Source organism: Lontra canadensis, unplaced genomic scaffold (assembly GCF_010015895.1).
Source record: "Lontra canadensis isolate GAN:19392208 unplaced genomic scaffold, GSC_riverotter_1.0 scaffold195, whole genome shotgun sequence".
In the NCBI taxonomy this organism is placed as follows: domain Eukaryota; kingdom Metazoa; phylum Chordata; class Mammalia; order Carnivora; family Mustelidae; genus Lontra; species Lontra canadensis.
The window spans coordinates 392,845-464,683 of record NW_022631189.1 but is presented as its reverse complement, the minus strand read 5'-3'; the positions used below and the strand labels follow the sequence as shown (position 1 = coordinate 464,683).

The window sequence follows — 71,839 nt, the reverse complement described above, 5'->3', positions numbered from 1 at the left end:
GCAACAATATCAGGATTGATGGAGACATACCTAGACCTTCCTCTGGGAATCCGGCTGAACTTGAGACGGTGTGCCCTGGGTGGCATTAAGAGGCTTTACCTAACAGAAATGAACTGAACAGTGCTTTGAACAGGGCACTACCACTCTCCTTTTGTTATTTTCCTTTCCCTTTGTTCTTTCATTTTCCATGACTTTGACAACAGCCCTCAAATTTAAGCACCCAAGACTGAACGTCCATGAAAAAAAAAAAGCCACAAAATGCAGAAGTGATGGTGACAATAGGTAACTCACTGCTGTGGGAAATCAAAAGGGTGAGGAGTGGAGAAACTGTTGAAACTTCTCAAACACAATAATCTCCCGCCATTAGAGCTTGGACTGCGAGTGATGTGGGTACCTGAAAACCCGCAGTGGGTGTTGCCTTATCTTCTCCCTCTGAAACGTGTTGCTTGCCTCTTTGGTGATGAGGGCTTACTTGCCTTGTCGCATGCTTGAACTGTTGTGTGAGCATAGCTTTTTTCTTTTTCTTTAAGAGAGAATTTGGCAAAAAATGCTCATGCTCAACAATGGAAACTCCCATTTTCCACATATCTTCAAATTAAAAAAAAAACCCACCTTTTCATTATGAATAATTTTAAACATACAAAAGGGAAGGAGGTTGTATAAAGAAGCCTCAAGTTCCCATCACCAAGCTTTAACAAGGATCAACTCATGGCTGATCTTCTTTCATCCTTGTCTCTGCCCACTCCCCCCACCCATTGTATTTTGAAACCAATTCCAGATAGTATAGATCTGAGATAAAATCTACACATATTTAAATATGCATCTGAAAGAGGTGTTTGTTTGTTTGTTTGTTTGTTTTTAAACTTAGAAAAATGGCTTCCCTTGCTACCTCTGTTTTTTTTTTTAGTGAGATCAGAATTGCAATTCAGGTCTCTATGTTCCACGTTATGGTGCGTTCGTAGGTATTTAAGCTGCTGGTGAGTTAATGACATGAGCAACCAGAGTTGCTATTAGCTCCTGATTTATGAAGCCACATGTTCAGCTTGTATGATGGATATCATTAACATCGGGCGTGGCGGGCGCGTTCATCTGTCTCTGCCCAGCACTCTTCAGTCATGAACGCACTCAACAGATGGGGAATTTCATGGCCACAAATGGAATTGTTTATCCTCTTATTGTTCCCGTGTCAGCAATCAAACTAAATCCATTACCCACCAATAAAAAGATCAGCCTACTGCCAATTCAGCCATGGAAGGAACCGAAGCTATGTTGAAGGGATTTAGAGTTTTAGAGGGGATAAAAAAGTAATAAGCCACATAAAAAGTTAAGACCCCAGAGAAGAGTTTGAGTCTCTCATTCTAAAGCTGAAGGTTTTAAGGGATTTAAAAGGGAAGGCCTAGAAATTCAACCTTCTCTGTAACATAAAATATACTCTGGAGACCTCTAATTATAAATATTGCATAGCTTTTATTGTCTGTTGATGGCTTTATTTCACTTTACAAAGAAAAGCACTCAAATTGGGCTTTGAAGAAAAAGGAAATGTCGGGTTCATAATGGAAAAGCTGCTAAGATGTCAATGGTGTTACTAATGGTAGGAAGATTTTCTTTTGTGGAGATAAATCATTGTCTATTCTTTACAAAGTTGTCCCTCATTGGCCTAGATGGGGGGGTTCTCTGTGCACTGATCTGTAAGAGGGAAGGTTTCTAAATCCTGTGGACCCCTCAAGGCTGCCCTCCCAACATTTTTAGTTGACCTGGACTTCAGAAGGCATATCTTAGAACACTTTTTGCTTTTTGGCAGGTTATTTTTATATCAGGATATAACCGGCAAGACATGTTTGTTCTCCTGCTCAGTAGTTGTAGCTGAGGATCTGGAGCAATGTAGGCTTTGCATTTATTTGGTTGCAAAGTTCAAGACTTTAGCCAATGAAAAATCAGATTGAGTAGTAAAAAATCAGACCAGTTGTTTCATTCTTTCTTTCCCATTCTTTGCTGCCAAGTTATTGATAATTTAATGGTGTGTATGCCAGCTGTCAGGCGAGGTGATAAGTTTCTAGAGATGATTAAGACAAAGTCTTTTACCCTCAGTTAACAGACTAGAGGGGGAGCTAGACAAGGCAATAAATGATTGGACAAAGAATAAGATATATTTATGCCACAGAGTGATAGCTAGAGGCACAAAGAGAATGTCATGGGCAGAGGAGACCTCAACAAGTGTTCCTTTATGCCCCTAGGGAGAAGGGTGAGGCTGCAGTGAAGGGTCCACGTGGGGACAGGAGGCTGGTCAGGGAGGCAGGGGCACGATCCTCGTAGCCTTACTGGTCTACTATGGGATGTGTGCCTTCTCTTGAAGGATTTTAATTAAACGAAAAACATGGTCAGACAATTTGGGTTTTATAAAAACCATCCTGGGCCCAGTGTGGAGAATGGATTGCTGGAGGTTAAGAAATGGAGGCAGGGAAGCCATCAAGAAGGTGACTGTGGTGATCCAGGTGGGGGGTGGTGGACCCAAACCAAGGGGGCTTTGTATATGGGGTGAAGAGGAAGGTGTAATAATGACTCATTAGTTTGTTAAAATGACAACATTGAAAAATATGTAAAGTGTTTGAACAGAACTTGTATAATCTACACTCAGTTACTGTTAACTCATATTTCTTGTTCTTTTTTGGGATTTGGTACTTCCCAGTGGTCGTAACATAGCACAGAGGAAGAGGAGGAGAAGGAGAATTAGGGAATGGGAAGAGAGAAAGGACACTGTATCGAGAAGAGAGTGTTTGCCCGTGTGTCTCCTGAAGTCTCCGCCCTGCAGGAAACATTACCTGTGGTATGAAGAAGGAGAGGCGAGCTTGGTGTTGGAGGTGTTGGAGGTCTTGTGAGGTGGTGGGAGTTTGGGGAACCTGAGGTCAAAGTTTCTCAGACAGGAAAGCCTACCTTCCTTGGGTAGCTGCTATGGCTGAACCTGTCTATTCCATAAAGCTGTGTGTGAGGGATTTGCTTTTCTTTCTGGATGACCAGCTCCTGCCATTTTTTTCTGTTCTGTTATTCCATGATATTTATATTTGATAGTTTTTAGTCACTGTTACCAGCACAATTGTGCAAAGGTCAGGCTGTCTGAAGCAGGTAGATGATCTGATTTAAGGAAATCTACTTGTGGAAAGTAGAAAGTACTTTCTACTAGAAGCTTCTGTATAAGATACAAACAATGTTAGATTTGTTGAAGAAACCAGAATGATGACTCTATTCCTCCTTCCGTCCCTCCTACTTTCTTCCTTTTCTTTCCTTCCTTTCTTTCTCATTTTTTTCCTTTCATTTAGCTATTTAATCAACAAATGTTACTGAGCTTTTCTAACACCGTTGAGATAATTTACTGACTGGGGGCTGTGGCTTCTTCAGGAACAAAGCTGCAAATATGCTGATCTGTTTCCCCTGCTGGATTATGTGCTCCTTTGGAAGCAGGGGTCTCTCTTCTATCCATCTTTGTATCCCCAGAACCTGACATAGGATTTTGCACTGAGTGGTTAAGGGAGATATCTGTGTCTATGTCCAAATTACTTGCTACCACTTGCTAGCAGTGTGAGCTTGGTCACTTACACAGCTCTCTGAGGCTTGATGTTATCATCTATAACATGGAGTTAATAGCAATATCCACCTCAGTAGGCTGTTTTGAGCAATTAAATGACATAACACACCTGAAGCACTTATAATGCCTGGCTCATAAAAGCTCAGCCATGCCCTCAGTATTAGGTTTACAGTAAATGTTACTGAACTGATTCCCTAGGACTTAGTGTAAGTTTATTAATTTGCATGTAAGTTTAGGCAAGACAATCTACTCTATTGGAGTCTCTATTTTTAAAAGGTTTATCTGAAAACTGGAAATTATAATACCTGCACAGCACCTTAACAGGATTATAATGGAAATGGAAAAGCTTGCTTTGTCTATTAATTATAAAAATAACTGAACTCCAATAAACTACCTAAGCATAAACTTAGATATGGGGGCACCTGGGTGGCTTCATGGGTTAAGCCTCTGCCTTCGGCTTAGGTCATGATCTCAGGGTCCTGGGATTGAGCCCCGCATTGGGCTCTCTGCTCGGCAGGGAGCTTGCTTTCCCCTCTCTCTCTCTCTGCCTACTTGTGATAGCTTTCTGTCAAATAAATAAATAAAATCTTTAAAAAAAACCTTAGATATGTTTTTTATCTTATTTTCAAAAGATGACACCGATTCTTTTAGTTCATAAAGAGCACCTGTAAAACTGTACAGCTAACCTTATAGTTATAGTCTGGATGCTTTCTCCCTAGGATCAGGAGCAAGGCAAGGATATCTGCTCTCCCTGCTCTTACCGAACATAGTACTGGAAGTTCTAGCCAATGCAATAAATCAAGAAAAGCAAATAAGGGGCACCTGGGTGGCTCAGTGGGTTAAAGTCTCTGCCTTCGGCTCAAGTCATGATCCCAGAGTCCTGGGATTGAGCCCCGCATCGGGCTCTCTGCGCAGCAGGGAGCCTGCTTCCTCCTCTCTCTCTGCCTGCCTCTCTGCCTACTTGTGATTTCTGTCTGTCAAATAAATAAATAAATAATCTTAAAAAAAAAAAAAGCAAATAAAAGGTGTACATATTAGAAATGAGGAAATCAAACTGTCCCTGTTTGCAGATGGCATAATTGCCTATGATTCTCAAGGAATCAACGATGTTGCAGGATATAATATAGATGTGCAAAAATCACAGTTCTGTATACTAACAACGAACATGTGGAAACAGAAATTTTAAAAAAATACCACTTATAATTGCTGTAAAGAAAACAAAATACTTAGGTATAAAACTGACAAAACAAAAAAAAGTAACAAAACATGCCTATGAACTGTGTCCTAAAAATTACAAATGCCGATGAAATGAAATGTTGATCTAAATAAGTGGAGGGGAACCTGGGTGGCTCAGTCAGTTGAGTGTCCGACTCTTGATTTCAGCTCAGGTCATGATCTTAGGGTCATGAGATCATGTGCATTAGACTCTGCACTGGGCTTGGAGCCTGCTTAAGATTCTCTCTCTCCCTCTGTCCCCCTCCCTGGCCCCCACTCATGAGTGCACTCTCAATCTCTCTCTCTCAAAAAAAATTAACACAAAATGGATCATGGACTTATATGTAAAATTAAAACTTTTAGGAAAAAATTTAGGATAGAATCATAGAGCTCTATGGCTAATCAGAGTTCTTAACTTGACACCAAAGCAAGATAGGGGAAAAAATGATACATCGGACCTCATCAAATCAAAACTTTTTGCTCTGTGAAAAGGCACTCTGTAATTAGATGAAAAGACTGGGGCGCCTGGGTGGCTCAGTCATTAAGCGTTGCCTTCGGCTCAGGTCATGATTCCAGGGTCCTGGGATGGAGCCCAGCATCAGGCTCCCTGCTCAGTGGGAAGCCTGCTTTTCCCTCTCCCACTCCCTCTGCTTGTATTCCCTCTCTTGCTGTCTCTCTATCTGTGTCAAATAAATAAATATAATCTTAAAAAATAGTTTATTTAAAAAAAATGAAAAGACAAGCAGTGGACTGTGCGAAAACATTTGCAAACCACGTATTTGTCAAAGGATTTATAGCTGGCATATACAAGAATTTTCAAAACTTGACAGTAAAAAAATAATCTAATTAGAAAATAGGCAAAAGACATGAACAGACATTTTAGCAAAGAGGATATACAGATGGCAAATCAGCACTTGAAAAGATGTTCAACATCATTAGCCATTAGAGAAATGCAAATGAAAAACGGCAATGGGAGCTCACTACATGCCTCCCAGAACAGCTAAAATAAAAAACAGTGGTAACAGCAAATGCTGGTGGGATGTGGAGAAACTCACACGTTTCTGGTGGGAATGTAAAATGGTGCAGCCCCCTGAAACAGTTTGGCAGTTTCTTACATAACTAAACAAAACCATATGGCATTCTTGGACATTTAACACAGAGAAATGAAAACTTATGCTCATCCAGAAACCTGTACACAATCTTTCATAGCAGCCTTATTTGTAATAGCCCCAAGCTGTGAACAGTCAAAGTGTCCTTCGGCAGCTGAATGGTTAATTGTGGCACATCCACATCATGGAATAAAGAAGGAACTATTAGTACACTCAATAGCCTAATCAATCTCAGGAGAATTATGATGAGTGGGGGAAAAAAGCCAATCTCAGAAGGTTTTGTGCTTAAAATGTACAAAGTTATAGAAATAGAAAAGAGATTAGTAGTTGCCAAGGATTGGGGAGGGAGAGAAGTGGCTCTGGCTCTAAATGGGTAGCACAGGGCATCCTCGTGATGGAATTGTTCCGTATTTGGGCTGTAGTGGTGGCCATATGAATCTGCGCATGTGACAAAATGTGACAGAACTGAGTACACACACAAATGAGTTCATGTAAAATTGTGAAACTGAATAAGGCAGAAGCAGTGTATCAGTGTCAATTTCTGTGATATTACACTACAGTTGTGCAAGGTGTTACCATGGGGGGAAACTGTGTGAAGGTGTATAGGATCTCTCTCTGTGTTTTTTCTTTCAATTGCATCTGAATCTACAATTATTTCCAAATAAAAATTTAAAAATACAGAGAGGGCACCTGGGTGGCTCAGTTGTTAACCGTCTGTCTTTGGCTCAGGTCATGATCCCAGGGTCCTGGGATCCAGCCCTACATTGGGCTCCCTGCTCAGCAGGAAGCCTTGTTCTCCTACTCCCTCTCGCTGTTGCTTGTGTTCCCCCTCTCACTGTCTCTCTCTTTCTCTGTCAAATAAAAGATCTTTAAAAAAATAAAAAAAAAATACAGAGAAAGATGAAAGAAATATAAGCTAATTTGTAATGATCTTTTTCTGTTATTCTATAATTGTTATCATAGAATCAATTGTTATCACATATCCAAGTGACCAATCTATAATACAGTTCTGTCTCTGACACCCAGCTCATCCTTGATGGTTTCTACCACCTTTTTCGGTATGTTCCAAGTTCCAGCAAGGCATCAGGATTGGGCCACGTTTACTTCTCCAGCCTCAACTTGCCAACTCTTGATTTGCATCTGACACCCCAGCAATGCTGAACTGTTGAAAACTCTCTGTGTTATTGTTCCTGCTGTTCATTGTCCCTGGAATGGCCTACCTCCTATCTAACTCCATCTTTCCTTCATGGTTCAACAAGGAATCACTTCTTTCATGAAGCCTTTCCAATTTTTTTTTTTTTTTGATCACTGCTCTTGCTGTACTTATTTAAAATTATAACCTAAACTCTCCATAGTTTGAATCAGGCTTGGTTTGGTGTTGCATTTTGCAAAAGCATCACAGCACAAGTCTGACTTGCAGAAAGAATTTTAAAACAATCTATGTCATTATTGCCGTCTCCTGAGACACTCCAAAGGGGATTCCATTCATAATACAGAGACAAAGTTTAAGAACAAAACCAAACCACTCTCTCCTTATTTATCTTCCAGTGCCTGCTTCTTGGCTGCCCCTCATCTCTTCCTCTCTGCTCACCTCACCTAAGAATCTCGTTACACTCATATTGCTGTCTCAAGTCTTTTCTTCTCTTTCTTTCCTCTGGATTTACTACTTTATTTTCTGCTAGTGGCTCTTAGCCCTTTCTGATGTAAATCCTTCGAGACTCTGTCATTTGCCAGCAAATCCTAGGTTACTAGGGTTACCATAACAAAATCCACAGACTGGGCAGCTTGAAACACAGAATTTTATTTCCTCACAGTTCTGGAGGCCAGAAGTCCAAGATCAGGTGTCAGCAGGTTTGGTTTCTCCCAAGGCCTCTCTCCTTGGCCCACCTTCTCACTGTGTCCTCACATCGTCTTTCTTTTGTGTGCATGCATCTCTGTATTTCTTTTGTGTTCAAATTTCCTTTTCTTAGAAGGACACCAGTCAGATTGGTTTAAGGTCCACACATATGACCCCCTTTAACCTTATACCTTTTTGTAGACCCTACCTTCAAATGCAGTCGCATGTGGAGGGAGTTAGGGCTTTAACATATGAATTTGGGGGAAACAATTCAGTACATCATACTGGGTAACTGAGGCTACCCAAGAAAGGTGGGGGAATCCAGGCTAACAAAGATAATACCCTGCTATTGGCCAGACAGGGACATAGGGTGGAATCAATGAAAGTTTGGGAGGTGCTCCATCTCTCTCTCGTCACAAAGTTAGGGAATATCTTTTTCTACTCAATTTTAAATCAAACGTTTAAAATCTATACATTTTGGTGTTTCAGTAACATGACAGGGGACCAGTCCTCCCTGTCTGCGCTCATTTTTGGTGAGATCATCTAAAACCCTTTATCAAGGCCGTGAAAATTAATGAAAGGATATCTCATTTAGAAAGGAGTTGGAGGCCAGCAGGGGGCGCTCTTGGGCCCTACTACGTGCTGTCAATTGCAGACCCAATAGGAAGAGCCGCACCTTGGGGTGAACATTTCTATCCCAGCTGGAGGAGGAGAGGCTTTCCTCCTGCCTCGGCAACAGCCCAGCCAATGAGAAAGAGTCACAACACAGCCAATGAGAAGCCGCTATCCTTTAAACTCCCAGGTTAGGCCAATGGGCTTTTTGTTTATATCAGCCCTTCCAACTGCCCTCCTCTCCTTTGATCCGGGTGTTGTCCTATGGTTTTGCGGTAGCGTGCTTACTCTGGATCGCAGTTCGCTGTTGTTTCAAAATAAGACCACGTTTTGCTGGTAAAATAACAGACAGTTTTATTTTCTAAAGTTAACAAGGGTATATGGTAGATAACTAATGCCGGATGTCAAGGACAAGAGCCAGAACAGGGAGCCCTGTGGTGCCAATGAGTGAGCAGCACGACCACTGCGTTGCCTTTTTCTAATTAGATGTAAGTAGCTGTCCTTTTTTTTTCACCTTGGCACTTTTGCTCTTGAAGCACAGTTAGTTTGACTTCTATCCAAGGACCTACTTTACCAATAATTACAAGCACTTCTCTGTATTCAATCTTTCTACATCCCTTTTCACGTTAAATTGGAAACTTTTTACAACATACCTTTAAAAATAGGAATTTAACAAGGAGGATTTTCATTTTTTTTTAAATTTTAGGTGGGCTCCTGGTATGGGGCTTGAACTCAAGGCCCAGAGATCAGGACTTGAGCTGAGATCCAGAGTTGGACACTTAACTGACTGAGCTATTCAGGCACCCCTAGTCTGTCTTGTCTTTCTCTCCCTTCCTCTCTCTCTCTCTCTCTTTTTTTTTTCCCTTTCTAAGATTTTATTTGTCAGAGCAAGAGCGCACAAGCAGGGGCAGAGGGAGAGGGAGAAGCAGGTTCCCCACTGAGCAAGGGGCGCATTGTGGGGCTCCTTGCCGGGCCCGGGATCATGACCTGAGCAGAAGGCAAATGCTTAATGACTGAGCTACCCAGGCGCCCAGCTACTTTGTTTTTTAAACAAATTAGAGCGGTTTTATCAGTCTGGAAACCTCATTGCTGGGAGTCTTATATTCTTTCTACCAATTATACTGAAATGAGACTTGGTGTACTGTTACTTCATGTACTTTTTAATAGTCTCCTCGTGGTTGAAGCAAATACCATCAAGGCTAGAGTCATAAGCAAGTGGCATCTTCTTTCTGTTCAGGCTTTGATGGGCACATCCTGAAAGGTCTTAGCCTGAAAATAAGGTGGATATTTGAGGCAGGAGCTTGCAGGGCAAGCCAGTCATGGTGGGGAAGAGGCAGGACAGCGCTCAGGCAGGGTCTCCCAGTCTGGTGGAGGAGTCCTGAGGTAAGTTTCTGGTGTTGTCCTGACATTCCTCAGGGGCTCATCACCTTACCACATGCTATGTAGAACCAATTCCAGCTGAAATCTGAGCCAGGTAAGTTTGAAATGTGAGAAAATTGCCATCCTCTCAAAGTGTGGTTCCTCGATCAGCAGCATCACCTGTGAACCAGTTAGAAATGCAGATTCTCACTTCCCACCTGGATTTAGTGAATCAGAAACCCTGGGGACCAGGCCCAGCAACCTATATTTTACTAAGCTCTCCAGAGCTTCTGATGCACGTTGAAGGATGAGACTACCGCTCTGTTTCCATCACCATCTATGCCAAGAAGCCACCAGACAGGCCCAGGTGCTGTTTAACTTTCCTAAACCAAATTGACTTACCAGCTGCCTCCTGGGTTCCAACCCAGGTTGACAGGATTTGAATTTCTCCAGGGTAGGAGGAAAGGATTGACCTATATCTTTAACTAGCATCCCAGGTACTTCTTGTTCTGAGGGAAGTTTGGAAGCCCTTAGTGTACAGCTGATATCACTGTAGTGATCTGCTAGTCAGCTGCTGGGGTGAAAGTCTTCCTGTGAACCTAGCATTCAGGAAAGGGAAGAGAAATAACATTTACTGAGCAAGGACTGTGGGCCAGCCACTGTTGTAGACATTTCGCATACGTTACTTCCTGCTGATGTTTATAACAACCTTATGAGGTTGTTTGTGCTCAGAAAATCTAAGTCTTTACCCTAGGTTACTCAGTAAGAAGCAGGGCTGGGATTCACCCCCAGTACCCTTCTGTGTGACCTCCAGCATGGCCAGCTCCACTTTTCTCTGACGTGTCAAAGGTTTGCAGGACCTTCTTTTGTTTTTCTTCTCCTTTTTTCCCTTTTAATGAAATAAGATCCTCTATTCTGCAAATACTTATGGGTCCCCTACTGTGTTCAAGGTATTGTACACAGGGGTGTACAGTGTTTAAATGCAATTCAAGAAGCTCTCAGACAACAGAAGGCACTTGAAAGGTAGTGAATTTGGTGGCTGGGAATGCAGGGTCAGGATGACCTTGGGATTGAGTGCTAGTCCTACCCCTTATTAGCTGTGTGAAGTTGGTTTTTGTTTGTTTTGGTTATTTTTTTGTTCTGTTTTAAACTTAGTTTCCTCATATGTGCAAAAAGGACACAGTAATGCCTCTCTCATAGTGGGCAACTCCTTGATCAAGGGACTGCACAGGTTGAGGACCCAGTAAATGACTCTTACTTGAAACTGTTATAATGAAACTGTTACTGTTTTTAGTTTATTATTGTTGCCAGCTGTAGTACATGCCCTAGTAAATTGGCCTCCACTTTTCCTAAGAGTTGATATTTATATTTATAAAGTGACACTAGTTTGGTTAAATATTACTAAAAAACCCCTAAATGTCATGTTCCTGTAATCATTCCCTTGTTGCCCCCCCATCACCGCTACCTGCAGAACCCCAATTTTCCTCTTCCTAAATACATGTTCTCCTTCCTCCTTTGGGAAAATATTTTGTTAAGGTGCTGAGCTGTGTACTGAGTATATAGGAGTTAAAGGAGATGTAGAAAATGAACGAAAATTAGCCTGTCCTTACTCAGGTGGCCACTCCAGCCTGGTGGTTCTCTTTGGACCTCTTTCCATTTGTATGTTGCCTCACAAACATTCTTTTCTCCGATGCAATGCTTGGTATATGGTTCACGTTGGTCTCCGGTAAATGTTGCCAAAGCCACATGGGACCAATGTGTATAATTGCAAAGATTTGAGAGGTTTTTGATTAAAGGGGCAACTTAGACCCATGGGAGGGATCTTGGTGGAGATGGTTGTTGGTTATGTTCTCTCAGTGTAGCAATTCTTGCACATAGGCCTGGATAGTTTTAGAACAGCCTTATAGAAAAGGATATTTATAATGTCCCTGTGGGTTTTTGTTTGTTTGTTTGTTTTTGGCCAGGAAAACGGGGGGCAATGAATAACACAAGCCCACAGGTTTAGGGTCGCATGGAAGGTTCTAGAAGGAAAAAAAAAAGTGACAGAAGTGGTCTTGGTGATCTACAGTTTGAATTAAGTAACACTAAAGTCTCATAATTTTATTTGAAAATTTTAATCTGTGTTCATGTGAACTGTTAAGGTACACTGATATTAAAAAAAAAAAACAAAACCACAGGTGACTCTTGCAGGTCTGCACAAATAGCCTAGCCCTGGTCATCCATGTGAGTTCCGTTTCATTTCTTGCTGGCTTATACTATGTATTTTGAAGAGAGGATTAAAGGAGAAGGGACACAAAGTTAAGACAATAGTGGAGTATAAGCAAGTTGGTAGTATGAATCAAAAGTCATAAAGATGTCCATACTCATAATATAAAAATTCAATTTGGGGTTAACTTAAGAAGTTAATTTAGAATATGATTAAAAAAAAAAGCCATATACACATTATTCATTGCTATGTCACTAGTAGGGGTCAAAATTTGGAAGCAATCTTGATGCCCCTAATAAGGATGTGTTTAAATTTCTATTCAAGAAAACGTTGTGTACTTTTAAAAAGAATAATTATGAAGATTATGTAGCAACATAGAAAATACTTAAAATGTCATGCCTTAAGGGAAATGAACTGGAAATCACACCACCCAAATGAAAAAGATGGAAAGGAAGTATATCAAATGATAGCAGCTGTGTTTGGGTAATGGCATGATGGTAGTTATTTTCTCTTTTTCACTCATGATTATTTTAATCAGTTTTCCAATTTTATAAATTGGAAAACCAATTAAAAATCCCCAAATTAAAAAGCCAGTACTTAAAGCCAGAAATAATGAAGTAGGGTTACTTTAAAGTTGGCTGTTCTGCACGGAGCTTCATGAGGGATTTCACATGGGACAAAATCACGAACAGTTACTGCAATTTGCAGGGGGTGTGCATTTATTCTAAGAGTTGTGGGGTGGTTGGAAAGACAGTGGAATAATAGCAACAGAAACTAGACCCTCCCACCCCCAGCTGCTGGTAATTGAACGTAGGGCTTCAAGAAGCAATTTCTGCCCATTCAAACTGCAGCTCATCCCTGGAGACTACCCTGGGCAGACCATTGTGATGGTGATGGCGGGGATGTGGGCCAGCCTCCACTACAGCTCCCTGAGGGTCAGGCGTTTGATGGAGGGCCTGGACAGCTGTCTCAGCTTGGGGTTGCTGGTCATCAGAGACAGGGCAGTATGTGCAATGTTGACCCAGAGGTGAACAGTCCCCTTTCTCAGACCCACTCCCTGGAGGCAACAGTCCCTCCAGTTTCTAATCCAAACAACCATTAATCTTTCTCTGGGTTAAAAGGCCAGGAAAGCAAGTTTTGCTCTCTATTTTGATACTGTACTTGTCTGTATTTTACAAAAGTGGACTGACTTCACTGACCACTGGAAAACACCCCACAGCTGTGTCCACAGCTATGCAGAAATGCCAAGCCCAGCACAGCCGTTCTGGTGCATGGAGAAGTGAGAGGAGTACAAAACGAATAGGCTGTTTATTGTGGCACTTGACAAAAATCATAAACTTGATGTGCTTGAAACAAGTCAGTATTGTATATCATAAAACAAGTTAGGGATACACATGTATTTTAAGTGAAAATTCCACCAAATGTGGTATTTTTGTGAAAGTGATATTATACAAACTTTTGAATATTATTCTAATTTTTCTTGCCGTAGCCAATAAATTAATCCATATAAATGGAGCTATAACCCCCAAGAACTTTTTCATCTTTTAAAGGTAATAAGAACTAGGATTTGACTTAGAAAAATATACTTGTTGTCTTAGAAATAGCAAAGTGTTTGGTTTAAAGAAATGGGCTGAATTTCTTCCCTCACACTCTTTTAATAGCTGGTTAGTCAAGAAACACCTCTTTTCCATATTCTGAAATTGTAAGGACCAACATGATGGGTATTAAGATAAAAAAACATGAAGTCTTCCTAAATCTGTTTCTTCATGCCTGACCTTTAAATCCTTCCTCTACAGAGTCATCATCAGTATGAATACCAAACACTCCTCCTGGTGAGTCACATTTAGACATCTGGCTACTGGTAGTAAAGGTTCGAACATTTGAGATCGAGAATGCATTTTTGTGTCTCAAATTATTTTACATTTCCCAAACTCAAAATCACACAGTAAGGACTATGGGATACATAAAATCTAGGCATAGTATCTTCAAGCTGGAAGAGGCCTTGGTCTCTTGAGTAAAACTCAAGACCAAGGGACTGGAGTGGAGCCCACAGCCCTTGACCCCTAACCTAATGTCATTCTAGTGATGCTACATCACCTTGTAGAATATAAGGGTTCTAGATCTTGACTTTTTTGGGAGGGTGGGTTGATGGAGAAACGCATACATGTTTTTTGCTGTGCCAAAGCTGTTTTGAGACCTTAACAACTTTTACTCAAGTTTCCTGAAGGATCTCAGATAGCCAGAGAGTTTAGCTGTACTCTCAGTCACACAGCTTCTGCCTTCACAACCCATGATACTCATGAAATGCTGGAGTGAATTTTAGCTAGTTATGGTCTGCAAAGTATAACTGAAATTCTGTTGGTACTGTCCTATGCTTGCCTTTTGGCCACTTGGTATAAATGATTTGAGTGTTCTGTAGGAATTAAAACTATACCCTAATGATATCATTTCTAAGCCAAAAATACATTCATGCATATAATAAACATAAACCAAATTTTTAACAGTGGCTGTCTTCTGGATGGTACAGTAGGAACAAATACTTTCTTTTGTGTTTATCTCTGTATTACCAGTTTTTGGTACTGACCATATTTTATGTTTATAGTTAGAGAAACCTATCAACATTATCTCAGTGTTATTTAAAAGATCTTAATAAAGAACTTTATACAGACAAAGTGGGCCTGGCCAGGCTGAAGGCAAGTAATGCACTTCTCTTGCATTTTCAAAAGTCCTGATGTTATTATATATACATAACTTAGTCGATTAAAACTTTAATTCTATTTAAAACATGACTAAATCCCAAGTACACCGAGATCCACATTGCCAAAGCTGGTGCAGGCAAAAAACATCAGTGTGGGAACCTTTATGAGGAGAAATGAGCTGTAGAAGTTTCTGGAGGCTGGGGATAGCAGGCAGATGACCATCCTTAGATTCTACTTGCAAGGCTGAAGTCTATAAACTGCAACACTGCTTCCTTTTGAATTAATTTATTCTGAGCACCAAACATATCTTTCCAAAGAGGGAATTACCGTGTAGGATGTTAGTGTTTTTCTCAAAGGAACAATTTATTTATCTGAGGATCAGTCTCTAATATTTTACCTCTTTGGGTCTGTTTTAATCCTTAAATATTAGTTACTAGTACTTTTATAAATTAAGATGAATCTGACCTAAAACAATGAGGTGGAATTTTTCTGTTCTGCCCCTTTATTTCTTTGGCCCTTTTAAAATCAGAAAATGTGCTTGTTGTAACAAAGCCAAACAATATAGATGTTGATGAAATAAAAACAGGAAGTATAAGACATAAAGTGACTATTTTCTCAATTCTCTGTACCCCAAATTCCATTTCTCCAGTGATAACTTTTAATATTTTGACATGTCTCCTTTTCTGTCTCTCTAGACATATATTTATATATAATTTAGTAAGTAAAAGTCAGACCATGTAAAGATATAATTGTTCTGCTTTTTTCCAGTTTAGTGGTATATCACAGGCATATTTCCAATAGATTTATCTCATTCTTACTGATAGCACTATAGCATTCCATTACTTAATATACTGTGATTTATCTCTATACTATTAGTGACTATTTAGGTTCTTTCGTATTTTTTATTAGGAAATGTGCTGCCAGAAACACCCTTGACATACTTCTTAACATGCTTATGCTAGTATTTCTATAGGATAAATTTCTAGACTGGGGTTACTGGGCATAGGATATGTACATTTATGTTTTTGATAGATACTGAGTTTTTGCCCATTTGGTAAATAGAGCAGTGGCAATCTGTGGGGTTTGGGGCAGGAACATGGATCCTTAAAGTCTAGCCCAAGGTCTGACATAGTGGTCATTTTCCCACCGTTTTATGGAAGTAGCTTGACTTTGAGCACAGGGAATCTTTTGCAGGATAAGTTTGTATCACATTCAAAACTGGTAACAGGTATGTTTTATGTGGAGTTGAAAAGACAGTTCTGGCTAGCTTGGCTTCTGTTGTTAGGACTGTGATGGCCAGTGGTAATTCTATCAGCGAGAATGAAAATTAATATAGTTTCATTGAAGCTTCAAACAGAGCAGACAGATCCTCTTCTGACTGAGGGCGTGGTGCAAGCTTGGTGACCCTTTCCTGAAACAGGAAGCAAAAAGGATTTACCCAGGATTTTGAAAAGATAGTTTGTTAAAGCTACTAGGTTATGTAAGTTAACTTGGCAGTAAGAAACTTGAGAATGGTCCTATCTTTAAAAATCTTATTTCTTGTTTGCTTCATGCTAGCTGGTCCCCCAGCTCAGAAGTTTATCAAGTGACTCCGCTTTCCCACAAAGCTTTCAAAAGCCATTGCTTTTGCCTTATGTTCAGAAGCCAGTAGCCTTCTGCCCAAAGTACAAAACCTAATGAACCTCGGGTACAATGCAATACTGATCAAACTCCATTGGACAGCAGTCTCGGCCAGGGGAGGGTCTCTGTGCAGAAACCACTGTCCCAGGCATAGCAGGTGCTGCCAAGGAAATAGAACTGGGTTGTCCTTCACTTAAAAGACAAAGTATTTTGCAACTTGGACTCAAGGTATATTCAAAAAGACTTCACTAGGACATCATCTTTCAGGCTGTGGACAATAAGTGACTCCTTTTTAATATGAACTAAGGTTTTATTTCTACCTTCCTAAATGAATTCAGTGACTTGCTCAATTTCTCCTGTTAGTGAGTGAAATCAGCAAAGATGGCACACCCTCTTTTAATGTATACCCCCAGCTGGGTCTCCTTAATCCTAATGGGACAGGAGATTAAAAGATACCATAATGACTACCCTGTGTCCAAATTTCTGGGCCTAAATGAAATTAAGGTATATGCCAGAGTTTGGGTTCCATTCTCTTGGGCCTCTTAGTTTGTTTTCTTAGGATAAGTACTTGTGTGGGAGCATAGCTGGTAGGTGAGGCAACTCCATGAGGGCAGGGCTGTGCCCATTCTTCGTGCCCAGTGCCTGCTAGGGTGCTCGACAGTTCTTTCTTGAATTAATGAAAATGGTGTGAGGGGGGATATCGGCATCTCAAAATTCACATCATCAGGACAGAACGGACTCCACCTGCCTCCCATTCTTCTCATCACAGCAGTGACACCCAGTCACTCAGGGAGAAGCCTAGGAGTCCTCTTGATTCCTCTTTCCCTTCTCTAATCCACCAGCAAATTTGTCAGATCTACCTCCAAAGTCAATCCCCAATATGACCACTTATCACCTCCTGTTCCACCACATCCAAGTCTAAGTCATCCTGACTCCCGCCTCCAAAAGTCTGTTTCCACTTTTGCTCTACTCTCTCCCCTTGGAGGCCATTTCCATACAGCCCAGAGTGATAACTTCCCTCCTGTATAAATTTGTTCATATCATTACTTGCTTAAATGCTCTTTTGGGGCTTCCCATTGCAATGACAAGACCATGGCCTCCAATGCCACTCTGTTCCTGCCTTGCAGCTCACCTCAGCGCTGATTATTCTTCCATCAGTTCATCTCAGTTAACCCCACCATCCCCTCTGAGTCCCACAAAAATGCTCATCTTCACCCTGTCTCAGGTCCTTTTCCCTTTGCCTGGAGCACTTCTCCCACATCTCTTCTCCTAGATCTTAACATGGCTGCCTTCACCTCTAGTCAGAAAGCTCTGTGACCACTCTTGCCGGAGTTCCTGCCACACTGTCCCAGGTAAAATCACTATCCCATTACCCAGGTTTCCCTTCATACCACTAATCATTATCTGAAATGATTTCATTTGTATCTTATTTGTATATTTGATTAGATGCCCATTGTCTGTCTTCTCTCACTAGAATGTAAGCTCCTTGAGGGAATGAAGAGATTTCATTTTCCTCCTTCCTGTATCCCATTCAATGCATGGTATATAGTAGGACCTCAGTAAGTATTTGTAAGGTAAAAGGGAGAATGAAAATAGGAAGGATGTATTAAAAAATTAACTCAAAATAGGCCTAAATGTAAAGACTTAAATCTAAGAGCTAAAATTAAAACTCTAACTAAAAACTAAAACTAAAAACTAAAACTAAAACAGGAAAATTTCATGTTAGATTTGGCAATAATTTCTTGGATATGACACCAAAAGCACAGGCAATTAAAAAAAATAGGTAAATTGGACTATATCAAAATTTAAAACTTTTATGCATCAAAGGACACTCTCAAGGGTTGAAAAGACAACTCAATGAGCAAAGTATTAGCAAATTATAGATCTGATAAGGGGTTAATAGCTAGAATATATAAATAATTACTACAACTCAACAGCAGAAATCCCCAAACAAACCAACTAAAAATTAGGCAAAAGACTTGACTAGATATTTCTTGAATGAAGATATATAGCCAGTAAGCACATAAAAGATGCTCAACATCTTTAGTCATTAGCAAAATGCAATTCAAAACCACAATGAGTTCTCACTTCCCATCATCAGGACAGTTATGCAAAAAATGGAAAATAAGAAATCTTGGTGAAGATGTGGAGAAATGGGAACCCTCATGCATTGTTGATGGGAATGTAAAATGATGCAGCCTCTATGGAAAACAGTTTCGCCGTTCCTCAAAAAGATAAACAGAGAATTACCCTATGATCCTATAATTTTATTTAGGTATATAATCGACTGAACTGAAAGCAGGGACTAAAACATATTTGTACACCAGTGTTCATTGTATCCCTATTTACAATAGCCAGAGGGTGGAAACAACTTAAGTGTCCTTCTGCAGATGAAGGGATAAGCAACAGGTGGCATATCCATGCAATGGAATATTACTCAGCCATAATAAGGAATGAAATTCAGACACATCAAAGATTGATGCTAAGTGAAGACATTATGCAGACACAAAAGGGCAAATGTTTGACTGCTCTTATAATGAGGTAACTGCAATAGATAAATTCATAGAGACAAAGGATAGAATAGAGTTTATCAGGGGCTGGGAAAGGAGAGTTATTATTTCACCATTAAGCAATAAAGCAGAGCTTCTATTCGAAATGATTAAAAAGTTATAAAGATGCATAGTAGTGATAGTTGCTCAACACTAAGTGTACTCAGTGGCACTGAACTGTACACTTAAAAATGGTTGGAATAGTAAATTTTATGTTAAGTATATTTTACCATGATTAAAAAAATAATTAGGGGGGCACCTGGGTGGCTCAGTGGGTTAAAGCCTCTACCTTCGGCTCAGGTCATGGTCCCAGGGTCCTGGGATCGAGCCCCGCATCGGGCTCCCTGCTCAGCGGGGAGCCTACTTCCTCCTCTCTCTCTCTCTGCCTGCCTCTCTGTCTACTTGTAATCTATCTGTCAAACAAATAAATAAAATAAAAAAAAATAATTAGGATGGATGAATGGACAGATGGGAGAAGGATGGCGGGACATGCTGAGGAGTATGGGTAAAGCCAAAGTAAATATTTACACTGCAGCAGATCTTCAGAGACTCTAAAGAATTTTTAAAATCCATAGCAAGGCAGAGACTTGTTCATGGTGGCGTACATCTGTGTTGGCGGCAGGGTTGAGGACTGAAGTTCAGCATTGACTATGGCTGACAATTCCTGCCACACTGTTCTGTTTATAACAAGAATCTTCTCTGATGAGCTCAGAGGCCCTTAAAACGATCCTGTTCATCTTTGGTGAAGTAGTTGAGGAGTCTCAGAAGTACTGGAGGCCAAGCTGATCTGAGTTTCTCCCTCACATATCTAATACCCTGTGATAGGTTAGATGAGGACATAAAGTTTGTGATCTCTCCCTACTCATATCCTCTATGCCATATAAAAGCTAAACTCCCTGAAATTAAGATGTGTTCAGCAATGCGCTTTTATAGACATGTAAGACCGAAGGACAACTGATTAACATGGGCACTGAAATAAATCCTCACTACTGCTTTTAGCACATTCATAAAATAACATTTCGGCTGGCCTGTCAGCCAGGGAGTGGAAGTGCTCATTTTGGTAGACAGCTCTCCTCAGAAATGAAATGTTTTGATTTGAAATGTAAATGTTTTTTTCCAGAGGTTTCAGAAACCCCACTTGGAAGATTAATTTATTCTTGCCTGCTCCCCTTGCAGCCTGGCTATGGCGGTTGGAAGCCTCCGTACACAGGGCTGCTGTTTGCTGCCACCAGTATGGGATGTGGTGTTTGGTCAAGAATACTGGCCTGCTTGTTCCTTCCAGAGAAAACTGATCCCTCCTTGCTGAACATAAAAGAAGCTTTATCAAATGTTGACTATGTAAATAATCTTTCTGGCAATATTCTTCGCAGCAACCAGGCTATTCCTCTCATGACCTTAAATCCTGTAGATACTAGTAAGTGAAGATTAGCCTGCTGTGTGTGTAAAACTCTGAAGTTGCCATAGCATTCCTGTAAAATGTTCACCGCTGCCAAAAACACCAAACAAAAAACCCATAATCATTCTTCATCTGCAAAACAGGCTTATGGCGGAGATCCCTCCGGAAGTCCTGTGAATCCCCTGCCCTCTCTGTATATGGAAACACGGACTCAACTCCATGGACTCCAAAATGGAACTAGTGCTAGTCTATTAAAATTACGTCTCCCTGCCCATCGCAGACACGTGATGGAAAAAGCAGCATTCGTGTTGGGGCTGCCTCTTGAATACCGCGTGAGGAGATCCTGGCCTCCTCTACAGACAGGACTTGTATTCAAAAGATCCAGTTTACCTTGCATCTTTTGTGAAACTAAGAAATTAGTTTTGTCTAATTGAGGGTTTGCTCTCTGTGATTTCCCCCGTATGATACATGCCCTGAGGCATTTAATATGATACCTAATTAGCTCGCTGTGTTAGCGGATGGTCTCAAATGTTAATCTGGATCTGTTGCTTTCTGGAACAGTTTCTGAAAGTAAAAGACTGAGTGCAGTAGAATTTAAACAGCAAACACTTGCCAGCATGTGCCGATGGCTGGAAGATGCGTTGCCGCTAGCAATGAAATAGCCAAGAATATCACACAGTTTTAGCCGAAAATCATGGCTACCATCCCTGCAGGCTGACAAACACACATTCCTGAGGCAGCAGAGCTTTCCCGAACCCTTCCTGCAGAACGGACACTATCACTGGAACCGTGCTGTCAGAGCCAAAGGCCGTGTCAAAACTGTGGTGATCACTTGGTCTCAGCCTTTCATGGATTTTTGTCATTAGGTGGGCCCTATTAAGTATAAGGAAACTTCTGAAAAAGTTGCCACCATTCAGCTATTATGTTCACCTGCACAGAAGACTTTGGAAGAGAGAGGGCTGCAGGTATGTGTCCATTAGACACATTTCCTAGCCTGTGCTTGGTGCAGTTGAGGATGGGTGAGCAAAACACGTCCCTGTACTCATGGCATTTACAGCCTAGTAGGTTTGGATAAAATAACTGTGTTGGTCCTATCTTTTGGCTATTTAGTCCCTTGGACTGTTGCTTAGAACTAAGCATTTGTGAGTTAGCCCAAGTGCTCAGCTACGCTTAGAGACATTTCTTTTTCTCATTTATTTATATTTTATTTTACTTTATTTATTTTTAAAGCTTTTATTTATTTATTTGACAGAGAGGGACACCATGTGAGAGGGAATACCAGCAGGGGGAGAGGGAGAGAGAAAAGCAGGCTTCCTGCCAAGCAGGGAGCCCAAATCTGGGCTCAATCCCAGGAGCCTGGGATCATGACCTGAGCTGAAGGCAGACTCTTAACGACTGAGCTGCCCAGGTGCCCCTCATTTATATATTTTTAGATGCAGCTGAGGCCATTGGGTTGTGGTCTAAATCAGGGAACCTGCTGGCCCATGGGCCATGTTTGGTTTGTACAGTGGGTAATCAGGGAATACAATACAAACATCCATACTGTTAATTTTTGTTGGAAATTAGAAATTCTACCAATTGGATTTTTTTTTTTTTTTTTTTGAAATTGGAAACTCAGCGAGGGGACCTGAATTTCTGTGGGGGGGATAATGCATTGTAGCTGAAAAGGCACTCACGCAATAAGATGGATTGGGAACTTCCCAGTTCACCAAAGTCCCATCACTCCCTGCGGCTTTAAATTACTTTGTTCATTGTTATTACCTACCTACCTCCTAGGACATGTGAGTCCGTTGACCCAGTCTGTACTAGTATCAACTTATGTGAGTGGTGAGGTCTTCAGCATTCTAAGCAGTTGCCAAGTGGAGAAGAAGCTAGTGTGAGGCCTTTGTTTAACTAGAGTGGGGTGAGGGAAAAGCACTCAGAGTAAGCAGGAGTGTGTGCAGGGTGGAGAGTCTAGTTAACTCTGTTTCAGAATCAGCAATAAGATCTATGTTTGCCTTAACTTTGGGTAGAAGTGCCTTGTCCTCGTATCCTTACTGTGTTTAAGTGATCCATGTCTTTCCCATTTTAGACAGGGGGACTAAATCAGCACTCTGGGCACGGTGAGCATGGTGTGGTCCAAAACCCGAGAGCTTGTGGCTCTATTTTATGGTGAGTTACAATCAGCGGGGTCTTAGCCTATTAGATTCTGATACAGCACAAGGGTATCTGATGTGAGAGAGGTGCAATGGGAAGGTAAATTCTCTTCATAAGAAATTTAGAGGGGAATCTCTACATCTATTAGATTCTACCTAATCAAGGTTGGCAGCTCAGTTTAAATTCTTAAGCAACATTTAAATAAGACCCAAAGTGACACAGATAGGTATATATGTGTATAAAATAGGCTCTCCCAGATACATTAAAAAGTGATTTTGTAATAATATTGATTTAAAGGCTATGCCTATTTTTCCACAAAATAGTAGGAATTTATAATGTTTATAATATAAAATAATATTAGTAGTCCTTTTGGAACGGCTTCAGGTGGTTTTATAGAAGACTCTTAAAAGAGCAGAACTGGTAAAAAGGGAAATTTTGCTATACCTCAAGACAAATGTGATTGCTTTTGCCTTGAGTTTTTATAAAAGATCCTTAGAGTTATATCATAAAAGCTAAAAAAAAAAAAAAAGCCAGTTTTATGGAAGAATATAAAGGTGGGGGAGCCTGGCCTCTTCCCACAGGGGAAGAGAAGAGCTGCTGTCTGGTGTGGAGGGGACCTGAAAGCTGCTGGAGGACCCCTGGGTTTTCCTTTCCCCCAAGACACCCCAAATGGACCATGTTTTCCCAGCAGCTTTGTACTTCTCGGAAGGGAGTGAGGACACACTGCATCTCTTACCTGGGGCAGCGTTCCTTTCACTAATGCAGGGATATCGGCCTTGGAGTAACCAATGGCAGCTAGACCATCATCAACATCCAGATCGAATAAGAATTTCCGGAGTGTGTCTGCCAAAATAGGCCCAGCATCTGGGATCCTGGCAGTGCGGGTGTCAGCTCCTAGAAGACACAAAGTGCTGACTGTAGAGAGAGAGAGGGTGTCATTCAGTCACAAGATAGCTGAATATATAACCTGCTGCTTCCCTACCACCAAGGACAAGAGCACTGCTGTGCCTCCACATGGAGGCCAGCCCAGCGACCAACCCCACGGAACACAGATGGGCCAGGCCAGCCTGCAGAACCCCGAGGTCCTCTGTAGAGAAGTTGGCTGAGGCTGAGCTGGCTTTCACATTTGCAATGGGCTGCTCGCCCCTGGTGTGGTGGGAAGAAGAGGAACTCAGCCAAGCAAAGAAGCACAGGGAGGAGACCGAAAAAGAAGCCTGGTGTTTGGATGAGGAGGAAGGAGCACTTGTAGGAGAAACACAGCTTATGTAACTTTCAAGGCCTGGAATTTGCTGACATCTAGAGGTATATGTGTTCAGTGTCTTTTCTCACAGCAACATCAGGAAAAGACCAATCCCTTGCAAACACCTTATGAGGCAAGGACATAGAGGTAGAAAAGCTCCAACATTGCCCCACAGGAGGAAAATTACAAAAATGGATTATGTGCGGCATGGGAAGGAACTATTTCCTTTCTATAGCTATAAAACTTCTTATTTTGGGCCTCATTGCCAAAGGGAGGGTGGGTTCCTCTAAGTAAATATTGCAGAACTAGTCAGACAGAACTAAGAACATAAAGACTCTCAGAAAACAGTATTTACTCTGTAGGTAATAATGCTGTTGGTGAAGGGGAAAGGAGGTTGCCAAGGGGTGGAAATCTGGACACGATAAGTAATCGATACATGAAATCTGAGGACATCAATGTGGAAGAGCTAGGGGTGCTGGCCTCAGGCAGGGTAGCAGTGAGAGTCCCCAGACCCTTAGCTCTCCAGCCCCTCAGCCGTTCTGGCCGAACACATTCACTGCCAGGAAGTGAAGCCTTGACAAACAGATGTGGCGTGTCATTATCCCAAAGGCGTCATGTTGAGTCTAAGCCGCCTTTCTCTGTATTGTTCAAAAAGAGACTAGAATGTATAGTTTATGCTCCTACTGAAGCACACTATTCAATTAATTTTAACTTTTTTCTTCTATGACAGCAAAAGCTGTTTTAGTAATCCAGGAAAAGGTATAAATAGAACCCGATAGGAGACTAGTTGGCAGAGGCTGGATGGAAGGTAAACCTTGCCTGACAAGACCAGTCTGTATTACACAGCGGCAGCTGAAATACGGATTAGGTGGAAAGGTGACACATGATACAAGGTTTGTGAGGTTTTTATGTTCCTGGGATTGCTGCCATAAAACACACCATCAAAGCCTCTGGGTTTTCCTGTGAAGTGTTTAGAAAAAGGAGAGGGTAGAAAAGAGCATAAGCTGGTATAAAGCTGAGAAAACCTAAAATTACGTTGGGAGTTAAAATATTTAATGGCTAAGTATGGAATCACAGTAAACAAATCTTCCTATGCAAGGAAGAAGAGTTGGTGGGTTCTTCTACCCTGAGTTTTGTCTACTGGAGGAATTGCTTTCTCAGTAACATTGTTGGTTGCCTGGAATTTTAGCTTTGAGTTCTCTAAGACTTTCTCATTTACCATACATCAAGCCTACTACTTGGGCTCCTTCCTACTCGCCACTGCATATTTACCAGGCATCTATCTGAGTGCCCAGAATGGCTAAAAAACACCCCCGATCCAAAAGGGAAAGGGACAGAAGATCCTTGGTAAGGTGGGCACCATATTTCCAGCAGCCCATGCTGGGAAATCGAGCCGCTGCTCTGCTTCTCTACCCTGGACTTCTCTCATTAGCATTCCCTGCACAGCCCAGCTCCTGGAACTCTACGGAAGCACACCTTTCAGTGTGAGATGTGGAGGTGAAGCAGGGCACATGGAAGCAGTCTGTGGTCATGCCTATCTTCTTGGAAATAACCTCTCCAATGGCTGGTGCTAGAAGAGCATAATGAAGTTTCTTTTTAGCTTTTCCCTTCCTACCCTAAACATAAGTATGGGAATAGAATGTTTGGAAAGTTAATCAAATTCTCAAAGTCTACTTGAAAGAGTTCTCATCTTAGAAAAATACCCTAAATTTTTACTTAACATTGAAGCTAGGCTGCATATAATTTTATTGCTTGTGAGATTCAGAAAGCACTGTGGGTGTCTTGTTATAGACATTATTTATTCTACAGAGCAGCAAAACAAATTCTTCTTTTGGGATCTTTTTATAAAGTTTCTGGTGGTTTAGATTTTCTATAATTGGGAATGTACTGTTACTTCCTGAAACAAGATTCTTTTTATTACCTATTAAATGTAGTAAAAGGCACTTATTAATATTATGTAAAGAGTTTCATGTTCCTTAGGGATGAAAACATAAATAGCATTACTACAACCTTAACATAAGCAATATTTGGTTCCATTTCATTGTTAATAGACTATTAGAAGCAAAATTACAGAATTTTAGTGCTAGATAGGACTTTAGGCAGGTCACTCACATTTTATTATTAAACTCTTTCAGAGAAACTTTATGGGTATTATTATCCTTTATAGTTTATCCGCAGAAGCAACCCTACAAAATGCTCCGCATATGCAGGTCACAGATTCATGAGTAATGGTTCGTACCCAATATTTCTGCCATTTCCAGGTGCCGTTCAGGAGACATCTGTGCTGTGAAAGTGAATACCGCTGGGGAGGTGAGTACCACAGAAAGGCCATGAGGCTGAAGAGAAACAAAATGGGGTGACCACTGGGGCAAAGTTGGGTCTTCAGCCTGCATTATTCTAGATACTGAATTACTTTACCCTATACTCCAAGCAATCAAGAATTGACAAATCCACATAAATACATTTATGGCAACTGCAAAGAACATGAAATTTAAATAAAGAATTTGTTATGATTTTACCACCAGTGGGTGATCCACATTATAATCCTTTGCTTTATATGTCTTCACTAAGCCTGAAATTGGGTAAGACATTCCATGGCTAGAAAAGAAAGAAAGTCCTTATGTTGACATATAGCTATCAGAAATTCAAAGTAACAAAACAAAGATACTTTTATGGGAGAGCCCTTCACAGTCTCTTGACAAAAGAGTTATCTCACAAAGTGATACATTCTGTTTTCTTTGATACAACAATATATTCTTGCATTGGACATTTTGTGTATTTGCTCACAAAACCTCTGAAATGTTCAAATTTAAATGCTCGTAGAGTTGTAGGTTAAATGCAGAAATTGCTTCCCAAACACATTGATTAACTTGATGATCTTGAAGAAATCGAGAATGTACTTTGAAGTTTTTTTAATAAGCTTCAGGGCATGCATTTTGTGTTTTGTTCTGCACTGGCTTAGCAGCGTGCCCCTGCACAGCTGACGGTGGGTGGGAGTCTTAAGAGCCAAGATGTGCTGTGTTAGACATGCAAGCTTGACCCTCCAGTGATCTGTCCCCTCGATAATTGATACATTTTTTCAAATGTTACATACTAATAGAGTTGACTCATAAATGATTATTGTAGTCTGAAAGGCTATCAAGAAAAGGCATCATGGGAGCGCCTGGGTGGCTCAGTGGTTAAAGCCTCTGCCTTCGGCTCAGGTCATGATCTCAGGGTCCTGGGATCGAGCCCCTCATCGGGCTCTCTGCTCAGCAAGGAGCCTGCCTCCTCCTGTCTCTCTCTGCCTGCCTCTCTGCCTACTTGTGATCTGTCTGTCAAATAAAAAAAAAAAAAAAAAAAATCTAAAAAATAAAAAAAATTTTAAAAAAAGGCATCATGGTTTTTATTTGTGGGGTTTTATTTGTTTTGATGAAAAAACACTTTTTATATACTCTTGAATTCTTGGTGAACAAACAGGACTAATTTAGTTTACTAGATGACCCGGAAGATATATCTTGTGAGAAGCTTATGTATTTATAATTAATATGTTGTAAATGAAATGCTTTACAATAGTAAAATGGTCCATAAGTCTTTTTCTGTGGGTTACTGGATGACTTTGGGCTTATTCAGCAAAAGACTTAACATTTCATAGGAAGACCAAGTATTTTGGTGAATGGTATAAGGGATACCAAAAAGGTATCCCTTGCCTATCCCTTTCGTGAGATGGATCAGAAGCTATTGGTTCTCTGAATTGCTATTTGGGAATATGCTTGACCTTTCTTGGGCTTCACAGTATGTGGAAAATTATTGCTTAGTGTGCCTTCATGATGTGAAAGGGTTCATGTAGCTTTCAAAAGTAACTTTCTAATGATATCCAACATCTTAGTTTGATTTCTTTTAAGAGTTGTGTATGTTCTTTGTAAAAATTAGAACGATCCACAATCCTATTTCTTCAAGATAACCATTATACAATGTTTCTTCTAGTCTTATCATGCATATCTTCAATTTATGATCATATGTGCATACAGTTTCAAACATTGCTTTGGTTACTTAATATTCTTTTTTAAAAAAAGATTATTTATTTATTTATTTGTTAGAGAGATCACAAGTAGGCAGAGAGGGAAGGGGAAGCAGACTCCCCATTGAGCAGAGAGCCCGATGAGGGGCTCGATCCTAGGACCCTGAGATTGTGACTTAAGCCAAAGGCAGAAGCTTAACCCACTGAGCCACCCTCAGTAGGTGCCCTTACTTAATATTCTTTACAAACATTTTCCTATATAATTTTCTATTATTCTAAAACATTATTTTTTATTTTTACTTATTTTTAAAAAGATTTTGTTTATTTATTTGACAGAGAAGGATCGCTAGTAGGAAGAAAGGTAGGCAGAGAGAGAGAAGGGGAAGCAGTCTCCCTGCTGAGCAGAGAGCCCCATGTGGTGCTTGATCCCAGGACCCTGAGATCATGACCTGAGCCAAAGGCAGAGGCTTAACTCACTGAGCCACCCAGGTGCCCCTAAAACATTTTTTTTAAGAGCCATATTTATTCTTTGTGTACTGCACTTCAGTTAACCATTCCCAAAATGTTGGAAATTAGATTGTTTCTAAAATTTTCAACTATACATACCACTTAGGTGACTATTCTTATAAAGAAATTCTTTGATCATATGATGATGATTTCTTTTGTCTACATTCATAGAACTAAAATTAGTGGGCCCAAGGATATAAACATTTTTCAGGCTCTTGGGAGATTTTGCTCCCTTGCTTTTTATTTTATTATTTCTTTCTTTCTTTCTTAAGATTTATTTATTTACTTGAGAGAGAGAGAGAGAACTAGCAGGAGAGACAGAGGGAGAAGGGGAGAGAATCCTAAGCAGACTCTGCACTGAGTGTGGAGCCCAACACAGGGCTTGATCCCACGACTCTGAGCTCACGATCAGACTCAAAACCAAGAGTTGGTTTTGTGCCAACCACAAAGCAGGTGAGTGATGCCACACAGGCACCCCATTCACCTGCTTTTTAGAAAGGTGTTATCAATCTATGCTCTCAGCAGCCAAGTTTTGGGGTGACTCCACTATACCCTCCATAGCAAAGGCCTATTCTTAATTCTCAGTGATCATAGGTATTCAATGTTAAGGCATCATACCAAAAAGTTCTGATCAAACAAGTCAATTCTGGGCTACAGACAATGATTCTGATCCTTTTCTTTTTGTGAGAGATTAGTAGGAGAAAAAAAAATCTTGCATTTGAGGTTCTAAAAATCCCCAACACATGGTGAGGATGTGGAGAAATCAAAACCCTTATCCACTGCTTATGGAAATATAAAATGGTAGAGCTTCTGTGGATCACAGTAGTAGTTCTCAAAATTTAGACACAGTTACCATATAACCTAACGGTTCCACTCCTAGGTATATTCTCAGAAATGAAAACATATATCAACACAAAAAACTTGTACACAAATGTTCATAGCAGCATTATTCATAATGGCCAAAAGGTGGAAACAGTCCAGTGTCCATCTTCTGATGAATGGAAAATAAAATGTGGCATATCCATGCAGTGGATTGTTACTTGGCAACAAAAAGGAGTGACATAGTGATGCACATATGGATGAACCATGAAAACCTTTTGCTAAGTTAAAGGCACAAATGACCACATATTATATAATTCCATTAATATAAAATATCCAGAGCAGGCAAATCTATAAAGACGGAAAGTGGATTAGTAGTTGCTTAAGACTGAGGGGTGTAAGAGGATTGATGGATGACAGCCAAGGAGTATGGAATTTCTTCTCAGGGCAATAAAACGTTCTAAAATCGATTGTGGTAATGGCTGTACAACTCCATGAATATGCTAAATCCCACTGAATTATACATTTTGAATCAGTAAATTTTATAGTGTGTATCTCAAGCCTGTTTAAAAAAAAAAAAATCTATGAGGGTACCTGGCTGGATCAGTGGAGCACGTAACTCGATCTCAGGGTCCTGAGTTGGAGGCTCACATTAGGGTTAGAGTATGTTTAAAAAAATATAATAAAACTTAAACAAAAATCTATGACCCAATAAATTACATTTGAATTAAGAAAACATTCCAGGACCCCCAGTTAAATTTCTTTTTTCTATAGCATATTTAGGTCTTACCCTTTGTCCTAAATTACAAACATTTTTTTAAATTAAAAGCAATAGCTTAGGTGAAGAAATAAAATCTCAAGTTTGCTCACCACAGATGAACACCAGCATTTCCAAAGCCAATGCCAGCAAAAGCACTTGCCAAGTGCATATTAGACCTTGCTTCAAGATCGTCAGGATTTCTGACAGCCCTGTGGATGATATAAATACCTACATCAACATTGGCATTTCCTATCGAATCAAGAGCTGCCGTAGGGAAAGACCTGGGAAGAAAGAAATTCTACTTGGTAGGAAGAAAAATTAGGCAACTTATTCAAATGACACCTTGTCTTCTCAACGAAAACCGAAGGGAAACATATTTTCTTATCAATGGTTTTGGGCAAAGGCATAATAAATATGCTGTCGGGCTGCTCATGTGATGAAAGTGCTGGGGGAAGCAAGGCAATGACCCTTGGACTGTGAGCTGCTCTAGAAAAGTGCCCCAAGACTCATTCTTCTTCTTCATTTGTCAGTGAGCTTGACGGCAGCTGTGAATGAACTGCGAGTAAACACACACTCGGAATGGACAGGGCCCAGACTGGTTCTCTGCAATGAGTCCCTGTCGCCTGGGGCTACCTGCAGGCTAAAAGCAGCCTGCCCCGCCATCTTTCTTTCTGTGACACTGCCCCAAATAGAACCCTCTGGAGGCCTCTTTTAGTATCTTTTGAAACCACATGTACTATTTTAATATTTTTCCTTATGGAAGTGGGATGTTATTGCAGGATGAGCCTTTGCTTGCTCCAGATGTCCCGACGCCACTCTGTAAAAGCAAATTCTCAAAGGCCCCTTGCACATGCAGCTCAGCCATCCTGCACATGCTGGCTTAGAAACCCTGCCCCAGGGAGGAAGCAGAAGACTGCCAAGAATGACAAACCACTCCTTGCTTGCTTTTCACGATTTTGCCTGGAGTAAGGGCTCCTGTTATGCAGTAAGCGTGCTACAGCCTTTTATCTCCTTTCATTTGGAATGGTTAGGCATCTGTGGCTCCTTTCCAAACCCAGCGTTCGTTTCTTATTCCCTGAATGCCAAGATGAAAGAGCAGATGATGGGGCTTTAGCTTTCTTTCTGTCCTTTACACCCCCTCACCTTCCACTCTGCTCTGCCAAGCCTTCTGTCCCCGTCTCATGCTGGTTGACCACTATCTGTATCTGCGACTACCCAGGCAAGTGCTTCCCTGCTCCCTGATGGTCTCCTGAAATAGCTCTGTGTCCCTTCCCTTTGCTTTTTGACAAAATGCAGTCTGAGTTCCTTCTCCGGTACAGCTACCAGCTTGGGGCCAGAGGAAGCACCATGTTTACATCTAGGTCCAACCTGCCGTGCTCTTTGCTTCTGTTATGTGTACAAGAGTGAGTCTGGGTTTGCATAGGTCTTAATGTCTCAGGGATCAGCTTTCATCTCTAAGTACATCTTTGCTCTCTTAGGAGCCAATCGTGGCTATAGCATTTATAAATCCTTTGAAATCTTTTAGAAAGCTTTTTATTTTTATTTTTTTAAACCATAATAATATTTAACTATAACATTTTTCAGATATGATCAATATAAAAATTATTGAAATTTTTATATTCTTTTTTCCTGCATACTGTCTTTAAAATCTGATGTGTATTTTGTACTTTAACATATCTCAGTTCAGGAAAGCCACATTTTTAATTTTATTTTTTATTAACATATAACGTTATTATTTGTTTCAGGGGTTCAGGTCTGTGATTCACCAGTCTTACACAATTCACAGTGTTCACCATAGCACGTACCCTCCCCAATGTCCTTCACCCAGCCACCCCACAGAAGGCTTTTGATATCTCCTGGGACAGACAACTCTAGACATTGGTTTCTTAAATTCACTTCATGTGAGTTTGCTTACTGGGTTGACTCTGCCTTCAGACACGGCCCGCATGGGCTTGGCCAACATCTGCCTCTCTGGGTCTCATTTCAGCTCTTGGTGTAGCCAAATCTCAGAGGACATCTGCCTTCACCTGAGCTCTGGTTTCAAGGCTTTGATGAATAATCCTTCTAGATGCATCCTTCAGAAATCAGAGGCTCATATTTTGTCCCCTTGCCTTTGCCTTTTCAGACTGAAGGACTCAGGTTTCATCTGTCCTCACATGCATCCCTCCCCATCTTTTCATCCTTCCAGAGCTTGCTGGTCTCTGGTGCTCCTCTATATCCACTGACTAATCTTTTGGTGAACAGGCGTGCTTAGGCTATTTCAGGATCTGGCACACTACATTTTATGTGAGGGTGGAATGTGGTTTTCCTGTTCTGTTTCTGTTTCTTTCTTTCTTTTTTTTTTTTAAAGATCTTATTTTTAAATAATTTTGACATCCAGTGTGGGGCTTGAACTTACAACCCCAAGATCAAGATCTGCATGCTTGACTGACTGAGCCAGCAAGGTACCCATTCTGTTTCATTTCTATCTCCTCTGGGCCACATACCTTTTCAGATACTTAGCGACGATCCGTAGTGCGTGGACGGCCCAGATGTCACTGACTGGGTTGCTGCCCTGGTATGCTGGCCGGGTGATAGGATTTGAAGGACAAGGGCTCCGCATGTGGTAGGGGAGGGCAGTGTAGGACTCCAGGGCATGGCTAACAAGACATATTTAAAACACACAGATTGAAAGCACCTTCTTTTTCCCCTCCATTCAGATTCCAGACTCTCTTGGACATGTTCAGTACTCACTCCACTGCAGATAAGCTCCGTGGCAGTGATAATCACAGTGCGTTCCACCAGGTCAGACTCTTGCCTACAGTAGTCATTGCTTATTACAGAAATTAACAGTGAAGTTTATATTAACAGCATTATTTTTTGACCAGTATATGTTGCTGAATTACATATGGCCCCTTTCTAGTGCAAATAAATCTTTATGATGTTGAATTTTTACATTATTTGGGTCATGAAGAAAAGCCCTGAATCTAAAAAATGATTTCCTTGTAAAATATATTTACCATTAAACTCCTGTTACCTAAGGAGGGTCATAGTTACATGAGCCTTCTATTAAGAGTACAGTGCAGTGGGTGAGAGCACAGATGCTGGGGTGAGCTGTAAATCCTGGCACCAGACCTTCCTGTAGCAGGCGTGGGGTAACTCACTATCTAACCTGTGACTCTAAGACAAGGACAAACAATAGTATGCCTTCCTGGTGCTGCTGTAAAAATTAAATGAGGGGGTACACGTAAAGTACTTAGAATAATGACCAGCACATTGTAAAACTTACAGTTCATCATTATTATTAAATTTTGGCCTCAAAAATAAAATTCAGTTCTTTTTTCTGATATTCCCTCAACTAAAGGTTGGCTATTTCAAGGACCAAGCTTCAGAATTTCCTCCACCTGATGGCCTGCCATCAATTCTAATGAATCAAATGCAGAAGAGAGAAAAAAAACAAAACATAGCCATCTAGATCAGTGATGCATTGGGAACGCAATGTAAGATGAACTGTTTCAGGCATGAATTATGGTTTTTGGTCTTAGAATGGAGATTTCTTCTGCACTTGAGAAGCAGTTAATATCTTTTGAACAAACCATTGGAAATTCTTTTAACTAGTTGGTGGATGGATGCTATGGCTTTATGGTTCTTAATCTGTCTAATCTGTGGGCAGTGCAAGAATGGAGCATCCATGTGGGGAGATATTAACCAAATACCTATGATGTGACAGTCACTGTTCCAAGGGGCAGGGATGGAGAGGGGAGTAAGATGGTTCTATCCTCATCCAGCTCACAGTGCAGTGAAGATGAGCATGTGAAAGGGAAGTCCACCCAATGCGGAAGAGCAAAGGATGGAGTGGTCAGTTGCACCTGAGGAGAAGAAAGGTGGGGAGGCTGTCAGCAAAGGCTCCATCAAGGGTAGGGTGCTCCAGTGGAACTGGAATATGAATTCTCCAAAGAGATAAAGAGCTGAGCACTGGGGACATGCCAGGGCAAAGAAATTTGGCCGTCTGGCAGTAGGCGTGGAAAGGCACTAAAAGACTTGTCAGGTAGAGGTGTGTGTATATGTGTATGTGTGATGATTATATTGCATTCTGAAAACTTGCCGAGGCCGGTATGGAGGACAGACAGAAGGACTATGGGATGGAAGCAGAGACACTGACGAGGAAACCATTGCAATTATCCAAGCAAGAGTTGGGCAGGTCTGAACCACGGTGGGAACAGTGAGGCTCAAGTGGAGGGAGCAGACAGGAGAAAGCCCAGCAAGACAAGTGGTAGGAGGTACTGGGCCATGTGCGGACATAAGAAAGAAGTTCATAGCAAGCCCTGCTGCTCACTAACTTAAGGGACTCAGGAGAAGCTGTGAGGTGGTAGGAGGAGGTGGAGAATAAATTGGGATTTCATCGAATTTAAGATGTCATGCATTATAAGACGCATCATTAAAAATACCACTGAGGGGCGCCTGGGTGGCTCAGTGGGTTAAAGCCTCTGCCTTCAGCTCAGGTCATGATCCCAGGGTCCTGGGATCAAGCCCCACATCGGGCTTTCTGCTCAGCAGGGAGCCTGCTTCCTCCTCTCTCTCTGCCTGCTTCTCTGTGATCTCCGTCTGTCAAATAAATAAAATCTTTACATAAAAATACCACTGAGGAAGAAAATCGTACCGTTGCCCCACAGATCTTAAGACGTGTTCTGAGTTCAGAGATGTTAGATTTTGAAAAAATGTACCCGTGCAAGTAGATGAAATAGGTAGTTTGGGACACGCTGAATGCGAAAGGCGTCCGTGGGTCTCCCTGAGGCCCCTGGAAGGAACACGGATCAGGGAGCCATGGCAGCTGAAGCCCAGGGAACCTGGGCTCTGGCAAGTTACTGAACATCTCCACGGCAGGTTTCTTTCTCGTGTGGTGCAGAGCTGTAGTGAGGTGGTGATGTGTGCGAAGTCCTGACATGTGAGCACAATCCCGCTCACGGGATGTCAGCTCCCTTTCCTGCCCTCTTCCATGCCATGGCAGACCCGACTGTTTCCTGTTCCCTGTAGCCCTAGACGCAGGGTCTGAGTTGCTGCACGGCAGCTCCACCCACTCCACCCACTCCTCCAGCCACTCCTGGCTGGCACAGTGGATCCAGAGCAGTGGCCTGAGGCTCATCCAGGAGCTCATCTAGTCCTCATCCTTTATAGGTTCCATGTTTTCATCTAGGAAAGGGGATAATGACAGCCAAAGCTGGGGTGGTTGTGGAACACTAACTGAGGTATGCTTAGCAAGTGCTTTCAGCAAGAAAATACAGTCCAGAGACGCAGGGCCTGCAAAAGCCCCTCCAGTTGGCACTGGTACTTACCAAAGCACATCGAAGCCACTGTTGGCAACCACCCGGTCAGGCATGTGCAGGGTGTGCAGGGGATCGATCAGTCCCAGTGTGGGTTTGATGGCTCGGGAAGCAATGCCTAAAACAGGGATTTTTCAACAGAGGCAAAAGGTATGGACACCATTTTAAGAAATTAAGTTACTTTAGGATAACAATTTATTCTTAAATTAAAAATATGAGATTCATTCTCATGAAGGGAGGCAACAAGAATAGTGGAAAGAGATCTGGAGTCAGAAACCTGGGTTTTTCACTGGATCTGAGGCTCCTTGTTTGAAGGAGCCAAGTGTGCACATCTCTTCCCAACTCTGGTTTGAATGATGTCACTGGCAATGGTGGGACTATTTACACCAAAGAAATTGGCCAATACGAGAAACTGGGGCTTATTTACTGATTAAATGCCAGAGAGCTGGTTTACTAGCACACTGGTGGTTTGGGTGCTGGTTCTGCAGCTTGCTATGTGTCTTTGGCCAAGTCACTTAGTCTCTCTGAGTTCTCCATTAGATCATAACCATTAGGGCTTCTATCCCACATAGCTAATGTAAGGCTCTTATTAGAAAGTATTATGTAAAAGTCTTTGAAAAACTGTAAGATTAAATTCAAGTATTGGCTACTGTTATCTTCAATAACATCAAAGGATAATGTCATTTAATTTTAAAAAGAGAAGTTACTATAAATGTGCAGCCAAATATCAATTCATTCTGCTACAAAGGCCTGGGACCTTTGGATCTTTCTGGAGTATAGGAATGTTTTATACTTTGGTTGGGATAGTGGCTACATGGGTATATCTATTTGCCAAAATTCACCAGGCTGACTCTTAAAATGTATGCATTTTATTATATAAAAATTGTATCTCAATGAAATTGATTTAAAATGTTGAAAGGAAAAAAGTGTTGAAAAGATGTGCAAGAAAGGGAATAATCATTCAGCACTGACGTACAGTTTCTAACTTGAGCAGAGAAATGGCCAATCAAGATTATGGCATTTCAATATGCTTTGTAGGTAATTCTCAAAGAGAAGTTTATTAGACTGTTTCATATTTTTACATGTACTTGGTAAAAGAAAGAAAATGTGTGTATATACATGCCCTTAGCTCTATAACCCCTTGATTTTTAAATATTAGGATTAAAGAAAAGGCCGCAGGGTTGAAAGGTAAGAGAGAGAATTAAACATGATTTTTATGGGCACAGTTCTTACCAGTTTTTACTTTCAAGTGTTCATAGTCAAAGATGGCAACTCCTGTAGTTTCACTCCCAGTTCCTGAGGTAGTTGGGACTTGAATAAAATAACATTAATTTACATAATGCATCTAAGTAAAGTCAGTGGAGATACTTAATTCAACCTTAGGAAGCAAGGAACAAAGTTAGAGAAGGAAGCGCTGATGCCCCTATTGCTCACTTGAGGTCCGTATCTATGTTAATCTGCATGTATGCTTCATATGTCTGTCCGTATCTGCATTTACATGCATGTGTAATAGCGTGCCTGTCAGCATCAACACGTTTCCTATGCATATGTGATGGCAGTGTCTGCATTAATAGGCACACATTTCACGTGCACGGTGTTCATGTCTGCGTAACATGTAGGCATGTCTAACGTGTACGTGCACTTCGATGAGTATGTGTGATAGCTTTACCTGTATTAACACATATGTATGATGTCAGTGCCTGTGCCAGCATGTATACAGGCCTGACATGTATGTATGGTGTCCATGCCCGTACTAACACGTGTGTATGTTTACCATGTATTATGTGTCCTGTTTCTGCATCAACAGCTAGGAACCCCAGGAACTCGAGCACCCGAGCTTACGCAGCTGCAGCCGGGCTTTCAGAGGCAGGCTGCTCGGCTTCTCGGTTAGAAAACTCATACATACCTTCTCTGAAAGACATCTTTATTCCCTCCTGGCAGCAAGCACAGTAACGTTCTGCCTTTGCTAGGCTCCGTGGTTTTGTAGTTCTGTCAAGTTTCTAAACTTTACTAATCACCCCTCTGTGTGATGCTGACACAGTTTCACCAGAGGGTTCCGTTTGCCAGACATCAATTATGTTGCTCCCTGCTGATTGCTCATTCACATCAAAGCAGTTCATCTGCCTTCAACTTACTCCTATACCATCACGGGGCCCATTCACAGTGGGGGCAGTTGAGGGGGAGAAGAGAGAGGACAAAACTTCAGACAGATATTGTCCAGTTACCAGTTAGTGCATTTTCACTATAAAACTTTAAGCAGTAATATGCTAACAGCCATAAAATAGGAGGGAGGGAAGAAAAGACCCAAAGATCCCAAGCTCTGTGTGGGACAGAAAAGCTATTCTGACTTGGACTTGCGTGTCTGTCCCCAGGGCAGCCACAGAGCAGATGTTGCCCAGAGAGATGTGGCCATGCTAGCCACATGTCCTAGAGAAGAGACAAAGCCCCAGGTCAGCTGAAGAGCCATTGTGTGGAAGAAAGGGTTGAGTCAACACCAGAAAAATAATAGTGAATGTTCCCCTTAAACTCCACGGTGGCTGGCAGAATGGGACAAAGCAGAGAGGGGTTTAGAAGACAAACCTGCCAACAGAGGGATCTAATAATATGGAAACAATAACCTTCCCTCCTCCTTCACACAATGACTGCCTAGCATAAATCTGCAAACTTTCCCACCACTGACCCAAATCGTCCGTCTGTGCAATAATGATCAGAATTTAAAATATAAATGAACTGCTATCTGTTCTGCTCTCCAAACACTGTACTACACTGAAATGAAGAAATTAGAAAGCTTTGGAAACATACCCTAAAATTCCTGGCTTGCATCTTTCCTAAGACCTTTTGCCAATTGCAAAATAAAACGTACAAACAGTCTTTACCTGCAATCAGAGGCTTAAGAGGCACAGACACAGGCTTTCCCTTCCCAATGGGGGCATTGACATAGTCTAGGAAATCAGAGTGAGGGCTGGATGCATACAGATTAGCGGCTTTGCAGGTGTCCATGGTGGAGCCTCCACCAACAGCAACGAAGGCATCAAAAGCTCCGCTTTTGACAAATTCAATTGCTTCCATGAAGCTTAGAGAAGGGAAAAGAAAAGCCATCATGTCATTATTGTTTTCAGAAATAAATTGCCACACCATTAAAGGCCTGGAGCAAGTTTTAAGCAACAGTGAGATGTGTTGGCTTCTACATAAAGTAAATAGCAGCAATAAAATAATACCTTCTATCTGTTGGTTCCACCCTCACATTATCATAAACCTTAAAATTTATGCCATTCTTTACTAGGGAGTCCATAACCATTTGTACGGGAGGGAGCTGGGAGAGGTTCTTGTCTGTCATCAAACAAACATTTTTAGCACCCATGTTTTGTAGGTCCTAAAACAACAAAAATAATTTTATAAGTTAGGTTTCATTGCCCAAGAACTGCAATAGACTCTCTCTCTCTGGCTAACTTAACACTGCACATTTTTAAAAACAAAGGACTCAATTGTTGTCGGTTTGCATTTGTTTTAAAAGACAGGTAACATTTCTAACAAAAAGACTGTAGGAATCTTAAATACTTGCCATTCCCACTTCCTTTGTAACTCCTGCTCCATATCTAATATTTGAAACGGCCATCTGCGGAAAAACAAAAAAAAAGACTTAGATATAGGTGTGTTTCATTTCTAAAGACCTATAAATGAAAGGAATTGTTCCTTATTGTGTAGAGAATAAAGTATATATTCCTTAGCATGTCCTTCATTTTAATTTATGACTCCTGAACTAGGAGGAGACAGAGATTTAAATAATTATATAATTATACTGTGATAAAAATTCATCAGAATTCATTGCTCCTTTGTTCTTGCTTCAAAAGATTGCTTGGACCTCTTTTAGAATTGTTATAATTACAAAACTAAGCTGTAACCTACAACATATGTAAGTTGGAGAGTTTGTAGAACTGGGACTTTGTCCTGTTTTGATGGCTGAACAAAAGACAGACAATATCTAAACATTACTCATGTTATCTGAAGATTTGTATTCCATTACCCCAACAAGGTACTTTGCTAAATGGGGTATGATCAAATAATGAGATTAGGGAACACCAATTAATAATAGATTTCAAATGAGATAATAATGCATTAGTGGGCGCCTCAGTGGCTCAGTTGGTTAAGCATCTGCCTTTCGGCTCAGGTCATGTTCCCAGGGTCCTGGGATCAAGTCCCTCCTGCTTCTCTCTCTGCCTCTGCCTATCTCTCTGTCTCTCATGAATTAAAAAAAAAAAAAAACAAAAAAAACATTAGCAAAATACTCTAGTATTTTTTCAAGTCATTCGTAAAAGAAAGAATGGATTGATTATATCTACCTCAAAGGCATAATCTGTTGTTTTCCCAGAAGGTGCAAATCCAGGAGCTACAGAAATATAGAAATTAGCGTTAGAGTAGGCCTCAAAAACAAAGCAAAAATAATGGTTTTTGATAGTAAATTGGTATTTCAGCAGTGAACATAAGCATCTCCCTTAAAAAGACTTACCTTTAAAAGAAAATTAAAAGCCTTAGCTAAAATGTATTTTCAAGTTTCATTGTTGCCTATCAAATTGAAATTAAAATCTGCATTTTAAGAGAATGTAATGCTAACTTGATGCTGATTGTGTGAAAATAGTTATTTAAAATATTTTCTTCATTGAAAATAAAATACACTTTTGAAACAATGTCTAAAAATCCTCTAGAAAAAATACCCTCTAGACTCTGGAGTTAGATTACTGTTAGAGAACAATTATTAGTAAATTAATTAATTAGAGTCCTGCTTACATTTCTTATAACAACTGTGATCAGTTTGAATTAAAATATTTTTCCATAGAGAAAAAATTATCACAGTAAGATGTTTATATTTTTCAAGTTAAAGTATGTAAAAATTTAGTTCTGTTTGTAAGATTTAATAAAAGTTTTTATAAACTGATACTTCTTTATAATATCAGGTTTTAGTTATGGCAGAAATGATTTCCTGTCCTATCAGAACAAGACAGCCCCACTTAATGAGTTTTATGCTTATTTTCATCACTCCTCGTCAGTCATAAGATTGAAAAAAAGTCTGCAACAATTTCCACTACTTCTTCTTTTTTTTTTTTTTTTAAAAGAACAAGAGACCAAAACTAGACAACAATCTACCTTTGGATTCTTGAGAGCAAGGGTATCCTTAATCAAAATTCAAATTTCTTTGAACCTTATCTACTGTAAAGAAATAATTTATTAATCTTGCTACTGAAGTTTAGGAAAAGACATAAATTGATTCTAGAAAACAGTGAGATTATCTTTCTTTAATTTACTAATTTTATGCTCCCAAACAGGAGACTACTAATTCTTTGTTGAAATCAACTAAGAATTGGAAAGAACCAGCTAAAGACAAAATTCTGCATATGTTCACGAGGACCTTAAAGGCTGGCCATGTTTTCACCTAGCTGACGGTCATTAATGACTGGGAGGTCCCTTGGCTTGTCTTGAATGGTGAACCACACCGGTGGCAGGAAAAAGCCCTCGGTTACTCTTTCTGTTCTACTCCCCAACAGGCTCCTCTGTGGATTCTGCTTAGTTTCCTGTACGGGCAGCCCCCCTTGTTTCCATTCTCACTGTGCTGTTTAGATTTGACCTTTCCTTCTAAGAGGTGAAATCAGTTTTTGTGTCAGTAATTCATGTGACATTCTGAGGACACGCTGAAGCTACAATGAGCTTCCTGCTGCTCTGTGGACAATGGAGTTGGGAAGGATTAAGATGTTTGTGAGAACTGAAAACTTTTGTCATTATTTTTAATTACTAAGAAATATAATTTTTTTTTTTAAATTGATACAAACAAGTTTTTTCCTTCTAGGAACCACCTTTGTTCTTTAGCCTCTTTCTTTCCTGAGATGTATTAAGACTGTCCAAAGATTTCATCTTGATTAATTTGATTAACTCAGATGATCTTAAAATCTCATCTGTGCCCCCATTTTTAGCTTTGGCAAATAATGCTATTTGAAATAGAAAATTATCATAAATAGCATTAAATATATACTTGAGTCAAACATAATCAATCAGCACACATTCAGCTACCGTCATATAATTAGAACTACATATTACCAGTTGCAAGTGAAAAGGCAACCATTCCAACTTTCACATCCCTTGATTTCCTTGATTTATCATTTTCCCAAATGTATTATGAGTGCCAATGGAGGGCTTGGAAATTTTGGCCACTTTAAAAACACAAAATGTATTATTACCTTGGGAGTAAGTATGAGAATGAGTTGGGCACTGGCATCTAGGGAAAAGAAAAAAAAATGTGAAACTAGAAAGCCAGAAGATAGGATGCTTTAATGTGGCTCACACTGCATTCTACTCTTGAGATGCTATCAAAGTAGTAGCTTTGGCAAATGCTCCATAGGAAAACCCAGAAATCATCATGGACAAGAAGTCCACTCAGAGTCTTTCCAGTGTTGCAGGATCATTCTTTCAGCAATTATTCAGTTGGTGCTCAATACATGTGTACGGGAAGCTGAGATAAGTCCTCTGGGGATACAAGGAAGTTTGAGATGGAGTCTTAGTGTCTCTGAGGTCCCAGCTCTTGTACCATGTTAGGAACTTCTACCAAATTTACCCAAGGTTAACTACTCAATGCACTTCCTCTCCCATTCCTCCCACCCAGGGGAATTTGTATTTTCTCATTGTCTTCAATGTGTTTATTTTCTTGAAACAGACTCTGGGCCTCTGAGAAGCCCTCAGTGGGCCTGCAGTCCTCACTGGTCACTACCTCACGCCTCCATCTTTTCTCAGCCCAGCTCCAGGGACCTGCAGCCCCTTGGATGCCTCCCTGTGCTGGTTCCCTCCCCAGGGCCTGTGGCTGTGTCCCCCTCTCCCCACTCCCCTGTGGCCTAAAGTGGGCTCATGCCTGTCACTCTCTCCTCCTCAAATCCCTCACCTCTTCTCAGTTCCCACTCTGCTTCTCTGCCCTTGGCTCCGTTTCCCTTCTCAGTATTGGTAGCCTCCTGTTTCCTGCATAGTCCCTTTCTCCTCCTGTTCGCTGTGCATTTGAGCAGCACCAAAGGGTTGTATGTTTCTATTTTTTGCCAGAGGACCTTGTCCTAGTGGGGTCCCAGTAGATACGTGAGTGGACAACCACTCCATCCCCCCTTTAAATTTGGAGCGAAAACATCTGAGGGGGAAGGTGGAGAAGGAAAGAAGAGTGTTCAACTCAATGGTCAAGACCTCAAAAACAGATTGAAGTCAAAGCCGCCAGGAAACCGGTGTGAGCACCACCATGAGTCAAGACTGCCACCTCCTGGACACGGCTGAAAATGCCAAGTGTTGAGAGTCCCTGGACCATCCCAGCCGGCGTGAGCCATTCTCAGGCTGCCACAGGGAAAACACAGTTGGCAATGCCAAGGTGTTGTCCTTCACCGGTGGGCTTTCTTTGGAGAACTTTCTCTGCTTTACACCCTCCAAGGACAAGAAAGTGGAGGCAAAGGGAAGAAAATCTCCAGACTCTAAACTTTCCAATGCCCAGGAATGTGGGAGCACATGCTTTCCTACACTCCTCCCCCTTTTTATTTTATATTTTTAAGGTTCTGAGGCTGCCTTGATTAATCATTTCTATTTTTTACTTGTGGTTTGAGTCCCATCCTCTCTTGCCGTCTTGGGGCCTCCACTTGTCCTGTGTTTCCTAGTCTTCCTCCTCACTTGATCTTTGTCATTGTATTTAAGAGTTTCATGCTTCAAAGTCTCAACCTCTTGTCCCCTCTGGCTTGCTCATCTTCTCTGGGTCTCCCCTCCTGGCCTAGGTCTGCTGGCTCCATTTTCTTGCCTCCCACACATTGCCTGGCTTCCTGAAATCTGGCTGCTGTCTCAACAAGTCCCAGCTTTCCTGCTGTATTCCTAGTTCTCAGGACCTCCCCCCCGCCTCCCAGCACCTTGCTCTCCTAGCAGTGAACACTGGGCCACCCCTCCTTGGATGGTTGAAATGCTTTCCGTGGCTTCCAGGACTACCTACTCGCCTGGGCTTCCTCTAATTATTCTTTTTCCAGCTCCTTTACCACTCTGCTCATTCCTTAAACATTGGGTTCTATCCTGGGCTCACCCTTCACCCTTTATAGCAAACACTCATCAAGGCCCCCCAGTATTTCTCTAGCCAAATCCATCACCTCTCGTGGGTCCTCTGCCAATCTCTGGTTTCAGTGTCATCTCTCATCTGAATAACTACAGAGCCCCTAACAGGCTTCTCTTGGCTCCACATTTGCCACACAGGGGTCAGGAGCTTATTTCCAATGATGCCCTCTCCCCTCACCCCCTTTGGATAAAGTTCAGACTTGGCCCTGCCTCATGGGCCCAGCTAATCTTTCTAGCCTGGTAATCTCATCTCTGTCCATCTCCGGAGCTCTTGGAAAGTTCCTTCTTTTCTGTGAATGGGAGGGCCACACATTCTCTTTTTTGCCTCCAGAACTTTGTCCTTGTTATTTCCTCTGCCTGAAACATGTTTCCGCCTCTTCTTCCAGGTAATTAGTATCCTTTCTAGTGACAGCTGAAATGTCACTTACCCTGGGCAGTCCTCCCTAAGGCTGGGCCCAAGTAGGCACTCTCCCTCTGTGGTCTGTACTATGTTTCCCTCCCGATTAGAACCATTATCACTCTTCTTCTGTTTGCATCTGCCTCTAGATTGTAAATTTTGTGGTGGCAAGATAATATCTGCCATTTATCACAACCTCATCTGTAATGGCTAGCATTGCAACAGGCACAAACTAATACCACCTGAAGGAATACTGACTGAAGAAATGAGTAAATGAGTAAGTAAATGCAGATGTTTAAAATCCTCTAAGCTTTTTCTCTCATCTCCTGGTGTACCAAGACAGAGAACCTGAGCTTGGGTAAGAAGAATGGACTGTGGGTTCCCCCACTGTTTTAGGACAGCCTGAAACCACTGATGGGCTTCTCTACTCTTGAGAAGCTGAGGAAACCATGGGTAGAGCAAGGCTCTCATTTACCCACCCTCTGGTTCTAGCCTGATTATTCTGGCTTTCCTCCCAGCATCACTTGCTAGGATAAACTGGCCAAGTTTTTAGTAAAGGTCAGCACCTCTCCTGTGCACTAAATCTCAGGGGAGCAAGGAGCCTGACATGGGACTTGATCCATCCCAGGACCCCGGGATCATGACCCGAGCCGAAGGCAGATGCTTAACTGACTGAGCCACCCAGACGTCCCATGTTTTCCCCTTTATTAACAACAACCTTCTCTTATTCTTCCCTCTCCTGATGCTGGCCCACTGCTCTCCTTGCCTATAGTCCTGTAAAGGCTCTCCCAATTTCTCCCATTCTCTCTAGGACCCCTTCCAACTGACCTTTGCCCTGTGACTCCACCAACAGTTTGCCAAGTCATGAATGCCCTTCACCGTGCTAATATACCACTCAGTTCTGAGTTCAGTCCTCATCTTGTACAACCTGTCAGCAGCATCCTTCTATCTATTCCCTTCTCCCTGGAAAACTTCTTCCCTTGGCTTCCAGGTTGCTCCTCACCTAGTTTCTTTTCATGCCATTGACTCTGAATGCTGGAGGGTCCTGGGGTTCGGCCTGTGAATCCCTCTCTTTTCTTTCCACTCTCCCTGAGTGAACTCACCTTGTCTCATGGTCTTGAGTGACTTCTGTGCTCTTATCCTTCTGGTTTAGATGTCTTGCTTAAACTCCAGATTTAGCTGCCTCCTCCGACACCTCCACTTGAATGTCTGTTAGGCATTTCAGCTCCTGCCCAAGACTCAGCTCCTGGTCTTCCCTTAAAGCCTCTTCCCCACCCCAGTTTAATGGCAACTTCATCCTTCCACTTGTTAGGGCAAAACACCTTGGGCTCATCCTTGGCCGCCCCCCCCTCTAGCCCCCAGCATCTCTGACCTCATCTCCCCCTCACCCACTCTGCTCCATTCACCATGTTCTGAAACCATGCTGGTATTCTCCACCTCTGAGTACCTTCCCAGAGAGCCACATGGCTTGCTTCTTCCTTCCACCTTCCACAGGTTTTCCTGTAACCATTACCTTCTCAGCAAGCGTGGTTGGCTGAGACCTTGAAGATATCCAGGTCCTAATAACCTGGAACCTGTGAACATTATAAAGCAAAAGGGACTCTACAGATGTGATTAAATTAAAGATTTTGAGATGGAAAGATACCCTGGATTATCTGGGTGGGCTCTAAATGTAATCAGAAGTGTCCTTATACAAGGGAGGCAGAAGGAGATTTGACATAATGGCAATGTGACCACTGAAGCAAGTGGCTACATTGGTGGCTGTGACGATGGAGGAAGGAGCTACGATTTACCATTGCGAGAAGTGCAATGGAAGCTGGAAAGAGCAAGATAATGGATTCTCCTCTAGAACCTCTGAAGGGAGTGTGGCCTTCTTACACCTTGATTTTGGCCCAGTAAAACTGATTGTGGACTTAAGAACTGTAAGAGAATAAATGTGTGTTGTTTTATGCCACCAAGTTCATGGAAATTTATTATATCAGCAATAAGATACTAATAGTTAGGTCTTCTTCTAAAATTGCATCCCCTCCTGCAACGAGCCATCCTCCTTTACTTTCTCTTTAATACCTATCAACATGTAATATACCCTAAATTTTACTGGTTTATTGTCCACCCCACCTGCCCCACCTACACAGTTAGGCACCAGGGATATCAGATTGTTTTGTTTCTTGCTGTACTCCCAGGGATGAGAACACTGCAAAATCTGCAGCTTGTGCAGTCCTTCCCTCCTGGGCTTTCTCCTGCCTCTCTGGCCATGTTCCTGTCCTTTAATACTCACTCCTTTTCCTTCATTCAAAGTGCAAATCATTTGCAAATGCAAGTGCATAAGGCGGCTGGTAGATAATGTAAATGGGGGGTCAGAGCTCCTGGCTGGCTGTGTAGCCGGTGTGCAGAATGAGTGGAAGGCTGTGTGCTAGGGTCTCTCGGGAAGCCGGAATTCTTGCCCTGTTCAGAGGAGGTGGCCACCACTTCATGTCAGCTCTGGCAGACCTTCCAGATGAAATGTGGGCCCAATGATGCCATTTCCAATTTTCCAAAAATTTTATCTGAAATCTCCAACTTTCTAAATGCATATCCTATTTAAAAAATAAGCCCCATTTTGCCACCCCTGCTTTAACACATTGCTGCTCCTGGGGACCTCATTCTCAACCCTTCTAGGTTTACAGTTTGCTAAGGCCTTTGCTTCCACACCCACAGTTTCAACTGTCCTCTATACACGTGGGTGAGTTCCAACTCACTTCTGAGCTCCAGAACAATGTAATCAATTACCTGCTGACAGTCTTTTTCACCTGAGACATGTCCAATTTGAAGTTCCTAAAGTAAGTTATCATCTTCCTCCTACAGCTAATATGCATATAGTCTTATCTTGGTAAATGACCCCAGTGTTTACCTAATACCCCATCTAGAAACTTCAACTTCTCCTCCCGTCTCACTTATCAGATACAAAATCCTGCTGATTTTGACAGACTCAGTATTTCTCACATCTACCCCCATGTACCAGCCGGCTCTCCAAAGCCATCACCTTTTAGCCGGAGCATTACAATTACTTCTAGCTTTTCCTTTGACTGTACACTGCCACCAGAAAGCGCGGACATATTCTAATGATGCCACCTTCCTTTGTCATACAACCATTCCAAAAACATGTTCTCATGACACTGGTTCCAAGGGATATGAATAGTGTTGCTTGATAAAAACTTTTGTGGTAACACAGATTTAGAACAAAGAGTTTAAATACAGCTAACCTTTTTTTTCCCCCTCCATCTCTGTAGGACTTCTCAGTCTTTTGTATGCTAATTATCCTGACCCTAAAAGCACTATGCAACAGTCGGCAGTTTCCTATTTATTTAGCCATGGAATTCCCTGCTCCCCATTGGGCATTTCAAAGTATTAGAACTATAGCTTCCATAATTCCCTATTATCTGCAGGACATAATTCAATTTCTTTAGCATAGGACTGAGAACAAGGACCGTGAAGCTAGAATATCTGGGTTCAGATTATGGCTGTGCTATTTGCTTAGCTGTGTGACACTGGACAGACTCCTTTTCTTCATGCTGTTTTCTTGTTATCTGTAGTATAAGGATAATAATATAGTATGGCATAAGGTTGTAAGGATTACAGTTACTATTAGCAGCATATGTAAAGCATGTAGGACAGTGCCTGGCACATAGTAAGTGCCTCATAAGTGCTATATTCTTATTCTTATTCTTCAGGGCCTGTCTTCTCCACCCTCCCTTCCCTCCATGAAGGTAGGTCCAGATTTTAACTTCTTTTAGATCCTGGAACTACATCTTTTGCCAACAGCATTACTCCTTCCAGTTACCTCAAATTCCTCTCTAGTCCCTCTCCTTTCCTCTTATCTCTATTAGATCAAAATTTTACATGTTTTCCCAGGCTGACTTGTGCATTTGTACATCCCACAAATATTATCAGGGGGCTATGATATACCTTCCATTTCTGGACGGGGGCGGGGTCAGCCATGTCATAACATTTAATACCCCAACGTCCTGTACATACCAGGGAGTGAAGCTCCTGGCAATTTCTCACATCCGTTTTTCTTTTCTACACTCCCTGTCCCTTCTGTTCCTCACAGGCCCGTTTCACAAACGCTGTCCCCTCATCCAATTACCCATTGGAGTTTAAACTGCTCCAGTCTTCCACCTTTGTATCTCCAGCACCTTGGATAGTTTTTGGCACATAACATACACCCAATACAAATGTGCTGATTGGATATATGCATTTGTCTTGGTCACTGTGCCAAGCCCTCCAATGTCTGCCATGACATGGGACCAGGCACTGTCCTCTCTGTGCCTATTTCCTTAACGGTAGAACAAGCAGGGTGCAACCTGCCTCGCTGCCCTGTGCATGGTTGCATGGCACCCCGCTACAATGCGGTCCCACCTGGCGCACGGCTCTGACGTGGAGAGAGCACGCGCAGTGGGATCTCCTTCCCCGAGTTTTTGAAAGTAACCTGAGTAAGACCACGCGGTGCCCGGCAGGTCGCACTCAGGACTGTGTGGGCACGGCGGCATCCTCTGGTCCCCCTGCCCGCCCGTCGGCCATGCACTCACGCTGCTCGCTGCAGTTGCCTCAACAAGTGCGCGACACGGACGCGGGTGGCTGCGGCCATGGTCATGCAGTCTTCCTTCCAGTAGCCCCTCCTCCGCCCCTCCGCCCCTCCTCCGCCCCTCCGCCCCTCCGCCCCTCCGCCCCTCCGCCAGCCAATCCCGGCCACCGGCCTCCAGCTCCCGCCCTCTCGGCGGAGACTGCCCCCCCGCCCCCATGCTAATTTTCTTGCCCCAGCATTAGCCCTCTTTGGATCAGGACCTTTTTCCCAGGAGTCAAAATCTCAAGTGCCCTACCAGCAGTCCCACCAACCACCTCTGAAATTGCTGTAAAGGTAACTGCTTTGTAGGATCGTGGGTGCTTCCTTGTGTCCCTACTTAAAATCCTTTATTTCACATACTGGGGATATGGGGAAAGGGAAAAAAGGGCATTCTTTTTCCACTGATGCCTTTAAAATGCTACTTTGCCTTCCTGTTTTCCAAATAAATTAAGACATTGCATTTAAACTGTTTTAATAGTAAATAAGGACCTTGCAAAAAGTCCGTTTTTTTTTGTTTTAAAACAGGGCCAGTGTTGTGTCCAACTGCTAAATCTAAAGTCTAAAAACAAACAAACAAAAAAAAAAAACCACAGAAAAATCCCAAAACAAAACAGTAACAACGAAACATCCTGGACAGGTGAGAACTTAAAAGGTGTTAAGTGCTCTAGAATAGCCTTTGATGAAGTTACTATTAAATGGTTTCATCAGTAGTTACAAACCTTCCATGATTATACTATACTCTAGGGCTTAGCAGGGACAAGGGCTCCACTTCCCAGGGGGAGAGTTGATCCATGGTGGCAAAAATTCAACTTTAACTTAATCAGAAAGTATCCTAAGACAGAACAATTGAACATCTGTATTTTTAGTAACATATCATGAAATTTGAATTAATCTTTTCTTCCATAGCAATTTCTAAAGATAACATAAAAATGAGGCAACGCTGAGAAAAGATTAACTCCCAATTTTAATATACTATCAAAGGTCAGACCAAAAACCTGAGCAGAGTAACTCATGGGCATGTAACAGCAGCAAAAAGGCTCTCCTGATTCTAGATCTACTATGAATCCTCCTCAGGAGATACTCATTTTTACAAAGACAAGTTTCAGAGATCAATTAGGGAAAGAGATCCATAAAAGCTATGAACATTTGACCTAATCAAACCAGTTAAGGGCAGTTTGACAAATGAATCAAAGATAACTGTTACAGTAAAGATTTGGTGGGTTTATCTCTTCTTAAAACAGACTCTACCTGAAGTTTTAAAAAAATTGGGGACATAAATGCTGAAAAAGATTTAAGTATTTTCTGGATTAATGAGGATAATTACCATTATTTAGTGAAACCCAAATTTGTAATTTACAGCCAATCAATGTTTTTACAGTATTAAAAGCACCAAATCTTTTTTCAAAGAGACACCAGTTGTACTACACTTTCTATATTGTATCTGATACTTACTAGAAAAACCCATACTTCTTTTGGTGTCACTGAAATCATAAATTACCTGCTTTATGTTTTTTAGAAAGTAAATAAAAATAATCTGAAACCCTGTATCCCCTGGCTTTACTTAGAATTTCTAGCAATGGCCTAAATGTCAACAGTCACACTAGACAGACACACTTTTATTAAAAAACCTTCAGAAGAGTTATTTTTAAGTCCAGTTTTGAAAATCATCTTTGTTCCCTTGTTATAAAAATAATGCAGAAATCAATTTTAAGTCTGAAAGATGACCAACTCTCCCCCACAATATGTCCAAAGTTAAAAAGAAAAAAAGATGTCTGTTTAAATATACAACTTGTTCCCAGTTTCCACCAATTTTTCCTGGATTCTTGTGTCCTCAAATACATCTTTTAATCTCCAGCCAAATTTCTGGTTGTGGGAAAGCAATCTGTAGAGTCCAACATTTATAATACTATCTGGCAGGGAGGGCAGTCTATTCCTTAAACCTCAGTGAAGGCAGCGGCCACCTTCTTCAACAACCCTCCTGCCCCACCAACTCCCCCGTAACTAGACCTTAACATTTAGTATAGCTCTAGGGTTTACAGACGGGTCCGAGGGTGAAAATTACTTCCTTCTCTTTCCTCCTTGGTGCTGTCCTCCTTTCCTCTTGCCGCCCAAAGGAGGCGGCCCAGAATTCATCCTGCCTGCCAAGGCCCGGTTCCTCTTCCCTCCCTGGCTGGGCGGGGCACCTTTCCTTTTGCCCCCAGGACCCTGCCGGCCCCCCTTTCTCTTGCTCTTCTGGCTCATTTTCCTTCTCTTGGCAGCCTCCTCTTGGTCCTCCTCCCTCATCTGTTTATTGGTGGCCCTTGTCACGTCCAGCTGAGGCTTTTTGCTGTTCATCACCCTAAGCAGCTCCAACTGGCTCTTCTTCTCAGCTGCAAAGTCCCCGAAAAGGGGCTGAAACTTGCTCTTCTTGCCCGAGCCCCGGGGGGTCTTCTCTTTGGGCAAGCGCTCCTGGAAACGCCCCACAGAGGCGGTGGACACCTTGGCCACCTGCATGGCGCGGCCTAATTCCTCCTTACTCTGGTGTCCCGTAGGGTGCATGCCAGCCGCGCTAGGCACCTGCATTTTGTGCGCGCGAGCCAGGTTACGCAGGCGGTTCAGCTCATTCTTGGCCACCCGTTCCTTCTTAGCCTGGATCCGCTTGGCGAACTGGTCCTCTAGGGGGTCGGCACCACCGGGCACCTCGATCAACCATTCCTTGGTGTCATCACGGGCGCGCTGATAGCCCCAGCGGCGTCGCCACTGGCCACTCACCTCGTCCCACACCAGATTGGTCTTCTTCTTGGGACGGATGCCCTTGAGGCGCGCGAACTGCTGCCAGCGTGTAAGCGGCCGCGGCCGGGGCACCGGTTTCTCGCGCGGCAGGCGAGTGGTAGGCTCCGGCAGCCGCGCCACCAGCGCCTCCTCCACGCGCTCTGTGGGCAGCTGCCATAGCTGGTTGATGAGCAGTTGCGTGTTGTCCCGCGCCAAGGCCTGCAGCTCAGCCTCCGGCGTGGCTCCCGCGCGCCGCAGTCCCGTCGGGGGGTTCCGGTCTGATGCCAGCAGGTTACCCAGGTCGAACTCCAGCTCTAGCTCCTTGTGCACGGTGATGCGCTGCAGCTTCTCTGCCTCGTCCTGCTCCGCCTTTGCCAGCAGTTCCTCCACGCTCTGGCCCTCCATGGCTCCCCCTGGGCCCGTTCGCTCCGGGGAGACAGTTCAAACCACTACTCTGCCAACGCCGGCTCAAGCCCGGGAAACGCCACCACGTGCGGTCGCCTAGAAGCTAGTTCCGGAAGAGAAAGCTTCACTTCCGGGGCAGCCGGAACAGGTTCGCTGTCCCGGCAACCCGAGAAAAGGCCGGCAGAGAGCGGTGTTGGAGAGCAGATAGGAGGACCCGAGGCCCTTTGACGTGAGCCCGGAGGTAGGCGGTGCTGGTGCAAGGAGCGTAGACTGCAAATTCCACGGCCCAATTGGGACTGTCTCCCAGGATGCGGCGGCGGAGGGGGGTGGTGCAAATTTGGGGCGTCGCGATTTGAGGGGGTCCAGGGGCGACTGTTACCAATTTCAGGGTAAATCAGTTCACTAGAGGTTTCGCTTCTCAGCTTTCTGGGACTACATAAATTTTATTTTTACCAGAGTCTGAACCCTTTCATGGGGGTCTTGGGTGTTGACCGAGAAAGACATTTCCCAAAGATGCACATAAAGCTAGTTGTGGAAGGTTTTTTTGCTTTGCGAGCAAACTTAGACTGCTCTAAGTGGGCACGGGGGTGCGTCCATCCCGCCGAGCCTAGGTCTGGTAGCCCAGAGCCCCAGGATCACATCCTCTCCAGGCTTGTGGCAAAAGATAGCTGGGCTTTGCAGTGAAACTGCCTGAGTTCCACTCCTGACTGCTCTTGGACCTTCGGGTATTTGGCCTATTTTAAAACTAGTAAGATGGGGTGGTAATAGTACCTACCTCTTAGGGCTGTTGTAAGGATTAAATGAGTTAATATGCCTCTAAGGGAGCTTGGTCTGCAACACATGAGCACCCAACAAATGTTAGCTAAATACCAGCTGAATACCAATTATTTACCTTTCTAATCACCTTGGGAGTAAGCTAAAGACCCAACCTTATACAGTGATTATGCACCAGGTTCTTGCATCAAATTACCAAGAATCACATCTAGGTTTACAGTACCTACGTTGGACAGATGGTTTAACCTAAGTGCATTTCATAAGTTGAAAGTATGAAACATTATTTCCTAGTATACAGTAAACAGTAAGTGTTAGCAATTGTTAATCACCATATGCCACAAAAGGAGGCTCAGTGAAGTAAAATGACTTGTCTAAGGGTCTAGGGTTATACAACAAGGAAATGTGGGAGCAGGAATGATCTTAACTCTTGCTTTAAGATGACAGGCATATTCTCTGCAATGTCTTTCAGGCCCTTTATGCACAAAAGCGTGTGGTCGGTTGACCAGCAGCATAGCATCACCTGAGAAGTTAGAATTGCAGAGTCTCTGGCCTCAACCCGGATGTCATGATTCAGAACCTTCATTTTAACAAGATCTCTGGGCGATGAGTATGTATGTCAAGTTTGGAAGGCACATGGCTGATTGTGTGGCTTACAGGTTTGGTTTTGTTTTTTAATGGGAAGTTGGGAATAGTGAAGAGGGGGTTATGCTGGAAAATTACCCATGGAAATGGACATAATAGCCCTTAGGAAATAGATTCAGTCGAGTTTCAGCTAGAGAGGGCATTAGGCACAGTCCCTATTGTACCTGCCCCCTGAGTTTGGTTTCTGGAGCTATCTTTCCTCAGCTTCCCTTTGTTCATTTGCTTATCACACATTTAGTGAGCACATTTTATGCATCAGACAGTATACTATAATCTTCTTTTATCCTCTTTTCTAAAAACATTTTAGGTGGCAGTTATGAATAGAGCCGCATAAACAAAAAACATTTTAGGATTTGCAGGGGTTTTCTCTCTATGTACTCAGCACCAAATCTTTAATACCACTCATATTGTGGGGTCAAGGCTAAGTCAAAGGCCATATTAGGTAACTGTCTTGAACCTCGCCTTGACCACTAAAAGGTTTTGTGATTTGCCTTAGGAGAGTGTTACAGACATTGACATGGTTATTCTGAGCTTGGCTTAGCATCTCATTCATTCAACAACATTTGAATGATTGACATATTCCAGACATTAGAAACAAAGATTATTGAGACTGTGTGGAACAGTAAGGAAGAAGGAAAGGTTAAGAGAAATTTACAATATGTCATGATTGGGCTTTTGACAGGAAGGACACATTTGCTCCTCTTTCAGTCTTCAGAGTTAGGGGGAAAAAAAAGTAAATGTCAACAGGTGTTAAACGGTAAACAGTGAATCCTCACTGTGTGAAATGCTATTTGGTTTGAATCATATGTCAGTTCTTAATTGAACTCTAATTGTTTAATGCTGGCTGAATAGTTTTTTACAGTCCAAGTCAATTTTAATTTCCTTATGATGGAAGACTGATTTTTACTTCCACTTTGGCTATGATAATTCTGGATATATAGTTGGTATTCAATACATAATTGTTTGAACTAATAAACCTATTAAATAGACTTTTCTAAGTTCAAAGAAGGATTAATGTTGGCTGTTAGATTCAAGGTGAATGAGATTAGTAAGATTGGGATTTGTGGCTTAAAAAAACTCTTAGGGAAGTAGGTGAGTGGTGGTCTCCAGCTTGCATTTGTATTATCCTTATGTGAGGCAGGATTTTGGAGTGTCAAGAAAAAAAAAGCCTACCAAAGATATGCAAATATATGTGAGTATATTTTAACAGTACAGGAAATGATCGTACATCTTCTTTTTTTTTTCCCTTTGTCTTTTCTCTTTGTTGGTTTCCCTACCTTCTTTTGTCCCATAAGGCAGTTAGATCCCAAGTTTGGTCATGAGACTCTGCTTTTGTCTTTATACCCAGTTTTATGCCATTTCATCCACACTCATTGTTATCAGCTACCACTTTTGTGCAGTTGGTTCTTAGAGGTACATCTTTATTCCTTTCCTTTTCAGAGGTCCAGACTGAAATCTCCAACCACTTGGTGGGCTCTTTCACAATACTCTAAAGTCAGTATATGTAAGACTACATTACACGTACTTTTCCTGAAAATTTGCTTTCTTTCTTCCATCATCCATCCATTCACATTTTTTTCCCCAACAAAAGTTTATGGAAAACCTTTCATGCTCAAGGTACTGTGCTGGGACATTGGGAGTACAATGGTTAGTAAAAACAGTCTCAGTTGATGTTATCATTCTAGTCTGGCTACTCAGGCCTGAAACTATGATGTCATCCTTGGCTTTTTTTTTTTTTAAAGATTTTATTTACCCATTTGACAGGGTGAGAGAGATTAGAAGTAGGCAGAGAGGCAGGCAGAGAGAGAGGGGGAAGCAGGCTCCTCGCTGAGCAGATCAAGCCTGGGACTTTTTGGTAGCGGAAATTGATAGGGATGATTCAATCTTTAATCCTGCTGTGAACATGGTTATTTTGAGTATTTTTGAGTATTTTTGTCTAGGAAGTTCAATGTGCCAGTAATTTGATAAAATAGCAGAAAGGGGCCCTTCAAATGCTTACATTTTTTCCCACATGGTTCATTTTTACTGATTTATAATTTTAATTTGGAAGTACTTGAAGGGAAAATTTAATTTTGAAAATTTCTTAATCATAGACAAAATCTGTGTATTCATATGCTTCAGTTTTAGTCAGAAACCTATATAAAAATCCATTGTTTTGTTTTACAAATGAAGAGAAGATACAGCATCAAAATTTTGTATAGATAGTATAAAAGCAGATAGAATAATAACTAAACATTGTACATTTGTCTAGTGGGAACTTTGATTTGAGGATAGTAAAAATGATGGTAGCATTTTAGAATTAAGTTGATTTGCTATCTATGAAATATACAACAGTTTCTGTTTTTCAAAAATTGGCAAATGCAGTTTGCCAAGAAAGCTTCATTTCCCAAAATCTTATGACTACCTGTAAGATATGTAAGCACCACTGGCTGATGGTTTTCCTTCATAAGACTTCACTAAATCCCAAGGGAATGAGATTTGTGTTTGGCTCTAGACTTTACCTATATAAGAGATGCGACATAAGAATGAAAGATTGATTTAAAAGAGAAAACTGAAGTTTTAGAACTTTAGGGATATTTGCACTTGAAGAATCTAACAACAGAATTTAGATCTATTTGTTTTAAAAAATATTTTTAAATTTTAACTCACGAGAGTAAAATTGCAATGAGCAAGAAATCTTTTTGTGTTTTTCTTAATTAATAGAGTCTGAACAGTTTTCATAAAACTTTAGAGAGATTTACTCCAGATTAGAGAGTTGAGTCCTGCGTTCCTTTCCCCTAAGGAAAGTAACTTCATTGTCATGCAGATTTCAATTTGTCTTTGCAATTATAACCCACGTATGAACATATATTAATCTGCCAATAAAATTTTTCTGCTTAATTTCCCACATAAGCAATATCAGGAGTACATAATGAAGTTATTGTTATGCCAATAAACATTAATTCTTGGTCCTTCCTTTTTTTTTTTTTTAGGATTTTATTGATTTATTTGAAAAGGAAAGGGAGAAAGAGCACAAGCAGGGGGAGCAGCAGGCAGAGGGAGAGGGAGAAGCAGGCAGAGGGAGAGGGAGAGAAGCAGGAGAGGAGCCTGATGTGGGGCTTGATGTGGGGCTGGATCCCAGACGCTTAACTGACTGAACGCTTTTGGGTCCTTCTTGGTCCCTCTTAACTTAGAATTATTTCTAAACATTGTTAACCCCATTGTTTTTAGACTATGATCTCTGAAAAATAAAAACAATGGATAGAAACACTAAAAATATAACCACATATAGGGAAAATGCTGGGGCCTACAATTTTTCTAGGTGTTTTTTCCTTGTTAAAGAAAGACAGTAAAGAAAAAAAAACTTGTTTTGTGACAAGTAGTGTGACACTGTCCTTGACAGCATCCAGAAGTGCACCACAGCCTCATCTAGGACCCTGTGAGCCACTTGATAATGCAGAAGATCCAGTGCCTGTGGTATACTTTTCCCCAAAGCCTAAGACGGACTTATTATTTAGAATTTAGGACGTATAAATAATGTTCCTGGAATTTTCCAGTTATTATAGTACTTGTCTCATTATCCATGATAGTATGAATTTTCAGCTGGGCAAGCTGACTTCTTATTGTGGGTCCCAGGTTCCCTTCTCTGGAAAGCCTATGGATTTTAGAGGTGAGGCCTTTTAGGTTTCAGGCTTCAGGCTTCAGTTTACTCACCTGGAAAATTAAAGGTTTTGACTAGGTGGCCTTCACCATTCATCTCTAAGATACGTTTGTTAAAAACCTGTGCTCTTCAGATGCTCCAATATTGTTTTTCCTATAATTTCCAATATATCCCATTTTACAAACCTCCCCCTCTTCCTGAGTCATTGTCTCATTTCCAGGTTGGTTGTATGACTCCACAGAGTAAAACAGCTCCTTGTGTGCATAGGGAGACTGACTACACAAGGTCTAATCAGTATTTAATAATGTGGAGGTGGACTATTGTGTTCTGTAAGTTACTCATGATGCTTTTCTTTCTTTTTTTCTTTCTGTTTTTTTCCTCTTACCATTAAACTTCTTTGAGAATTGAAAGGTAGGGTAGAGCAAGGTATAATACATTTTACTATTTGTTAGCTGTTCTGGAAAAATTTCTCCTAGGAAAGAAGATAGAAGATTTATTTATGAGAATGAAAGATCGTGGATTGACTTTATTTGTATCTATCTGGGCCCAAGATCTAGGGCTTATGATGTTCTTTGATTGTTACAGTTGTAGAAGAGTTTTTTAAAAAGCTTCAAAGTAAACTCCCCTCACATAATAAAATTGGGGCAGTTTTGAGTTTCCTGGTTTGGTGTTGCTTCAGGTAAAGCTAGTGAGAGCATTTCAATACAAGGAAGGTAAAATAGAATAAGACATAATTATGTTGCTAGTATGTTTAGTAACTATCATTCTGAGAATAAGTCTTAGTAATTTCTGGCCTGATTACCTGGGGATGGATTCCCCAAGGGATCATTACTCCATCTCAAAAATGAGCTAACATTATTTCTCAATTTTAGAGTTCTGTGAGTTGGAGATAAATTATTCAAACACACTTTTGCAGAGAAACTTTGAGAGAGTCAGGAGACACGTTCTGGCTCCATCTCTGCTACTCTGTACTTGTGGATGGCTTTGGTAAGTCAGTCATCTTTTTGTGTTCTGTTTCCTTATCTGTGAATTGAGCTTCACTAGCTTCTCTCTGCTGCTTCTAGCTCCATGCAGCATCCTGTGCTTTTTGTTAAGATGGTCTCAGGTAGAAAGAGTGGGTGATGGTGAAGCATACACTTGAAGACCGAGGTTCCTTTTCCTTTTATTTTTTCCCCCCAAAGGTTTTATTTATTTGTCAGAGAGCAAGAGAGAGCATGTGAATGAGCACAAGCAGGAAGAATGGCAGGCAGAGGGAGAGGCAGGCTCCCTGCTGAGCAAAGACCCTGACTTGGGACTCTATCCCTGGAACCTGCGATCAGGGCCTAAGCCAAAGGCAGATGCTTAACCCACTGTGTCCCCAAGGACCCAGGTGTCCCCAAGACAGTAGTTCTTTTTTTTTTTTTTTAAAGATTTTATTTATTTATTTGACAGACAGAGATCACAAGTAGGCGGGAGAGGCAGGCAGAGAGAGAGGGGAGGAAGCAGGCTCCCCACTGAGCAGAGAGCCCGATGCGGGGCTCTATCCCAGGACCCTGGGATCAATGACCTGAGCTGAAGGCAGAGGCTTTAACCCACTGAGCCACCCAGGTGCCCCAAGACAGTAGTTCTTAATTGTGGTTCCATTAATCGGCTTCAGAGGGACAGGAATCCCCTTATGTTTTATGCAAATGTGTGTGCATGTGCAGTTTTGTGAATAGATCCTTTTTATCCTCCATTAGGTTCTCTAAGACATCTGTGACTCTCTACTCCTCCTTCAGAAGTTTAAGAACTATTGTCCTGTGTAGAAGAGGTAGATAAATGAAGGCTAAAGGGAGTAATGGTAAAGGCTTTATGAAAGAAGAGGAACTGGAGTTGGCCTTTGGGTCTGGTTTGAATAGAGGAGAGGAGGAAGACGGGTGGATGTTCTTGTAGATGGTAACAAGAGAAATAAAGACATGTAGCCAGTGTTTATGGAGCAGATACAGTGCATTCGACACAGATCATCTTTACAAATTCTCAAAATAGGACTCAGAGGTAGATATTAATGGTTCCTTCATTTTATTGATGAGAAAATTGATGATCATCAGCATTAAGTAGCTTACCCAAGGTCTTGCAGTTAGTAAATGGTAAACCAGGATATGAACCTTTTTAGTCTAATCCCAACAATTATCATATAGTTTTTTCTCTTTTAATCTGTTAATGTGGTAAATTATATTTATATATTTCATAGCTTTTGCATTCTGTATAAACCCAGTCTGATCATGATGTATTATCTTTTTTTATACTGCTAATTTTGGTTTGCTTATGTTTTGTTTACATTTCTATATCTATGTTCATGGGTGAGGTGGGTCTGTAATTTTTCTTCTTTGTACTATCTTTGTCTTGTTTGGATATCAATATTATGTAGTAACTTCACTGGCTAAATTGGGGAGTATTCCTTTTTCTGGTCACTGGTGGAATTTCAATAAGATTGGAACATCTGATTATTTGAAAGTATGGTAGAATTCACCTATAAAATTATCTAGGTTTGGTATTACCTTGGTGAAGAGATTTTAAGGTTCTGATTCCATTTTAAAAGATGAAGCCATTTGACTTCTCAAAACAGTTATAGTAGGATATATATTTCTAGAAATTTGCCTGTTCTTTTTTGTTTTGTTTTGTTATTGTTATTGTTGTTGTTGTTGTTGTTGTTAAGAGGGCTTTGGGCCAGGCACTGTTCTGAATTCAGGGGGGGTACAGAACATAAGGTGCTGGAAGCTGCCTTCAGGGAGCTTATACCCTCTTGTGTCCGTGTTTCTGATGGAGAAGTGTTTTTTGTTTGTTTGTTTGTTTTTATTAACATACAATGCATTATTTGCCCTAGGGGTACAGGTCTGTTAATCATCAGGCTTACACAATTCACAGCACTCACCATAGCACATACCCTCCCCAGTGTCCATCACCCAGCCACCCTATCCCTCCCCATCACCCCCCATCACCCCTCAGTTTGTTTCATGAGATTAAGAGTCTCTTATGGTTTGTCTCCCTCCCTGGTCCCATCTTGTTTCATTTTATCCTTCCCTACCCACCAAACGCCCCCCCCCCCCCGCCCTGCCTCTCAAATTCCTTGTATCAGAGAGATCATATGATAATTGTCTTTCTCTGATTGACTTATTTGGCTCAGCATAATACCCTTAAGGTCCATCAACCTTGTTGCAAATGGGAAGATTTCATTTATTTTGATGGCTGCATAGTATCCATTGTATATATATACCACATCTTCTTTATCCATTCATCTATTGATGGACATCTAGGTTCTTTCCATAGTTTGGCTATTGTGGACATTGCTGCTATAAACATTGGGGTGCACATGCCCCTTCAGATCACTACATTTGTATCTTTAGGGTAAATACCCAGTAGTGTGATTTCTGGGTCGTAGGGTAGCTCTGTTTTCAACTTTTTGAGGAATCTCCATACTGTTTTCCAGAGTGGCTGCACCAGCTTGCATTCCCACCAACAGTGTAGGAGGGTTCCCCTTTCTCTGCATCCTCGCCAACACCTGTCGTTTCCTGACTTAATCTTAGCTATTCTGACTGGTGTGGGGTGGTATCTCACTGTGGTTTTGATTTGTATTTCCCTGATGCTGAGTGATAGTGAGCACTTTTTCATGTGTCTGTTGGCCATCTGGATGTCTTCTTTGCAGAAATGTCTGTTCATGTCTTCTGCCCATTTCTTCATTGGATTATTTATTCATTGGGTGTTGAGTTTGATAAGTTCTTTATAAATTTTGGATACTAGCCCTTTATCTTATATGTCATTTGTGAAATCTTCTCCCATTCTTTCAGTTGTCTTTTGGTTTTGTTAACTGTTTACTTTGCTGTGCAAAAGCTTTGTATTTTGATGAAGTCTCAGTAGTTCATTTTTGCCCTTGTTCCCCTTGCCTTTGGTGATATTTCTAGGAAGAAGTTGCTGTGACTGAGGTCAAAGAGGTTGCTGCCTATGTTCTCCTCAAGGATTTTGATGGATTCCTGTCTCACATTGAGGTCTTTCATCCATTCGGAGTGTATTTTTGTGTGTGGTGTAAGAAAATGGTCCAGTTTCATTCTTTTGCATGTGGCTGTCCAGTTTTCCCAGCACCATTTGTTGAAGAGACTGTCTTTTTTCCATTGGACATCCTTTCCTGCCTTGTCAAAGATTAGTTGACCATAGAGTTGAGGGTCCATTTCTGGGCTCTCTATTCTCTTCCATTGATTTATGTGTCTGTTTTTGTGTCAGTACCATACTATCTTCATGATTATAGCTTTGTAATAGAGCTTGAGGTCTGGAATTGTGATGCCGCCAACTTTGGCTTTCTTTTTCAACATTCCTCTGGCTATTTGGGGTCTTTTCTGGTTCCATATAAATTTTAGGATTATTTGTTCCAGTTCTTTTAAAAAAAATTGTTGGTATTTTGATAGGGATTATGGTAAATGTATAGATTGCTTTAGGTAGCATAGACATTTTCACAGTATCTGTTCTTCCAATCCATGAGCATTGAATGCTTTTCCATTTATTTGTGTCTTCCTCAATTAATTTCATGAGTACTTCATAGTTTTCTGAGTACAGATTCTTTGCCTCTTTGGTAAGGTTTATTCTTAGGTATCTTATGGTGTTGGTTGCAATTGTAAATGGGATCGACTCCTTCTTTTACTTCTGTCTTGCTGATGGTGTATAGAAATGCAACTGATTTCTGTGCATTGATTTTATTTCCTTACATTTTACTGAATTCCTGTATAAGTTCTAGCAGTTTTGGAGTGGAGTCTTTTGGGTTTTTCCACATAAAGTATCATATCATCTGCAAAGAGTGAGAGTTTGACTTCTTTGCTGATTCAGATGCCTTTAATTTCTTTTTGTTGTCTGATTGCCGAGGCTAGGACTTCTACTACTATGCTGAATAGCAGTGGTGATAGTGGACATCCCTGCCGTGTTCGTGAACTTAGGGGAAAAGCTCTCAGTTTCTCCCCATTGAGACTGATATTCACTGTGGGTTTTTCATAGGTGGCTTTGATGATATTGAGGAATGTACCCTCTATCCCTACACTCTAAAGAGTTTTGATGAAGAAAGGATGCTTTTCCAGCATCTACTGAGAGTATCATATGGTTCTTGTTCTTTCTTTTGTTAATGTATTATATCACATTGATTGATTTGTGGATGTTGAACTAACCTTGCAGCCCAGGAATAAATCCCACTAGGCCATGGCGAATAATCCTTTAAATGTACCATTGGGTCCTACTGGCTAGTATTTTGGTGAGAATTTTTGCACCCATGTTCATCAAGGCTATTGGTCTATAATTCTCCTTTTTGATGGGGTCTTTGTCTGGTTTTGGGATCAAGGTAATGCTGGCTTCATAAAATGAGTTTGGGAGTTTTCCCTCCATTTCTATTTTTTGGAACAGTTTCAGGAGAATAGGTATTAATTCTTCTTTAAATGTTTGGTAGAATCCCCCTGGGAAGCCGCCTGGCCCTGGTCCCTTGTTTGTTGGGAGATTTTTGATGACTGTTTCAATCTCCTTACTATTTCTTCCTGGTTCAGGTTTTCTATTTCTTCCTGGTTCAGTTTTGGTAGTTTATATGTCTCTAGGAATGCATCCATTTCTTTCAGATTGTCTAATTTGCTGGAGTATAGTTGCTCATAATATGTTCTTATAATTGTTTGTATTTCTTTGGTGTTGGTTGTGATCTCTCTTCTTTCATTCATGATTTTATTTATTTGGGTCCTTTCTCTTTTCTTTTTGATAAGTCTGGCCAGGGGTTTATCAATCTTATTAATTCTTTCAAGAACCAGCTCCTAGTTCCATTGATTTATTCTACTGTTCTTTTGGTTTCTATTTCATTGATTTCTGCTCTGATCTTTATTATTTCTCTGCTTCTGCTGGGTTTAGGCTTTCTTTGCTGTTCTTTCTCCACCTCCTTTAGGTGTAGGATTAGGTTGTGTATTTGAGACCTTTCTTGTTTCTTGAGAAAGGCTTATATTGCTATATACTTTCCTCTCAGGACCGCCTTAGCTGTGTCCAAAGAGTTTGAACAGTTGTGTTTACATTTTCGTTTGTTTCCATAAATTCTTTTAAATTCTTCTTTAATTTCCTTGTTGACCCATTCATTCTTTAGTAGGATGCTCTTTAGCCTCCATGCATTTGAGTTCTTTCCAACTTTCTTCTTGTGATTGAGTTCTAGTTTCAGAGCATTGTGGTCTGAAAATATGCAGGGAATGATCCCAGTCTTTTGGTACTAGTTGAGACCTGGTTTGTGACCTAGGATGTGATCTATTCTGGAGAATGTTCCATGTGCACTAGAGAAGAATGAGTATTCTGTTGCTTTGGGGTGGAATATTCTAAATATACCTGTGATGTCCATCTGGTCCAGTGGGTCATTTAAAGCCTTTATTTCCTTGTTGATCTTTTGCTTAGATGATCTGTCCATTTCATTGAGGGGAGTGTTAAAGTCCCATACTGTTATTCTGTTATTATTGATGTGTTTCTTCGATTTTGTTATTGATTGGTTTATATAATTGGCTGCTCCCATGTTAGGGGCATAGATATTTAAAATTGTTAGATCTTAAAAAAAAATTGTTAGATCTTGTTGGACAGACCCTTTAAGTATGATATAGTGTCCTTCCTCATCTCATTATAGTCTTTGGCTTAAAATCTAATTTGTCCTGGGATCAGGAGGGAGACAAACCATAAAAGACTCTTAATCTCACAAAACAAACTAAGGATTGCTGAGGGGTGAGGGGGAGGCATAGGATGGCTGGGTAATGGACACTGGGGAGGTTATGTGCTATGGTGAGTGCTGTGAAATATGTAAGCCTGATGATTAACAGACCTGTACCCCTGGGGCAAATAATACATTATATGTTAATAAAAATAATTTAGAAAATCTAATTTACCTGATAAAAGGATTGCTACCCCAGCTTTCTTTTGATGTCTATTAGCATAGTAAGTTGTTTTCCACTCCCTCACTTTAAATCTGGAGGTGTCTTTGGGTCTATAATGAATTTTTTGCAGACAACATATCAATGGGTCTTGTTTTTTTATCCATTCTGATACCCTGTGTCTTTTGATTGGGGGATTTAGCCCATTTACATTCAGGGTAACTATTGAAAGATATGAATTTAGTGCCATTGTATTGCCTGTAAGGTGACTGTTACTGGATATTGTCTCTGTTCCATTCTGGTTTGTTACTTTTAGGCTTTGTTTAGAGGACCCCTTTTCACTATTTCCTGTAGGGCTGGTTTGGTGTTTACAAATTCTTTTAGTTTTGTTTTGTTTTGTTTTTTGTTTTTTTTGTCCTGGAAGCTTTTTATCTCTCCTTTTTTTTTTTTTTTAAATTTATTTGTTGGACAGAGAGAGAGAGAGAGATCACAAGCAGGCAGAGCAGCAGGCAGAGCTAGAGGGGGAAGCAGGCTCCTCGCTGAGCAGAGAGCCCAATGCAGGGCTCGATACCAGGACCATGAGATCATGACCTAAGCCGAAGGCAGAGGCTTAACCCACTGAGCCACCCAGGTGCCCCCTCTCCTCCCATTTTCAATGACAGCCTAGCTGGATATAGTATTCTTGGCTGCATATTTTTCTTGTTTAGTGCTCTGAATATATCATGCCAGTCCTTTCTGGCCTGCCAGGTCTCTGTGGATAGGTCTGCTCCAATCTAATATTTCTACCATTGTGTGTTACAGACCTCTTGTCCCAAGCTGCTTTCAGGATTTTTTCTTTGTCATTGAGACTTGTAAGTTTTACTATTAGATGATGGGGTGTGGTCCTATTTTTATTGAGTTTGAGGGGGATTCTCTTTGCCTTCTGGATTTTGATGCTTGTTCCATTTGCCATATTAGGGAAATTCTCTACAATAATTCTCCCCAATATATGTTCTGTCCCTCTCTCTTTCTTCTTCCTCTGGGATCCCAATTATTCTAATATTATTTTGTTTTATGGTATCACTTGTCTCTTGAATTCTCCCCTCATGGTCCAGTAGTTGTTTGTCTCTTTTTTGCTTAGCTTCTTTATTCTCTGTCATTTGGTCTTCTATATCATTAATTCTCTCTTCTGCCTCATTTATCCTGGTAGTAAGAGCCTCCATTTTTTATTGCACCTCATTAATAGCTTTTTTGATTTCTACTTGGTTAGGTTTTAGTTCTTTTATTTCTCCAGAAAGGAATTATCTAATATTTTACATGCTCTTTTGAGCTCAACTAGTGCCTCGATAATCGTCATTCTGAACTCTAGTTCTGACATATTACTAATGTCCGTATTGATTAGGTCCCTAGCCATCAGTACTGCCTCTTGTTTTTTTTTTTTTTTCTTGTGGTGAGTTTTTCTGCCTTGTCATTTTATCCAGATAAGAATAGATGAATGAGAGAACAAAATACTAAAAGGGTGGCAAACACCCCAGAAAAATATATGCTAACCAAATTGGAAGAGACCCAAAACCAGGGGAAGAAGAAACGGGGGGGGGGGAATATATCTATCTATATATAGATATAGATATAGATATAGATATAGACTGGTGAATAGAACAGAGCTACCCACTTGATTTTTGGGGGTATTCAGGTCTCTTAGAAGAAACTACCTTCCAAAATTTTAAAGAAGGAAAAACTTACATATATACAAAAATAAGGGTAAGCATGATGAAGGGATGGAATATGACTGTAAAGATGAAAATTAAAAAAAGATTCTAAAAAAGGAATTGATAAGATAAGAAGTTGGTTGGAAAAAGAAAAAAAAAAAGAGGAGAGAATGTGATCAGGCTGGAGACTAGAACAAAGCCATACACTAGATTTAGAGTGTATTTTGATCTGTTAGAAGAAATTGTATCCCAAGATTTTAAAGGAAAAAAAAACTATATGTTTACAAAAAATAAGTTTAAATACAATGAAGGGATAAAATATAACAATGAAAATTTTAAAAGATTTTTTTAAAAGAGGCATTGGTAAGATAAATAGTAAATGTTAAACTGGGAAAAAGGAAAAGTTAAAAATTAGAATAAGAAAAAAATAAAGTTAAAAAAATATAACTTTGAAAGACTAATGGATCATGGGGAAAAAAGTCATGAATTCTATGTGTTGTTTTCCCCTAGCTCTGGAGTTCCACAGTTCTCATTGAAATTTGTCTATTCTAATAGCTCAAATTTCCTGGCATAAAATTTTTATAATACTCTCTTTAAAAAATTCTCCTCTTTATCTAGGGTTATATCCATCATATAACTCTTAATATTATTTTGTCTATTCTCATTTTTTCTTGATCAGTCTTACTAGAGATTTTCTATTTTACAAAGATCCATTTTTCAGTTTAATTGATACTCTCCATTATATCTTTAACATGTTAATTTTGACTTTTATTAATCTTCAACTTAGATTTTATTTTGTTATTCTTTTTTTAAACTTCTACAGTTTGACTTAAGTTCATTAGTTTTCACACTTTATTTCTTAAGATGTAAGTATTTAAAGCTATATCTTTCCCTCCAAGTAATGCTTTTACTGCTTCCTACAACATTTTGATTTACAATACTTTGAATTTCACTTAGTTCTCTGTATTTTTCCAGAATATATTTTTTCTTCCTTTTATATTCACCTTTTCTACATCTTTTTGATTTAGGTATGTTTCTGGTGAGTAGCATATAGCTAGAATTTTAAAATCCACCTGACAGTCTCCATCTTTTAACTGGGAAGTTAAATCCATTAACTTTCAGTGGAATTTAGGATATATATTTGGGTTTGTTTTAACCTGTCTTTAAAAAATTTGTCCTATTTTCCTTTTTTATCCCTCTCCATTTTGAACGATACCATATTTGTTTTTAATCTTCCATTTTTTCTCTAATTATTTGGAAGTTAGGCACTGCTTTCCTTTTCAAGGAAAAGGATTTTTTCCATATGTATACTTTTGGGTTGGATTTTTTCCATATATATACTTTTTTTTTTTAAACTTCTTTGAAAAAGTAGAGCAGATTAGATATAGTTTGTTCACTTTGAGGATGACATTGGTCCTTTGGAATTCAGAATCAAAATATATTAAAGCAAACCATGTATATAAAAATAGGAGTGAAATAGATTTAAAAAATGGGGTTTCTATTTGGACACCTAGCACATGACAGCTTTTGACGGACATGGATTTCTTCTCTTAATAATTATTTATATTTAACTTAATGAGTTGTGAAGTTAATCAATGTCTTAACACTCCTGACTAAATAGTAGAAGGTACTGAACTTTGATCATCCTCTATCAGATTATTTACTATTGCTGGCCAATATTAGTTTTTTTTTTTAATATGTATTTTTTTATTTTTTAATAACATAAAATGTATTATTAGCCCCAGGGGTACAGGTTAGTTTTATTTTTTAAATTCTTAAATTAGACATCATTATAGTTATAGGTGATATGTTTAAATTTATCGATTTGTATATTTATCAATATCTTTGCTCATTTTTTCTTTTTATCTCTTAAAACTTTGAGTTCATTTTCTTTCTTCCTGAAGTACATTCTTATAAAATTCTTTCATTAAGTTTCCTTATGGCAAACTCTTGGATTTTTAAATCGGAAAATGTCTTTACCCCAGTTAATAAAAGATAGTTTATTTGAGGATGCAGGTCTCAATAGAGAGTTACTTTCTCAAACTCTCAAGTAAGAGTTACTTACTCTCAATAGAGCGTTACTTCAAAGATATTATTCACTTCATCTTTTGGTTTCCATTCCTGCTCTGGAAAAGTGTGCTGTTTTTCTTATATAAACATAATACCACCATGTATTTTGACATAATTATATATTTTGCTAGATTCATGGATCACAGTTGTTTCTTATACTCTAGACCCCTACAATGAATTTATTATTTAGTTTTAATTTTCTTTCAATTGAGGTATTCTCTCTTGATTTCCTCAAAAAATTTATATGTGGTATAAATTCTGAGTTCTTTTATGTTTGAAAATGCCCTTCTTCTACCTCTTATGATTTAGCCCTGCATATTGCAGGGCTCTCTCTTCCCTCCTTTAAAAGTATTCATGTTAAGACATAACACACCAGAGACATGACCCCAAGTAATTCAAAGGTTTATTACTCACTCAGTCATAGGCAAGTTGAGGGAGGCCCCAGATGGAGGGGTCCCACCAATGAGAAGGTTCTCCAACTTCCATATAAATGATGTTCTGGCCAGGAGTAGAATTCTTGGATTATATTCACTTCTTTCAAATGTCTTTAAACAGTATTCCTTTTCTTTTTTTTTTCTCCTGGACTCTAGTACTATCAGGGAGGAATGTGATAGTTATTCTGACTCTTTTCTTTTTAAGTAATATGATCTCTCTTTGGAAGTGTATGTTAATTTTTCTTAATCTTTGGAGGTCAGAAGTGACATGAGAATATGCCTTAAATGTATATATTTTTCTGTTAATCCTGCATGGCACTTGGTTGCCCCTGCTGTTTGAAACGTCAGGTTTTTTTTTCAGCTCAGGAAAACTTTTTTCATTTTTCCTTTTATTTGATTGTGGCTTGTCTTCTATTTCTTTTCTTCCTTCTGGAATGCCTTTATTTTCATTTGACTTCTTGAAACTGTCTTCCATGTTTTATTTCATGAATGATTTCCATTTATTTGTATTTTTCTCTCTGTCATATTTTTTTGTCATGCCTCAAACTACTTTTTTTTTGCAACTACATGATTTCATGCAATTCTTCTAAACAATGACATAAAATAGATTTCCTGTGTATACATAACTTACATACTCTCCATAAAGTAAATGCTCAAAGGTGCTAGAACAGATCGTCTGCTGCTACAGTATTCTCGTATCTAACAGAGTTCATGTATAATATGTAAATACTCAAGTCCAATATTAAAAACTCAGGCACTTGACTAACTTTAATAAAGTTTCTCAAACTATATCAATATATCTAAAGTGCATATACATTTTTTAAGAAAGATTATTATCAATAACTTCTATAAAAATAAGTTTGATAGTTTGGCCCATCTAACTTTACTACTATGAGTATGAACTTTTAACTTTTAATGTGGTCAGGCTTATTCTACCTTTTCTCAGCATTGACACCAACAGAATCAAAAGCAGCTAGTGAGGTGCTAACATGTGAGGATTAATCCAGTGATTCCAGTCACAATGCATTCCAGGAGAGGGTACCCATTGTACTCGAATTAGGCGATATGGTTTATTCTTTCTTCCCTGATTTGGATAACAAAATGGAATAGAAGAAGGAGGATAGTGATTCTGATGACCATTCCCTTGGTACATTCCTGGCTTTTTTCTGGGCAAAGGGTGCCACATTGGAAGAGGAGGGAACATCAATTCTGAAATCTGGTACACAGGGCTTGGGGTCGCAGTCACGGAAGTGGGTTTTACTTCTACTTCCTTGTTTCTTCATCTGAAGAAGAGGATCCTGAATGATATTCAGAAGTAACCTTATCAAGGGCCCTGGTAACTTTCCTAGAGATTTCATGCTTGTTCTCATCCTCATTTTCAAAGCTGGCAACAATGAATGCATTGTTTTTCTCTCCACACCAACAGCACACCTCGCATGGATCCACCCAAAGAGTGAGTTCCTTCTGTAAGCCTAGCCTAGATCACTGTACAGGATGCAGCTCTTCTCACAGGCTTTCAGGACATCAGGATCAACTCTCTGAAACTTATTGACACAAATGCATCTGTAAGGCTGTCCTTTTGATGTTTTTTCTGGATACCAGTGATTTTTATATTTTTCTTGATGTATAAGTGTCAATTTCTCAGCAAACCTCTCAACTGCCTCTTTTTTCCAACTTGCCTTGTTTTTGAACTAGCCTTGTGAAAAAGAAGACAACAGCAGCAATTTCTTTCTTCATCTTTCCTGCAACCGCCGCCCTGGGGCCACAGATTTGGCATCCCAACCCTTTCCAGGCCGGGAACCAACCTCGCCGCCACAGCGGGCCGCGCTATTTGGCAGCAAGCCTCTGTCATATTTTTAATCTTATAGAGTTTCTAGTTTACTAATCCTGATGACTACTTTGTATTTCAGCAGTAGTATTTTTTGGATTCTTTTTGTAGGTTTTAAATTCTGAAGTAATGTATATTTTTTAAGTTGCCAGACATATTTCTTTCCTTCAAATAGATCTATCCATAAAACCAGTCTTTAAAAAAGTGAATAAAGAAATGTAATCTGAAAAAAGAAAATCTAACCAAGAGTTGTCTTCATCAAAATAAAAACCTTCTCCACAGTGAAGGAAACAATCACCAAAACTAAAATGCAACCTATGGAATGGGAGAAGATATTTGTAAATGACATATCCAATAAAGGATTAGTATCCAAAATATATAAAGAACTTATAAAACTCCATACCAAAACCAAATAATCCTGTTTAAAAATGGGCAGATGTTTTACCAAAGAATACATCCAGATGGCCAACAGACACATGAAAAGATGCTCCATATCACTTATCATCAGGGAAATAAAGATCAAAACTACAGTGAGATACTGCCTCAAACCAGTTAGAAGGGCTAAAATTAACAACACAAGAAACAACAAATGATGGCAGGGATGAGGAGAAAGGGGAACCCTCCTTACATCATTGGTGGGAATGCAAACTGGTGCAGCCACTCTGGAAAAACAGTATGGAAGAGTTATCATTATGTTTTAATTAAAGTTCTCCTTAGGTTTCTTCTGCCATTAAATCTGCCTTAGTAGGAGCCACCTATTCAGGTATGGTCCACAAACTCTTTACTGCTCTTATCAGCTATAGGGGGATGGGGTTGAATCCCATATGGAGCAGAATTTGGGGTCTCTTTAAGCAGTGTGGTTCTCAATACTGGGGAGGATCAGTGGTCTCCAGCTCTGGTCTCCCTTAGGCAATCTTAGCATTGTCTCATGGTTGTTCAGAGAAGCCAGTTTCCTCTGTAGTAGCTTGGTCCTCCTGGAGTTACAAACAAAATGTGTCCTCCACTGGCTGCCCTGCTGAATTTCCTTGGGAACTAAATGTCAAATGAGGGTGGGATTGCCTCTGTCTTTAACAGTGAGCCACCCAAAACACACACACACACACACACACACACACACACACACACACACACACACACACACCTTTTCCCCCATTAGCTATTTATTTTGCTTGTTAAATGATATTCAATGAATATATTCAAATCCACCCCAAACCTACTTTTCTGATCTCTTTTTCTGCTCCCCCTCCATACACCAAGTGTTTTATAAGTGCTTATTTATCCTTCTGTTTCCTGAGCACACGGTAAAATATTTTATTTCCAGATCTTTTATCAAAAAGTGGGAGAGGGACGCCTGGGTGGCTGAGTGGGTTGAGCCTTTGCCTTCTGCTCAGGTCATGATCTCAGGGTCCGGAGATCGAGCCCTACATTGGGCTCTCTGCTTGGCGGGGAGCCTGCTTCCCCCACTCTCTCTCTGCTTGTCTCTCTGCCTACCTGTGGTCTCATTCTCTCTCTGTCAAATGAATAAATAAAATCTTTAAAAAAAAAAGTGGGAGAAATAAGAATGAGAGTAGAAACAGAGACCCAGGCTGACATCATCCCAGAATGTTTCCCAACCACATTTTTAAAAACAAATAAGGAAACTGAGTCTTGTTCAGGCTCACATAGCTAGTTTTAGTTAATATTATTAAGTGGTAGAATATGAATCCGGACAGGAAGGAGATTGGGGAAGCAGTGTTGACAGAGTAGTCCTGCCAGTGAGATGTAGGAATAGAGGCAAGGGTATTCTGTGAGTTGTTGGCTCATTCATTCATTTAATTTGTGTCAGTCAGAACTTCACCACATGAATTAGGAGGTAAAAATTGAAATGGGCAAGAAATGTTTCAAACAGAGTTGCTCCATTAGAGATCAGAAATTTGAAAATGCATTGTGTGTTTGGGAAAATAGAGCAATTCTGAACTGCTGAAACATTTGAAGGGATAGCGGAAAGTGAAGCTATGAAGGTCAGATGGGGCCAGATTGTAAAGGGGTTTGCATGTCACACTTCATTCTATATTTATTCAACCAACATTTACTGAAAACTTACTGTGTGCCAGGAGCCATGCTAGCACTGGGGATATGAGAGTGAGAAAGACAGTGTTTCTGTTCTCCAGGAGCTATAGGCCTTAGGAAGTTGATGGAATGAAGTGATTTAAACCTGTCCGTTGATGGAAATTTCATTCAAGTGGCAGTCAAGGGGAAAGAGACTGGAAACAGAGTCCAGGTAGGTAGGCGACCACTGTCTTAGTTCAAGAGAGAAATCATACATGCAAGGACTATGGAGGGTGATGGCAGTTGTCAGAGCAAATGTAATAGGGGGATATGCATGGAGTAGGGAGAAGGTCACCGGGGCAGGACCCAGAGAGGGAGGCATGCCAGTAGTCTCTAGCCACATCCTTCCTTGCCTTCTCTGAAGATAGTGGTGATATTGCTGTACCTCAGCTCTTGTTTCTGCTTCTTATGGACTCTCTTTGTACCCCCCCACCCCGCCCAATTGCTTGAAGCATTGCATCAGTAAACACAGGATGTTGTTAGCTAGGTTAGAGTTCACAGTCAACTAGTTCGTCATAATTGACTTACTGAAAATGGTCCTGTGGAGAAACTAAATTATTTCCTAAGTTTTTACTAGAGCAGCTAGAGATCCCTTTGAGG

The 71,839-nt window shown here is 40.8% G+C and overlaps 2 protein-coding genes and 1 pseudogene across 4 annotated transcripts; all 3 read right to left on the bottom strand.

Moving 5' to 3' along the window:
* Positions 1-14,889: 14,889 nt before the first annotated feature.
* On the bottom strand, positions 14,890-48,095 carry ADHFE1 (alcohol dehydrogenase iron containing 1). 3 transcript variants are annotated; one of them, XM_032847856.1, is made up of 14 exons: positions 48,016-48,095; positions 41,172-41,209; positions 39,285-39,331; positions 38,507-38,560; positions 38,163-38,317; positions 37,821-38,017; positions 36,178-36,255; positions 34,957-35,062; positions 32,131-32,283; positions 29,755-29,853; positions 26,078-26,156; positions 25,798-25,894; positions 23,055-23,212; positions 14,890-16,028 (listed from the first exon to the last, which is right to left on the bottom strand). In XM_032847856.1, exons 1-14 carry the CDS (start codon positions 48,078-48,080, stop codon positions 15,945-15,947), a joined length of 1,410 nt encoding a protein of 469 aa, XP_032703747.1. In that variant the 5' UTR covers positions 48,081-48,095; the 3' UTR covers positions 14,890-15,944. The 3 variants fall into 3 exon arrangements, 2 of the variants coding, with proteins under 2 accessions (XP_032703747.1, XP_032703748.1); XR_004381462.1 differs by lacking the exon at positions 25,798-25,894; XM_032847857.1 differs by lacking the exon at positions 41,172-41,209 and having other exon boundaries at positions 48,016-48,069.
* Positions 48,096-49,729: 1,634 nt separating this feature from the next.
* On the bottom strand, positions 49,730-51,294 carry RRS1 (ribosome biogenesis regulator 1 homolog). Its single transcript, XM_032847876.1, has one exon. The coding sequence runs from the start codon at positions 51,204-51,206 to the stop codon at positions 50,109-50,111; it is 1,098 nt and encodes a 365-aa protein (XP_032703767.1). The 5' UTR covers positions 51,207-51,294; the 3' UTR covers positions 49,730-50,108.
* Positions 51,295-68,259: 16,965 nt separating this feature from the next.
* On the bottom strand, positions 68,260-69,060 carry LOC116861364 (annotated as a pseudogene).
* Positions 69,061-71,839: the final 2,779 nt, after the last annotated feature.

Excerpts from the sequence above, each read along its gene's own strand:
- ADHFE1 (XM_032847856.1), bottom strand. The coding sequence starts at position 48,080 with ATGACCATGGCCGCAGCCACCCGCGTCCGTGTCGCGCACTTGTTGAGG. Across the intron at positions 32,284-34,956 it reads AGTGGCTTCGATGTGCTTTG|CCATGCCCTGGAGTCCTACA; the intron begins GTAAGTACCAGT and ends ATGTCTTGTTAG. Across the intron at positions 29,854-32,130 it reads GTCGCTAAGTATCTGAAAAG|GGCTGTCAGAAATCCTGACG; the intron begins GTATGTGGCCCA and ends TATCATCCACAG.
- RRS1 (XM_032847876.1), bottom strand. The coding sequence starts at position 51,206 with ATGGAGGGCCAGAGCGTGGAGGAACTGCTGGCAAAGGCGGAGCAGGAC.